This window comes from Ylistrum balloti, unplaced genomic scaffold (genome assembly GCF_031769215.1).
Source record: "Ylistrum balloti isolate Yb309-2 unplaced genomic scaffold, AGI_CSIRO_Ybal_v1 Utg369772, whole genome shotgun sequence".
In the NCBI taxonomy this organism is placed as follows: domain Eukaryota; kingdom Metazoa; phylum Mollusca; class Bivalvia; order Pectinida; family Pectinidae; genus Ylistrum; species Ylistrum balloti.
The window spans coordinates 1,608,329-1,680,417 of record NW_026781965.1 but is presented as its reverse complement, the minus strand read 5'-3'; the positions used below and the strand labels follow the sequence as shown (position 1 = coordinate 1,680,417).

At 36.0% G+C, this 72,089-nt stretch overlaps 4 protein-coding genes across 4 annotated transcripts in view; 2 read left to right on the top strand and 2 right to left on the bottom strand.

Annotated features, from left to right (window-relative positions):
- LOC132543906 (josephin-2-like) overlaps positions 1 to 1,312 on the bottom strand; it is a 6,088-nt gene extending 4,776 nt beyond the window's left edge. Inside the window, exon 1 of the mRNA XM_060207457.1 lies at positions 937 to 1,312. Coding sequence (XP_060063440.1) covers positions 937 to 1,076 — 140 coding nt within the window. The 5' untranslated portion in view covers positions 1,077 to 1,312. The remainder of the gene's footprint in view (positions 1 to 936) is intronic.
- Positions 1,313 to 4,191: 2,879 nt separating this feature from the next.
- LOC132543850 (GTP-binding protein 1-like) lies at positions 4,192 to 14,417 on the top strand. The gene is made up of 11 exons (XM_060207366.1): positions 4,192 to 4,280; positions 5,797 to 6,089; positions 6,256 to 6,364; positions 6,940 to 7,120; positions 9,171 to 9,417; positions 9,716 to 9,811; positions 10,678 to 10,916; positions 11,846 to 11,990; positions 12,188 to 12,370; positions 12,596 to 12,731; positions 13,276 to 14,417. The coding sequence occupies exons 2-11, from the start codon at positions 5,979 to 5,981 to the stop codon at positions 13,689 to 13,691; spliced, it is 1,863 nt and encodes a 620-aa protein (XP_060063349.1). The 5' UTR covers positions 4,192 to 4,280; positions 5,797 to 5,978; the 3' UTR covers positions 13,692 to 14,417.
- A 13,234-nt stretch (positions 14,418 to 27,651) lies between these two features.
- On the top strand, positions 27,652 to 42,209 carry LOC132543974 (4-aminobutyrate aminotransferase, mitochondrial-like). The gene is made up of 13 exons (XM_060207530.1): positions 27,652 to 27,700; positions 29,941 to 30,080; positions 31,186 to 31,303; positions 31,703 to 31,752; positions 34,151 to 34,231; positions 35,638 to 35,730; positions 36,011 to 36,137; positions 36,263 to 36,411; positions 37,588 to 37,725; positions 38,072 to 38,239; positions 41,439 to 41,585; positions 41,705 to 41,816; positions 42,085 to 42,209. The coding sequence occupies exons 1-13, from the start codon at positions 27,652 to 27,654 to the stop codon at positions 42,207 to 42,209; spliced, it is 1,497 nt and encodes a 498-aa protein (XP_060063513.1).
- A 3,721-nt stretch (positions 42,210 to 45,930) lies between these two features.
- LOC132543880 (4-aminobutyrate aminotransferase, mitochondrial-like) lies at positions 45,931 to 64,040 on the bottom strand. Its single transcript, XM_060207413.1, has 13 exons — positions 63,924 to 64,040; positions 62,017 to 62,156; positions 57,874 to 57,991; positions 53,783 to 53,832; positions 52,142 to 52,222; positions 50,700 to 50,792; positions 50,345 to 50,471; positions 50,100 to 50,248; positions 49,549 to 49,686; positions 48,735 to 48,902; positions 48,473 to 48,619; positions 48,274 to 48,385; positions 45,931 to 46,648 (listed from the first exon to the last, which is right to left on the bottom strand). Exons 1-13 carry the CDS (start codon positions 63,973 to 63,975, stop codon positions 46,524 to 46,526), a joined length of 1,500 nt encoding a protein of 499 aa, XP_060063396.1. The 5' UTR covers positions 63,976 to 64,040; the 3' UTR covers positions 45,931 to 46,523.
- Between the last annotated feature and the right edge of the window lie 8,049 nt (positions 64,041 to 72,089).

Sequence of the window (72,089 nt, the reverse complement as noted above, 5' to 3'; positions counted from 1 at the left end):
CTTATCCCTATACCTCTGAGAGTGAAGCAAAGGACAGTAACTCTTGGCAATTAGAATGTCAAAATACTGTTCAATGTCATTTAGTGTACCTTGTGTGAAAGAAATTTGTTGAAAACTCACTAAATTGTATGTATTCATAAAAAACAAGGGGCAGAACTCTTAACTAAACAATACAATCAAATCAAATTGCAGTTCAGAAAACACATTTTAAAATATTGATGATAAGTTAACTGATGCACATTAAAAAGGAATTAGTGTCCAACAGATGAACAGATTGGCAAATAATGTCATACATGATATACACCATTATACATTCAGTGAAAAAAATTGACATGTATAAAACAATAGCATTACCTCTTGCATTGGACCTAATTCGTCAATAAATAATTGTAATAAATGAAAGATATCACAAATAAATGCAAAATGAACTAAGAACTCTTCAGAGTTTTGCTGGTGGGTTTATTTTATTGATTATCAGAGGCGCAAAAATAGATGTCTGATTTTGTATATGGTATTTAGCAAAAACACACAGACTTCAACATGGTAAAATGAAGGGCCAATCATTAAATCACTTGTGTAGCAATTTAAAATGCAAAACCATGAGATGCTGTGATTTAAAATCTAATTATATTGTACATTTTCAAAATATGTTTCGACCACATACCAATTAAACACTGGAGGAATTGTTAATAATATTTGTTATCACTTTAGATACCATTGCTCAGAAATCTGCCATGTTATCTTATGATCGTGCGTATACAAATTGTTTACATTAAATGTGTACACATAAAATTATTTACGTGTCCTTGACTCATATACAAATTATACCAAAAATAATTGAAAGACTGGAATAACCGATATACACTAATGCATTGAAATAATAACAATTAAATATATAACCCAAATGCATGTTATTTTTCAATAAACTGTGGTCACCTAATGCAGACTTCATCCAAATCCTTCTTGCTGAATGCCTTTTTGTCCTGGTAAAGGTTGTTGAGTGCATGAAGTGCACATAGTTCCTTCACCTGTCGCTCGTGATAAATGTCTGATTTTGGTTGCTTTGAGTTATCCATATTTTATAAACTGAGACAGTTCAAACATGGAAAAGTCTAGCATAGTTGAAAACGGTCGATGTTGTTAGTTATAGCTTAGTAAAAACTGTTCTCAATTCAATGGAAATCTGAGGCTGTTGCAAACGGCCTACAGGTGCTTGTTGCTGTTTCGTAAATTAAAACAGTATTCTTAACTCTTAAGTACAATGTGCAAAGCGAAAGTTACACTCAAAGGTAGACAATGGATGTAAGAACTGTGTTGAGCGTAAGGCAAATTGTAATGAAAGTAATCAAAGCTTCAACCGGTTCACGAAATATTCCTATCCAGGAAGAGACCATCGAGATGCGCTTTACGTCACAGGAATCGTGTAACTTATTCATTAGTGTTTATATTAACTCATAAAGTAATCTTAAATAAAGAAACGATACCTTTATTTGAAATAACGTTATCCTAACTATATGGAAGTATGCCTATGTGAAAATTAGAAATTATGGTGTATGTGGGGTTTTTTTATTTCATTTTTTTTCTCCAGTGCTATATTTCCACTTCCTGTACATAAACTAAAAATCCAACCCAAATACCGGACCCGGAGTCATTCGTATGTCATGAAACTGAGAATCGAGTATATCATCTCTGTATTTGGAATGTAAGACGATAAAAACATGAAAACAGAGGAATATAATAAACCAGTTTGAATATTTAATGGATATCTACCAAATTGTATCGTTTATTTTAATTTAAATGCCATGGACGTCTTTTGGCAGATTTCAATTAAATTTGGCATGAACTATCACTACAAATAACATATTTCACATTCGTGAAATCCGACATAGTGAGAATTTTCCCAGATATTTAGGACCAGAAAATAAAATTTTCAGTAGGTTGCTCGATCTTGGAAAACTGGCACAAAAATAAAGCACAGAGACCCTTTTTCTTAATCATGAAAAGTATCCTAAAAAATCTCTATCAAAACTTAAACTAGTTTAATACTAGAAGATGGTCAATAAAAGATTTATGTAATTTTGGAATATTTTCGAGTTTTGGTCGCTTTGCAGTTTTAAGCTCGTGAAATCAAATGAAAACTGAGCATTTTTACATATTTTTCTTAATATCAAAGTATCATACCCTGTCTCGTGTCATGTTTGCTGCTCAGTTTGCAAGGAAAGGCCGAACTTCGAGGCTGTCTGCAGAGGTACCTCTAGTGTCCTTAATTCAAATTCACAGGGATCACATATTCGCAAATTAATGGATCTGGGTATCAAATTTTTCGATGTCACCATGATTCTTTTAAATCGGTCGGGGGAAACTCGCTGAAAAATGCTTCACTCGTCGCGTTGTATAAGATGGTGTCTCTATATGGCCATAATGATTTCTGACCTTCAAGTCAGTTCCACACATGAATATTTCGGACCATTTTAGAAACATATTGCACCATTATAGTATAACAGTTCGTATGGTACGTGTATAAAGGCAAAAGTGAAGGTTCTATGCGCAACACCTTCTAAATATGACTAGTTTTCATCCTTTAATGTTCATAACACAATTCTCGAGGACGCATAACGGTATGGGGAGTATAAGCCAGTGATTGGTCACTTGTTTTCTCCAGGAACTGCTCTAGACCAATCAAATTACTTCACTTGCGCCTTTTATTTGTGAGAGTGATCGTAAATGGAATTTCGAAGATGCAACAATACGCAGAAAACCAAATGTGGCCATTACATTTATAATTGGGGAACTAGTGTAGAGTGTAAGATATTTTTTTCGATAGATTATGAGCAGCGTTGGCCAACGTATCTACGGAGGCCATTAACCAAATATCTCAAAAAAGTACTTTAGTTACTAGTTATGAACTTCCAAATAAACTGAAATGTTCCTACAGCCTTTTATTGTTAACGAGAGAATACAAAATATCTTTTGTTTCAAATATAAAGTTCTCCCTGTAGTCATTATTCATACTAAATTTATCAGGATGTTGTCTGTTAATATTTTTCAAACAGGTCATGTAATGAATAAACGTGTACTTAACTTGTGTATGTATATATTTATCTGGTTTCAAAATTTTATGATTAAATTTTATGTATTATGTATTGTTACAGCTGTATCAAGTTCTAGGTGAATTACGTTTTAATCTTTTAATCATTTAATTAGTATATATTTAATTGTTGACTTTGATTTACATGATTTATCTTAAGCTACATGTGTATATCAGTTGGGTAGATGATATATGTATGTGAGTGTATATGTGTGTATGTTGTGTGTGTGTGTGTGTGTGTAGTACTAAACATGAAAATAAAGAATTATTATTATTATTAATCTCAGCAATCCAGTTGTATCGGTCGACGCCCTGAACGTGAGGCGGTTTCCGTTTCATAGAAAGATGAGAAAGAGATCCCGTCTGCGATGTTGTGGTTGTATCCAAGGGCAAGCTTTCAACTTGACAGTTTACGCGCCGATAAACCCAGAATACTTATTCTTACTGAATTTTTAACGAATATGAAATTCCAAATTGAAAAAAGAAGAGCAAAAAGAAAAAGAAACCTCTACATGAGGGATTTTAGTGATCTATTTCTTACTCTTAAAATACTGTCTTTTGGCAGAGACGAATGACATATCCACATTAGCTTACAGAACTCAAACTACCAACATTAGCTTCCAGAAGAATAAGGGGAGACATGATCGAGATGTACAAGATTATCCACGAGTACTATGATCCCCAAGGCAAGCAAATGGAAAAATAAATCACAACATCAAGGGAATAGACGGAACTCATTAAAATTCTACACACAGCAGAGTAATTTAAAACTTAGGATAAACTACTTCACACTACAAAGTGTACATATTTGGTATAACCTACCAGAACAGATTATAACAGAACCATAAAAAATCCTTTAAGAATAGATTGGACCAATATTGGAAAAATCAGGAATTCCCGTACAACAACTACAAGGTTAATATAAAAAAATGGAAGTGGTGTGAAAGACATGAAATGGGATGAAAACAACGAGTCTGGTATAGGGTATTAACATCGCTTAGTATCGCAAAGTAAGTAAGCACATGGAAAATGATGCTTTCCGGAATTGACGTTACCTAGACGGAAGTTTGTCGTTTTTAATTTTACACAACGCGTGATGACATGTTGTGCAAGCTAAGAAGGAAAGTTTCTAAAGATTTGTCCCGGGTGTGGATAATTCGCTAGAAGTATTTGCACGATCCATTGTAAATAGGTGATTTATATTTTGTTGTTTAATCTGTCAAATTAATGAACAGAGCTTTAGCATTTCTTAACTGACACTACGCTCTCTTGCCAAACTTTCTTGTGCCAGATTGTCACAGTATGGTCTGTTTTCAAAACCATGGTTTAAATATCACATGAATTGGCTGTGTTGCATTCACTTTGTATCACTATTTCTATCATAGATTGATAAATTCAATTCTTTAGTTATGATAGATCATTTTTGACTCGTAAATTGTGTATACGCGCCCTATCAGACAAACGCAATATTGCAATACTCTTTGAAATAGCGTTAACGATAGTCTACTCTGATGTTGCTGTGGTGATGAAAAGTATAGTAATACTCCTAGTCGGACATAGTAGACACGGCGATCATCTTACAAAGTTATTGCTGCATTATAGAATACAATCAAAAAAACAATCCGTTACCCCATCAAACTACAAACGAGTGGAGCAAATCTTCCACTTGATATTCTCTCCTGTTCTACAGAAACTGCCATTTATTCCTGTCCAAATTATACATCAGCATTTTGAATGCTATGATCTTTTGTTCTCCACAGATACTGTCCTCAGCTAGATAAAGTTTAGATGTAGAAGTTTCCTGTCCCATTTAATATTCACATTCTAAGAACAAATCTAAATTATACAATGATATTAACATATACAGTAAAAGTCGAGATGTTTGAGATGAGATATCACATTTGTGAATAATTTAGCATATTTTGATAAATGATGTAATTGTGATGAAATCCTCTATAAAATATGTGTGGATTTAACCTATTTGAATCAAATAATGTGAAATATTACCTGTTGGTCTGGGAGTAATTGGTAATCATAGTGAATTTGTTTTACATTACAATTAACATCAATTATATATAAAAAGCTTGCATCCAATAAGGAGGCTGGTTATGATTAATTATAAAATAAGTGATACACATAATGGGCCAATAGAACAATGACCAGGTGAAATATGTAGATGATGAAATCCATTGCAATTGCTGTGTGATCTATATACAGACTATGTAGATGTAGGTCAAGTTTGTCTTACCGGTATACATATATATATATATATATTTAATTGCTGGAGTCTGGTGTATATTTAAAATCTTCATTTCATTGGATTGCATCAGTAGAAAAATGTCTAATATTATATAGTACATGTATGTGAATCAGATGTTCAGATATTGCTGGCAACTCAGTTTTGATGAAAGCGTCGGACAGTTCTTCTTGATGGGCCTACATGTAGTATTTCAAAATTATTTGTGGATAATGGATTGAAAGGAATAATGTATCATATCATCTAAAAGAAGTAGGTTGTGCTTGTTATTTTTAGTGTCAAGTGATTTTGAATCTGCGTTGCAAATTGTTATTTAGATTTTGTTTTTTCCTTGGTTTCTAAAGAGAAAGAGGCTATTTATTGTGCCCCAAATAACTTTTTGTACAAATTGTGTCGAAGAACATTTGACTTTACTTTATGTAGAAACATTTTCTTTTTCTCTGTTTTACAGGCTTATCAGGATGTGAGGACTAAGGATCTGCAGAGTTTTCAAAATGTAATAAGGAAAATTAAATCATTATGTTACAAACACATTTGTGGTTAGTGACAATTATATAGTGTTTAGAGTCAAGAAAACAGTATATAATTTTTAAAACAAACTGTCAGTATAATAATCATTGAAAAAAAGTCATTATGGCAGCAGCTGTAGAGATGGAAAACGGCGTCAATCGGGCTGAAAATCTGTTCTCTCCAGACGAACAAGATGTGGAAATGGCAGCAGAGATGGCCACATTGTCATTGAAGGTATTTGCACAAAACATTTTGTTAGCTTTCCTGGTAATGTTGCTAAATGCTTGTTGATTAAATCAATGTAAGAAAAACTTCACATTGATTGTATATTTATAGAGCCTAATTATGAATCTACAAAATCAGTTTTGATGTAATCTTTCTGTTTGGTTGTGTAATTTAGACAGTGCTAGTCAGTCCCAGCAGTGAGGAGTTTGATATATTGATGGAGACAATCCAGGAGAGGATTATAGAGGGACAGGGGGAAACCATATATGAAATTGGAACTGGAGGTATGTTATTTTTCCTCTTAGTTGTGGGCCTGTCTTGTTTACTTTTCTTGTCAACCCATATATAAATCTCTGTATTTAGACCTGCATAACAGAAGTCTGGACAAACAGAAGATAGCATGGGACAATCCTTCATGTATAGATATTAATATAATTCATAGAAAAGCAACTCCATTTACTGTTAATACATGTTTGTATTAATGCATCCCAAGTGGCAACACAGAACATTACAATGGGATGACATGATTTAAATAAAGACCAAACAAATTTTCATGTTTTCATTAACCTCACCTAAGTAATAATTGTATCACAGGAATTATACTAGATATGTTCTCACTTATAAATTTACAATTTAAACCTTCAAACCTTATTGTCCTGTAAACTCTAATAGAGGTGACTGTTACATGTATATTAACAGAATTCATTGTTGATTGCAAAAAAAAAATTTTTGTTTGTCAAGTTATTTTATCCAGTTGCTCGATGCCAATTTTTAGAATGAGATCTTGAGCTGTTTTTATTTGTCATATTTACTCCATTAGTTTGAATGAACATTTAGTTATCAAATAATTGTACAATAGAGGGGGGAGCACCAGGACTGTCAGAGGAAGACATGCAGGCCTCGATAGCCACACTTACAAGTATTGCCCAGCCTCAGAATCTCGAGATGGTGAAGTTACGAGAGAGAAAAGAGGCAGGGGGAAGTGTGGTGGAGTTCCTTCTTAGGAAAACCCTGGAACCAGAGGACTTCATGGAGGTCAGGTGGGTACACTATATTGGTTATTCCTTTTTCATTGATTGATTAAAGTCCAAAAAGGTTACTTATGATTTTTTGAACTCTTATGAGTGAACTATCCAATTAAAATAGGATTTAACAATGAACTGACTTATTATGTGGTGTTAAAATCTTTATTTGGACTCTTTCTTCTGGAGTTTTGCCTCTTTTCTTTTTGAAAAAAATCTTTAAAAATCTTTTTGCAGACAACTCCTTCCTTCCAGTCTTTTTGTCTAATTTCATTGAAACTTAAAAGTATTCACTGCTGTTACACATTGGCTAGATTGTTATTTTCACACATTGTGGTGATGGCTACTGAAACTATGATGGCTGATGGGATCAAATACTTTCCAAATTTCCTTCAAAAATTTTTCATGGTATCTTAAACATAGGCATATGTTTTGTTTAAATATAGTCACTGGCAACTAATGTAGATTTACATATGGGGGTGGGAGAGATATAAATTTACACGTGGGGATAAGGGTGAGAGATATGTAGATTTACATGTTTGGGTGAGGGAGATGTAAATTTACATTTAGGTATGGGGGAGATGTAGATTTACATATTTGGGTGGGGGAGATGTAAATTTACATTTGGGTATGGGGGGAGATGTAGATTTACATGTTTGGGTGGGGGAGATGTAAATTTACATTTGGGTATGGGGGAGATGTAGATTTACATTTGGGTATGGGGGGAGATGTAGATTTACATGTGGAGGTTGGGAAGAGATTATGACTACATTTCTTCCATATATCCTTTGAAATAAAATAAATGCTGATGTAAAGTTATCAATTTGAAGCAGTTGCTGAGTTAATTTACCTAATATATACTTAACAAATAAAAATAAGTTCTCAGAATTTATATTAGTGGCAGCTATGTCAAGTTTCGGTGAAATATGGTAAATGAGGAGTCAAATGATTCCGTTGGGGATATTTGTTTATGGTTGGTTGAATGCCAATGTTCTGGTTCACTGATTTTGTGTAATGTACAAGACATGTGGTGTTCATGTGTCTAAGAATAGTGTCAGTACCCTAACTTGTGTTACAAGCATTGGCTGGATCACAACATTAAAATGCCTGTGCATGGAGCCTGAATCTTGATGATGTGTGAACTGAGATGGCGTTCCACTCCAAATTCAATGCCTGTGCCAGTTCCTAGAAGTTGAAAGGCAGATTTGGCAGACACCAAACTCGTCTTCCAAGAACATCCCAGATATGCTCTATGGTGTTCAGATCAGGATATTTTGTACCGATTTTAAACTTGGATGTTGTGTTGCTGTAAGAATGTCCTTGTCATGTGACTGGTGTGGTATGTTGCATTATCATGCTGCAAAATAGACCTAGCCCCTTGACTCTGTAAAGATGGAACTGAGATGGGTGCTTAAATTTCTTCTGGTTCTAAATTGCATTTAATTGGCATTGACAATGACTTATCTGTTTCGATTTCCACTGGATATGCCACTCCAGATCATTACACTACCCCCACCAAATCTGTTATGCTGGGTTACACAGCAGTCTGTGAAGTATTCCTTCCAACGTTGCCTTACTCGCTGCCGGCCATCATTGTACATCAAAAAAACAAATCAACTCATTCGTGATCAAAAGGTTGTTCTTCCATCAGAAGTGTCATCGCCAATGTCACCAAGCCCAATCATGGCGATTGGTGCTGATGGTGTCGCCTAAGGACAGGGCCTGTTTAAGGCCTCCACACACACACACAGTGACATTTCAACCTGCTTCTGCTTACCCTGCTTACAAAGTCAACTAAGGAAAGTCCTTGCTGTTTAGGTTGAAAAAAGATACTGGTCCCGCAGATGTTGCAGCAGTATTAGATGGTCTTCACGAGGGCTGGTACCTCAAGGTCAACTGCTCCTTTAACACTGACAGGAATTTAAAGAAATTATATTGGGCGTTGTCATAACATAACCAACAATAGTTTTCTGACATGATTATATAACTACTGACTTGGTTCAACATATCAACAGTGACCATAAAGATGTAGAGTTTTGATTGATAACATTTGCCTTCATGTTGACAGAGTAGCAGTTGTGGGGAATGTGGATGCTGGAAAAAGCACATTGTTGGGAGTGCTCACACACGGAGAGCTAGACAATGGCCGAGGAATGGCTAGACAGAGACTTTTTAGACACAAACATGAGATGGAATCAGGGAGGACCAGCAGTGTAGGCAATGATATCCTGGGTTTTGATTCCGTTGGGAAGGTTGTTAACAAACCTGATCACGGCCATCTTGACTGGGTCAAGATATGTGAACAGGCATCAAAGGTATACATCATATGTAAATATTTCTGCAAAACCTTTACATCATTTCACTTCACTTTATTTCAATGCCATTCTATCATGATTGACAATGCCGTGGTTTAGAGCATTCTGTGACATTTCAAGTTTGAACATGTGATTTCTGATTTTATTCAAATGCTGAACATGGAGTAGGTGATCTATCACAACTCTTATATATGTTGAAACTTTTATCAAGACCTCTTTTAAAATCCCAACACGCATTCATTGTAAAAAGAATTCCAAATAGGTTGATGTGGGTATTACATAAATGTTTCTGTCATAGGTGGTAACATTTATTGACCTGGCTGGACATGAGAAATACCTGAAGACAACAGTGTTTGGAATGACAGGGCATGCACCTGACTTTGCCATGTTGATGGTAAGTGTCCACTTGGCTCATCAGATATCAAAATTGATTTTTTTTCTTTCAGTTTTTGATTGAAGCATTTCATAGATATCCTGCTTTTGATTTTGAATGTTGTAGATGCTTTTAAAATTTGATTGAATCATAAAGGCAAAAGACAAACTGTTTCAATCTCTCAGACATTACATTTGAGGAGTGTGGTTTCTGAAATTTAAAACTTGACATGTGAAAATAAAGGGTTTTTTGTATAGAGATAGTTTTGGCTAAGTATAGATTTAATGGATATGAGATAAATGTATAGTGTAGATTTTAGGGCTGATGTCTTGTGATTGGTTGTAGATTTTAGGGCTGGTGTCTTGTGATTGGTTGTAGATTTTAGGGCTGGTGTCTTGTGATTGGTTTTAGATTTTAGGGCTGGTGTCTTGTGATTGGTTGTAGATTTTAGGGCTGGTGTCTTGTGATTGGTTGTAGATTTTAGGGCTGGTGTCTTGTGATTGGTTGTAGATTTTAGGGCTGGTGTCTTGTGATTGGTTGTAGATTTTAGGGCTGGTGTCTTGTGATTGGTTGTAGATTTCAGGGCTGGTGTCTTGTGATTGGTTGTAGATTTTAGGGCTGGTGTCTTGTGATTGGTTGTAGATTTTAGGGCTGGTGTCTTGTGATTGGTTGTAGATTTTAGGGCTGGTGTCTTGTGATTGGTAGTAGATTTTAGGGCTGGTGTCTTGTGATTGGTTGTAGGTTTTAGGATTGCTGGTGTGATTCTGAATTTTTAATTTTTTGAATTATGTTTTCAAGCTTAGCGGTATGACAGTTATATTCTGACAGTTATATTCCGTTTTACAGATGGTAAGATCATTAGATATGCTTTCTTTTTTATCTTACAGATTGGAGCCAATGCTGGGGTGATAGGAATGACAAAAGAACACCTGGGTCTAGCTCTGGCACTAAGTGTGCCAGTGTTTGTTGTTGTTACAAAGATAGACATGTGCCCAGCAAATGTCCTTCAGGAAACTCTCAAGATGTTGCAAAGAATTCTCAAATCTCCTGGCTGTAGAAAGATCCCAATCCTTGTCCAGAATCAGGATGATGTAGTATGCTCAGCAACAAACTTCACATCAGAAAGGTTAGTAAACTGTGGTTAGAAAGTACTCCAAGCTGATTAAGTGCCTAACGAAATGGATTTAATGTAGTAAGATCCATAACAAGAAACATCATCTTGTTTGAAGCTCTAAATAAAGTTTCAGAGAGATGATAAATATTTACTGCTACATTCCAACGTGTCAATGCTTGCATATACTAATACAACCAAAGTCTTGGTTTTCCTTTTTCAACAATATGTTAATTGAGAACGAAATGTAGGATTTAGAATGACAAATATTTCTCCTATAGCTCCTTTCTAAATACCAGACTAATTAGTTCAAAATGTAATCTTCAGCCTGCTTTGATTTACTTAAATTTGTAAGAATCACTTTTTACAGGTGTTGCTATATTTTATGCTTTACCATTGGGTCTCCTTTTAAACTACTGGACTGCTAATGGAAATTTTTTTATACACTCTCTTGTTCACAATCCTGATTTTTTTTGTGCAGCTTTTTTAGAGGCTGTTTTCAGTAACTGATCATATCATTCAACATCACTTGATTTGTTTTCTGGTATCTGGACAACCCCCAAGCCATAGTGTTATTTTCATTAAGGTTCACGATAAGCTTCTCAATAGTTATTTAACCAAAAGGTATTCAAGGTGATGTGTAATACATTATTCCGGCACCCTGGCTTAATTCTTAAAAACAGAATTAATGTTTAATATTTATTCGATAAAAATATGGTAGTTAGAAAGAATAGGTTCAAACACTGCATAGTTCAGACATCACTAAGGTTCAGACAAAGCTGTTCTTTTTTAATCTTTCTGCTCTTGTTGTCAAGTGTTACACACACTGAAACCGTATATATCTTGTATACCTACGCTGGTGTTTCTAAGTTGTTGTAAAATAACTGCAAACATGTATATATTGTCTTCAAAAGTTTCATCTTAATGTACTTCCTCTTTTGCAGGATGTGTCCTATATTTCAAGTTTCCAATGTGTCCGGAGAAAATCTAGATTTACTAAAGATGTTTATGAACCTGCTGACAACAAGAGTGAAGTGTCATCCAACAGAACCAGCTGAATTTCAGATAGATGATACATTCTCAGTTCCAGTAAGTAGTTGTCTGTGGTATGTTAAATACACACCTGATTTATATTATTACAATCACATTTGTTTTGAAATGTTTTCTGATATCAATAAAATATTTATAGATTAACATTTCTTGATAGATATCTTGTTATGAATATAAGTAGAGTAATATTTAAATTTTCTGTAATCAAAATAAAAAAACCCAGCATGTTTTTTCAGGGAGTAGGAACAGTGGTGTCAGGAACACTACTACAGGGACAGATAAGACTTAATGATTCATTATTACTGGGTCCCGATGCTCTTGGACATTTCCAGCCAATTCTCATCAAAAGTATCCACAGAAAGAGGATGTCTGTGCGAGAAGTTCGAGGCGGACAAACAGCATCGTTTGCTCTTAAAAAGGTAAAGAGTTTGGAGAAAAAAACAGAATTTTCACTCTTAAATTATATTGTAAAGGACTTGTTGGTGAATGTTTTGCAGACTTGAGAAAGGAAATTTATGAGGGATATGATATTGTTACAAAATAATTGCATTTCTAAAGGGAAAAAAGTTTTGAAGGCAACCAGTTGTATTTTTTTTCTGTTTGATATTGAAACTTTTTGTCACAAAAGTTACTTGTGATTTCAGATCAAAAGATCCTCTATACGTAAAGGAATGGTACTGATCTCACCAAGACTAGAACCAAAGGCTTGCTGGGAATTTGAGTCGGAGATATTGGTGTTACACCATCCTACCACAATATCAGTCCGCTACCAAGCTATGGGTAATTTATTTTGTAAATTTTGATACTATTGTTTTTTTTGATGTTTTTTTTAAATTGGAATAAAATTCTTGTTGAATTATGGTTCCTCAATTGAAGATTTTCCAACAGAGTACTTATGAATATTATGTGCCTACTATAGTGTGCAGTTTTGCTTACTAGCTTGCAGATTAAGAAAGGTTGTAGTTTTAATTATAGAGTTTATTTTAAATTGTTACCATGTGTTTCATTTTATTGTCTTATTGTACATATTGTTAGTCTTTTTTAAGAGTATTTCAAGAAAAACCTTTATAATATAGAGATATGGAGGTTATCATGAGACCTGGTGTAATTACTTAAGATATGCAATGAAAAATGTGAATTTTTTATCAACTTTACTGTTGGCATAGGTTTGTAATTTCTGATTAAAATCCCTCCTGTGATACATGTCAATATGTGATTGGGGTACAGGGACATTCATGTTGAACCAACATTTCTAGTTTCTGAGCTGTTTTTTTTCTTGGTTCTTAGTTCCAGAATATGATACCATATATCTCTTCTGTTTCAGTCCATGTTGGTAGTGTGCGACAGACTGCAACCATAATTAGCATGACCAGTGAACATCTAAGAACTGGTGACAAAGCCATTGTCAGATTTAGATTCATCAAAAACCCAGAGTACCTAAAGACAGACATGAAAATGGTGTTCAGAGAGGGCCGCACAAAAGCTATTGGAAACATTTGTAAATTGTATCCTCATGTCAGTGCTGTGGCACAGAACACTCGACAGCACAGGGCAGCAAAGAAAGCTCAGGAGGCCAACCACCAATCACATCCGGCCAATGAGCCACAGAAACCCAGCAAGAGGAGGCGTTCCCGAGGGGGCACTGCCCGGCTACCACAGCCAGTAGCAGAGCAGGATGAGGCTAGTTCCTCTCTAATAAAGAGGTCTCCCCCAACTAGTGCAGTGACAGTTGCTTCCTAACTTTGTGATGTTGGCGATTCACCATTGCATTTGCAAGTCTGCGGTGGCAGGAGGAACATTGTCGTCGTTATGAAATGATCTAGTGTGTTAGTCTATACCAAATGAAATACTGCTTGAGGGTGAACATTTAACAAAATGTTGAACAAGAAAACTAGTTTTACCCCATTTCTGACCCTGAACTCAAGTTGTGTCAATCATCACTTCATGATTTCATTATGATTTTATCATGATTTTTATCATTTCAATGTATTATATTAATTTATTTTGTAAGTAAAAAGCCATACAGATGAATTCATAATGTCTCTATTTAAAATCCCTACAATTTGTTGTGGTATACAACAGTCTGTAGAATGTGAAACTCCTGCAGGGCGAAGCTTTCAGTCACCATACTGATCTCTCAGGAATACCAGGTGTGATGATCTAAATTTTCATCTTTTTTTAAAAATCTTTTTTTCCTTTTCTGTGCAATTTAAAATAGGAAACCACTAACAAATCCTATCGCATTCAGAAAATATGGGTATTTACAGCAGTAATCACAAAGGGGAAAATATAGTTCAAAATTAGGTGATTTGAGAAATATTTTTTACTGAAGTTCTAGTTGTTTTGAATACAGTAATATTTCCAGTTTCAGTTTTAGAGTTATTTTCTTGAGAATACCTGTAACCATTACCTGGTATTAAAAGCAAGGATGTCCTGTAAGCAGTTTTTTTTTTCATTATTTCTAAACACATATATATAATACAATGACTGAAGATTTAAATGCCTTATTCTGATTTTTGGTCGCTTCCAGTGAAAAACAATATTAATTGAATATTTCAATATTAATTTCAAAATGGAATGAAATTAAAAGCATGTATAAAAAGCGATAGATTGTTATAGATCTTGTATCACTTTTGTTGGTTGATTCCATGCCATCAGAAATAGAGGGGAGATAACTTGGATGTGACACACATGCAAATGCTGCTTTATTGTCATTATGAAAATACTGATTGTATTTTGACAAACATTCCCAAAAGATTTTGATTAGTAAAATAATGAAGGAATACAATTTGTATATCTCTAGCTACACAGCTTTTCCATTTTCTGTTCCAGGATAGGAGTATTGAAATAAATAAATAATGTACTTTGTAGTTTATCCTTGGTGGTGGATGGTATTCCTATTTCCCAAATTTAAGCCAGTATCTTTTTCCTGCTTCTTTCCCAGATAGAGGGCATTACCCACAATTCCACAATCTAAGACAGACTTATTATCATCATCCAATCATTATATTGCATGGTTCTGTGCAAGTCTTTATACTATGAATTACATCAAACCTAAAACTGCAGCTACCATGTGTGTGTCATTATTAAAACAAATTGATATAGGTGTCCATTTTGCAGCTATGTCGTGTCGTCCCACTAGTGTTTTCAATTGAGTGGGATGGTAATTTAGAGTACTTTATATGAGAATGCATGCCATTTAACTTGGAACAACCGTAATTGTGTTATGTTTACATTCAAATATACATTTGTTGGTGTCAATTTGTGAAACTTTTTTTGTAAACATACAAGATTTTGTTTTTGGTAATGAAAGGAAAAATAAAATGTGTTGAAGCAAGACTTGGTGTTGTGTCACTGGATTGACTCCATGGTATATGAGTAGGGTTTGTTCTACCTCGATATTACTGGATACAAAAATGTTGAAACCCTAGACAATTCATTTTCACGGGATTTGCCAGTAGGTCACTGCACAACTCAGTGTAGTTACTACATTTCAGTGGCAGGTGCCAATCTAGCAATGAAACCTACCATTTTGAGATTCATAGGATTTACTAGTAGATCACTAGCAATTATATTCACTACGATTATACCCCACTCTCCCTCAAAAAAAAAAAAAACAAAAACACACACATACACACACACACACAGAATTGATACGAAATCCACCAGACGATCTCGCTTTAAAAACCACACACGGAGAGAATTGACACGAAATCCACCAGATGATCTAGCTATAACAAACCAGCTGGATAAGAACTGTGTATACCTCTGTGAATCAGAGTGTGAAGAAGGCAACATTATACGAATCCCACATAACTGCACAAAATCAAAAGAAAATCTATCCCAACCAGTTGATAGTAATTGACAATGTCGTTCTTAAAGTGAGTATCCCACGAAGTACTTGTTGGAGCTAGTTAACGGTATTCCCCACACAATCTGCCTATAAAGGTGTAGGCACCAGGTAACTGAAAATGTCCTAGTTAATATGTATCCATAGTATATACCTATGTCCTTTCTTAATAGAAAGCTACAAATGTTACTCAGTTGCTTGAAATGTCGTTCTGTTCTTCTATCGACAACTTCCTGTCATGATATTTAGATGGGCATGTGTATCTGGCATTCTGATCTCCCAGCGTTACAGCCTTCTTTCACATTGTCAGCAAAAGCTTGGCAGTCAAAGAGACCGAGAATGGTATCTAGTAGGTCACTTAAAAGACACAGTAGTGAAACGGTACTTTTCGATACAAATTTAGAATTATATACAGTAAAGCCAAATAATAAATTAAAATGCACCAGACAGCTGTCTTGTCCTCTAGGATTCGTTTGTGGTGCTAAGGGTGAAAGAAAGACCATTGAGGAAAACCAAAATTTCAATATATCATGCACTGACGTTCTTTTTAAGATACGATTAATGAAAATTACGAAATTTATTGAATTAGGGCAACTTCCCATCTCGGTTTTGACATTTCTTTCTATCGATTTCGGTTTCCAACAGTCACCTCGTCGGTTTTGAAATTTAGGCCCGACAGCACTGAGTCAGACGAACCCAAGAAGGACGAAACAACTGTGATGGAATTAAATTCCTTATTTAGCTAGCTTTATTAAAATCACTTGTATGTCTATTGAACAATTTTTCATACCACTTCAATCGACATGGTCTTACTGACAAATCAAACCTTGACCTCGTCGCTGAGTGTTGATAACATTTATTACGTAAACCGTTTAAAAGCTGCCACGTGTTCCGAACATCTGAGAAAACTATCTTGAAGGGTCATCTTTACTTTTGGACGCTACAGAAAAAAAAATAAATGAGATGACCCTTGCATGATTATGTCCACCATGCAAATAGGATGTCTTACACAACCAGGTCACATAACTTTGACCTAACGAGATCTTCAGTCTATCTCTAGTATGAATATCAACATTCAGGACCTTGGTCGGATGACGTGACATGTGTCTCTTAAATAAATATTTACCGGTAATCCTTGATACACTCATCCTACAGCAGTTATCATCATTTATTTCCTCCATAATGAATTGGTGATAGTGCCTTAATGAATTTGTGATAGTGCCTTAATGGATTTGTGATATCGCTATAATAAAGTGGTGGTAGTATTACAATGAATACGTGATGTAGCTGTAATGAATTGGTGGTAGTTCCACATTGATTTGGTGATAATGCCACATTGATTTGGTGATAGTGCCACATTGATTTGGTGATAGTGCCACATTGATTAGGTGATAGCGATATAATGAATTGGGGGTATGACCATAATGAATAGGTGCTATTATTTGATTTTCTGACATCACTCGATCAAAATGTAAAACGGTTCCCATGTTCAATCCTATCCTGTGTCCATTAATTATAGTTGGCTTTGTATATTTACACCAAAAATCTTCACTGACTATGAAGGGGTCTCTGATTAGAATTGCTGATATCCTAACGGTGTATTTACAAGACTGGATGGTGACGAATCTATTGATTTTAAACGTCGTTGTGGACAGTTTATGGTAATAGAATTCTGGAATGTATGTACACACTGTAATCGAACATGCAATCTTGCCTTGTAAATTGTGCAGTCAAAACCAGAGAAGCGAAAATCAATATGTGACCAGCTGATGTAAAATGCGACATTGGAGAAGTTTGATTTGTAACGACCGATGTTCTTGTCAACGTGTATAATTTATACCGAGTGTAAAAGCGACTGTTTCAAATATGACAACGCATACGCACTGCCAGAAACAGGTACTACTGTAACATTTTATACCTAAAAGTTCACACGAATAATTCTAATATACTTCAACATAACAAACGATATCTCAATATTTCATTATACAGTCAACGAATTAAGCTCTTCAATGATTTATCTTGTATAACTGACAAAGACAGCAATACAGCCTGCATGCACAGGAACTGACACTTCGGGTTCCTGCTTTTGTTAATGACATCGATTTTTATGACATGTCGGGGTCAATTGGGGTCAATGACGTCATTAACAGTTGTCATCCGGGCCTTAAATACAAATGACTCGATACCGATGGCTATCATATCGCATGCATCGATTTTTATGACATGTCGGGGTCAATTGGGGTCAATGACGTCATTAACAGTTGTCATCCGGGCCTTAAATACAAATGACTCGATACCGATGGCTATCATATCACATGCATATTTATTTACTTATTTCAACGGAAAAATGGATAGAAAAGGGAGCATTCACGACCTTGAGGGTAGGACAGAGAAATCTCTACCCGAGGAAGAGATTCTTCATTGTCTAACCAGATGCTTCTAAGCCTCAGGTTAGACAATCAAGTGTCTCCTCCTAGGTTCCGGTTAGACAATCAAGTGTCTCCTCCTAGCTTCCGGTTAGACAATCAAGTGTCTCCTCCTAGCTTCCGGTTAGACAATCAAGTGTCTCCTCGGATAATGATTTATCTGTCCTAACCTCCAGCTGGGGAAGATCCTGTTGTTCTATTAATCTTCACCACAAAGTGGTAAGGATCGAAGTTGTATAGCAATGCCCTACCCGACATATTTTCATTCCCCGTAGTTGGACTATCTTATTTGATATCTACTTAACAAACCGATACAAGTTTCTTGCAACAACCGAATAAGAGTTTATGTAGGTACCTCACTTGTTTATTACAATATACATATGTATTTAAAACATTATTGAAGTAAAAGAAAAACAGCTTCATCAGTGATGTTAATCTATATATGCTTCTGACGGTGATTAAATAGAAGAGCAAAAGTTTATAACATTAATCGTGTTTATCATTTATACTTACTTATATATGAATGCAGGTTGCTGAAAATGACAGGGGAGTTTTACGGTCGTCATAATGATCCCACTGAGAAATATTTTATTTCCTTGTGTCATGTGAAGGTGGACGTGTTTGGTGTGCGTTTGTTTGTCTACTGGTTCTGTTCTTCTTACCTTTTTCTCATTTGAGAACATGACAACTTCTTACTGAGAGAGACCAAGATTTACATGGCGGGTGCCGTCACTAAAGCTGTGGACGCTTCCTCTGTTTCTAAGGATTCTCCGAGTATTGTTTTTGAATTGGTATAACTGCAACATAATTGTTATCTCGATACACAATGCAGCCTAGAAAATATTGTTTTTCACTTAACGATAGCATACCTCTGTTATCGTTCATTCACTTACTATCAACATTCACAATGTACTTTTAAAATGAATGAGTACTTGAGGTCACTCGGTACATCAGATATTTAGTCACAGAATACGGTCATTTCTTTATTGTGGCGGATTACGCTATCGTTAATTCAATGGCATGGAAGAAAACGGCTTGCCATGGATTACGTCGGAACATTCCGATACATTGTGAAATATTATATTGCGAAATGTTACATTGCGAAATAGAGAAGTAAAGAACTTTAAGGACTGGTTAAGTAGCAAGTAGTCTCCGCGAAGACTTTGGCCATTGTGAAGGGGGTCAAACCCATCCTGGAACGGAGTTCCCAAAATATCTACCAGGATCCTCAAAACAAAAGATTGGTATGACCTGTAGTGTATATAAATATGTATATATATAAATTAACGAAGATTAATTAACTGAGATCAAGTTAACTTGTTTCTGATCAATGATAACATTGAAATATTTTTATCGTCTCTGCAGGTATGTGAAGGATACCTTCGTGTTTAAGGAAGAAATGTGAAGCATTAAACTCAACTTAATTTTTCATCATGAGTTTAACGTGAATTACATTTTGAAATTGGGCATGTATATGGTACTTTTATGTGTGTAGATAACTTTTTCGTTTTCACCCTGAAGAAAGTGTCCCTCCATCCAGTAACATCTGGAAGTGTCTGGAGTAGTTTTAAGTAAGTGACAACGACATCAAATATAATTACTTTTGTGAGCATATATTTATATATATATAATTATCCAGTTGATTAAATTATGGTTAAAAGGTAAAACAATGAGTGAAACATCTATAGACTTTAAACATAGAGAAGGTTTTCATATACACAAACTTTTAATAATTAGAGTAAAACTTAAATGTGTTTAAGATTGCTAGGTCCTTTGTATACAAACTCATTATTATTTTGGCCATTGCTAAATATTTCAAACATTGTATTATTGAGTGTCTTCAATAAAATCTCAATCCGACTTGCTATAACTAGTTATCACAGCAGTGTGTGATTAAGGACTTCGTGTTTCATATATATTACATTCGTGTGTGATTGGACTGTTTAATATTAGTTCAAAACATGAAATCTGTTTTAACCGAAATGTTTATCTGTTAACTCTGAATAAATTTCAGCGATGTAGTTTGTGATATTGATGTTCATATGATAAAATGATACGGTTTTCATCATTTTCTTCCCATAGAATTCATTTCAACACATGATTACTGGTTGTCCTGTGAATAAGCTCATTTTTATTATCTTTTTGCTTATATATCACTGGTGTAATAAATCCTGGGGCGTTGTCATTGGCTGCGACAATTAAAAATCGATTGTGGTGTACCTATCAAAATATAACTATTCTGAGTTATATGACTTCATAATAAGATTTTATGAAACTCGTCTCAAGGTTTTAATTTTTGTGCTCCAAGGCCCACAAGATGAATACACTCTTTGAACACTCGTTTCATAAAATCTCTTAAGAAATGAAACTCATTAAGATCCTATATACATGAATACCTACACAGAGGAACTTCGGTATGTGTTTATACTCGATATTTCAACATAACCATATAATCATTGTCAATTGACACAAAGTGAATATCTATACGTGTTCGACGTAGTAAGGTAATTTTAGATAACAAGATTTTTATGGAACACGTCCATTGTATATATCAATCGGAATTGGAAATCAAGGACAAAACAGACTCTTCTATATCAACCGCTTATCTCGTTCTTTTCTTACAACGAAACCAGCGCGGACAGCTTTCCACCAAGCTATATGATATGCAAGATGGTTTCTATTTCTTTCTCATGAACTTTCCATTTCTGTATGACAACTCACTGCCATCCCCAACGTAAGGTTTTTACATTTGTCGCAGTTGATTCGATATACCAGGGCTTGTTCCAATTTTCAAAATATTCTCGCAAGATGTCGTCAATAGTCGGACAAAGTCACATCACATAGTTTCGAGAGATACAGGGCCATAAAATTTATAGAGGAGTTTAATGGTCGTCAAAGTGACCTTATTGAAAAAGTGATACGTCTTTGTGCTCTGGATGAGTTTGATGCTTGCTAGTGTGTTGGTTCTGTTATTGTATACCCTGTTCTCATAATCGATGAAGCAGAAGACGCTTACTCTTTGGAACATCTTGCTCTCATTGTACTTTTTTCTAGAGTCTGCGTGTAAATTTTCTATTGTTCAAAGTTTGCCCGAATTTCATTGAATTTGAGTTTGGATTACGTTTCTGTTCATTAGGTCGGTCGTTGTTGTTGTTTTTCTTCTTACACCTGTATGGTTAACATTCCTGTTAATCTTTTGTTCATAACTTACACAGGACTTGATGAAGCATGTTTTATCAGGTAAGCAATGACTTATTCTTGCGTGATTATGGTCTTTACAGTCACATCATTCGGTGTAATTACTGTGTGAATGCCATGTATAATGGAATTACCCGTTATCTGTAATTCGAGAATTTGACAAGTGTGTACTCATTTAACTGGTTCATGAGTCAAGATTAATTTTATATGTAAATGGTTTGAGCAAAAAAACACCTTGTGCGACCTTTAAAAAATCCATTTTGAACAATTGATTAGTCATACACAGTTAACACACGTGACCTTGATTTGCAAAGCTTACGTGTATTGGGTATAAACATATATGTCCCTGAACGTCACGAATGTGTCACGTGTTCACCTGTTCACAGTGTGGCATGATCCCTGTATATCTATTTTTGCTTGGTTATTTTTGCCTACGGGGCTCCGCCTACAACTAGGTCAACCATCTATATATAACCTTGCCCTTAAACAAGGATATTATCGATTAACACTAAAGGTCAAATTAATTCGATTATTCTTTAAAAAGGCAATGTTTTTTTTATTCATTTCATTCTTTCGTTACCTTAAATTCTTCCAAATATGAAGAATTACATGAACATACGGATAATGTTGTATTTCATATAAATGAACAATTGCGCACATGTAGCAACACACTAAACAACACAATGTCATAGAATAATTGTACATAGTAAATGATTGAATAAGGAGTTTCTCTATCTTTCCTAATCAAAACCATTCGAACTATTTTCGGTAGTTCTGTCAGATATATTTAATATCCATATATGTGAGGCGTTAAACTATGCCGAAGAGTGAAGATCACATCGAAACTTAGTTTAAGTATAAATAATCTTAAGCTAAAGTTAGGTTTAAGACGACGGTGTTGCAAAATGCTCATAATCAATACTATTGAAAGTATTGTGAAATCTTAAATCTCGTGAAATCTATTTTTGCATGTGTGATTTGATAATAAATATTGCTACTTTTGTCATTTTTCTTTTATTTTTCACAAACTTATATAATTGTACCCTCACTTTTTATAAACCAATAAAGAAAACAAAATATTATCAGACGTACATATTTTTGGGGAAAAATCGGTTTTATGTTGATATGAATGTTTATATCCTCGTGTATGTACTTATATATCTAGTTAATAACTATGATATGTATGATGTTTGACCTAAGTCTATGTTACAATATCTGTGTTATCAAAGTTGTATAAGATGTTGCCCTCTTCTAGAAACCGACAGAATTTCAAACCTCGGGGTCACTCGGGGTCAATAACCTAAATGTGAACTAGGATTGTTTCAAGCAGTTTCGACCTTCTGGCCACAGAGACGCCCAACGATTCTGCTTTAAAACCCCACTAAGTAAATAGTGACTATCGCAAGAGCAGTAATACAATAGATGTCGGTAAGTATGGTCCGATTAACGGTGTCATTGTACGGATCCTCGTACATGACATAATTCTTAATCGTACGGTCCCTCACATCATACTAGCAGTGATACTATGATAACATTAGTTACTAATATTAAACCTAACACGGCGACTAAGTAAAGTGGATGAGGTGCAAAAAAATCATCAAAGTCTATGTTTTGAATATTCTAAAGAATGTCATGTTCATGTGTTTATTTTGCACCGTTACTACGTTTTCAAATGAATGAAAACTTGCTTGTTTTGAATATTTTGGAGCGTCTCATTTTGGAGGTACCATTTCTGCTACAAAGATAGATCTTCTAAATGCTTTGGGATTAGCATCTCATTAAGAAAATGACTACTTGCCCTTTAACATAAGTTTGATCTGTTTGTTGTTATTTGACAGTACTTTCTACTCCATCGGACAAAATATCCACACATTCGGTATGATATCTCTATCTTGACGGGGTAAGACAGCCTGCGCGGCCAGAACATAAACACGAGCTAAATTGGAAGTTGTTAATTTTAGACGTAAGAGACGTGACTGATAGATGTTGACAGTTTAAGATAGGTTTAAATTTTTTGTAAGAGTGTATCTGATAGTTTTTGTTCATATAAATCATTTTTAAATGTGTTATTGAAAATGATTTATCATTACGATTATTTTTCGTACGATGTATAATGTACAAATCGATGAAAATAAAACAAAAGTCTTCATTTGTCTGATATTTGTTTCCATTTTAGTCAGCATATATCAGTCTCTTTATTCTCTTCCTAATATGTTGGAGCTAATACCCTAATTTGAGGAGAGGACAGAGAAATATCTCTATCTCGATAGTCTAACATTTAGTAAAGCCTCGAGGTAGACAGTCATGAATCTCCTCCTTGGGTAGAATTTTCTCTGCCCTACACTCAAGTTAGGGAGAGATCCTGTTAATCATACACAACGTCTGATTTCAGAAGTAATTAGATTTGAAGCCAAGATATTGTTTCGTTTGTGCAATTTCCATATCCATACCTTGATAGAGCCGTCATTTTCCTTAACAAGAAGGGTGTCAAAGAAAATATTCAGTGTTATTAATGTCCTCGTATGTTAATTTACGAAGATGGCGGTATCTACAGTGTTAAAAAGTGTTGACAAATGATTCTTTGGTCTTTCTAAAATGTCAACTTATCGTGTCCACAGGCTTGCCTAGCACCAAATTTTAATTAAAAAGAAGACCAAAAAATGCCCACCATTAAAAGGACTGTGCTGTCCATGGCTGTACCGGGGTGTTTTCTGACATGGTTTCTTAAGAGGTAAAATTCGTTATGAGCCCAGATTCTTGTAAATCTGTGCATTTAGATGTGGAGATTTGTATTCTTACAACATGTCCTATCTAATTTCAGTCAGGTGCGAATTATTTCAATAGCCGAATAACTGATTTACTGGAAGATACTGCTGCTGGACTTAAATTATATTTGCACTCTTATTTAATATATTTATCGTTCACTATTTTCTACCTGTCGATTTCATTGCATTTTACATCCCAATGCATATACGCTTCACTGGTCTTCATTTGAAGAGGTGGCAGAGGATAATCACCAAAATGTCACGTACACATTTTCTAACTGGCTGTCATATATTAATACCTATTTATGATGACACTTTGTATATATCATATCAATCTATTCATATATTAGTCAATGTCAAATTATCTTATATTCCTTCACCAGATATATAGTCTAGATAAGTTGCATAGGTAGGTAAACACATGTGCTAAAATCCAGGTAACACGTGTGAAAACTCTGGGTAGACATTTGAAAATAGACTATGAAACTTATATAATGTTTTCCTGTCTTGTTTACATAAGATAAGATAATAAAGTGTGTTCAAGGAGATAAGAACTTAAAGAAAGTGAGTACAGAATAGGTGGTATAAAAGACATACACCAATAGGAATTTCGTAAAAGTTTTAATATTAGTTTACGTCAGGTAATGATTGAAATGTATCCCGTGACTATGTTGTCCCTTCACAGTTCTTTATTGACGTAAGTTGTGTGTCTTTTGAACGATGAACATAAAACTACCAACATGGCAACATTATCTTAAAGGTCACAAGGTTCAAAAGGAACACAGGCAAATCAAAATCGGTCTCAACGTAAGTGGAAATAAAGAAGAGGCGGTAATTTAGAGCTATTTAAATCCAATGTCATATTTATTGTGGTATAACTGTGCATCTTTGTCACACCGTCCATAATAATTTGCTAAATCAAACCAGTGCATTATAGTCACTAAGTGTTTGATTTGTTTTATAAATTGTATCGAGGAGTAATTACTCAACGTCATATGAATGTATTATGGAAAACGTATGTATTTCAGATGGTCTAGCAATAGGATATGAGGACAGATATAGAAATTATACTCAAAATATTATTGCAACTATTCCAACGACTACCAAGATCTCAAAGTGTTTCAGTTAATCATCTGATTATATCACTTTTTTTCAACTATGTTTCCCGAAAAAAAGTATACTGCATATACAATATGTGTGACATGTATATCGCAATGTTTCTACAGCTTGTTACAGATATCTGGAACGAAAGTACATTGTTTCTCCCTCTATTTTTATGTGCAAGAATATCTAAGGTAATATGTTATTCTGACGTAGTACGAAGATAATCTTGGTAACTATATGTGATTTTTCGTTTAGGTTTTAACGACGTTGGTCTTTCCTTTGACTGCAATAAGTGTAGTCTGACTGAATTATACCTGAGTGAAACCGTTTCTTGTAGCACAATACGATCGAAAGTGGACAGGTCTACATTCTTTATAGGATGATGTTTATCTCGATGCATCCAGCCACTGGTCTAATTAACAGTGAGGTAAAACCAAAGGTAAATATATCACATATTTACTGAAGGCATGAAGTTCAAAATACCTCTGAAATGCATTTACGAGCCGGAAAATGGCTCCAGAAGGATGAGCGTCTTCTGCTCGAACGACAATAATATCAATGTATATACACGTCCAATTCAACTATTGCCAATCTCTCACAATCATGGTAGTGGTAGTGAAACCACATAATGTTAAGTATGCTGAAGTTCATGTCACAAAGGGAAAGAGGAAAACAGAACATTCTCCAATAAGTTTTTGGAGCGACCTATAAAGTTTGCATTGTATGCGAAGGAGATTGAAATAATTGCGATTGTCATATTGCTGATATGTAAATATTGAGATAAGAGGCTGACTTGGAAGAATATGTTATGTCCTTGATTTAATTTTCTTTGAAGTATTAAACAAATATACTCAATGAATTTCTATATGTTTAAAGACAACATACTATCTAACTGAAAGTGTTAACTATAGTCAAAAAACACCACCATGCACCAGAAGAAATAGCGACTGAGAATATCATGTCTAGCAACTACGTCAGTGAAGTTCCCAGACACTGCGAACTAGGTGAGCTCAGCATAATCCAAACACCCATGTATGTCAACCTACATACTGAGTAGATATCAACCGACCTCCTGACCGACTGAGTCTGTCTTCTTTTTTCAACACGAAATACGTGTCAACCAATGTACCTGTAGACATATATAAAAAGATTCTACCTTTTCAAGTATTTTCTAGTCCACAGCACATGATTAATTTCAGATATGATATAACAATGTCTCCTGTGTATATTTTCAGATATTTCAACATAAATTACAATGTTTTGTCTAATGATAAACATATGTTGTTAATTGTTGACAAAATGTGTAAAGGTTTAAAAATACACGTTGATTTAGGGATGAAATGATTTGTAGATAAAAACTATCAAATTGTCATAAAATCTTTCGATTTGTTTTCTTATCGTGACCTGAGAAATCATGAACAAAGGAACAAAATAAGTAATAGTTTAAACGGTATCAGCTTTTTAAACCCGGGGAAAAAAATGAGAGTTCACGCTAACATAAAAACAGTTAACATTTGAAAAAAAGCATAACAACACATATTAAGGAACATGATGGTGGCTCTCGTACAACTGTTCAAGTCTGATCTCGTGTTCGTGGTATTCAATCGATATTGCAGTTGATGAAACCTGTGTAATTGTGAATGATAGTCAACAGCATAGCAGCATTTGGTCAGAGCATTGAGTGCAATAAGGCATTATAAAATCGATCTGTATTGTCTAATTTGAAATTTAAAAAATTTGATAACTACTCATTTGCATTCCGAAGAAGTTTTGTCGTTTTGATATATAAAATAAAATGTTGGCTTCCAATCCTGTAAAGTCTCCAAATGTTTGCTCCCCAAGAGCGCCAAAGCCTACACCATTACTTGATACCATGCTTATTCCTTTTGTCAGTGAATCCCATGCCAAATTAGGTTAAAATCCATTCACATGTACTATAGGAATTGGACTCTGAACAGCGATAAAAACAGGCGATGTATAAAAATAGCTATACCTACTGTAAGGCGGAGCAGGATCGATCACCCTTTGTAACATGTAGCACACATAAAACTACTGTACGCATACTGAACAACACATTTATAAAACGCAGACATTACAAAATTACAAATTATTTACGATATTTGATAATCAACATGTTATTTGTCCACCAACTTGTCTAGCATCAATGGGCACAGCAATAAAGTTAATAAACCTACAGATTAATTACAGTTAAGTCAAGGGGATGGTATGCCTTTGTCCTGTACTTTCATGGTTAACGCGCAGTTGGATTGTAACCTTGACAGTTGTTGATAAACACTCCCTGATCTCGTTTAAACCAGTGGCGGTTGCCTTTCCAGTCACAGTGGGTTGAGTCAGTCATGGCAGCATTGTGGTCTACAATATCACGCGTGTGTACCGTTACACAGGGTAAGTCTTTTCACCTTATACTGATTTATCGTATTTGTCGACAACGAAATACACCCGATTAGTCAACTCAAACACGAATTTACTAAAAGAGAATATACTGAAATTGATTTACAGGTCACATTTAACAATTCGAAAGCAAAAATACAATGTGTAGTAAACAGAAATTAGAAAAGAAATATACTGTATTTGGAAAAGCTATTTTCTTATTATACCATAATCAAGCTGGCGATAATTCCAATGCATACCAGTCTTTATTATTTTGGTGTGTGTGTATACATGTGCACTACGGAATACGTGCTAAGGATTGACGACATTCAAATTGAAAAGCGTTTATGAAACGTAAAAAAAATAATAATAACATTAGAGACAAACATTGAGCATTGTTATCTTCATGGATATTTTTCATAATATTGCGATGAAAAACAGTGGATTTTTCCACTCTCTTCTATTAGTTTCTCATTCGTTTCAGTACGATATAAAATTATTCCAAAAAACAAAGAAACAACTCTTTATATATATATATATATATATATATACTTTTTTTTGCATTATTTTTCATGAATAACACCGATGGTAATATTCATTTTAAAAACTCTTGCTATATGATATGAAAAGGAATTCCCCCCCCCCCCCCCCCCCATCAAAACCTTTAGATCTTGAAAAAAATATGTTTCTAATCGGAAAAAAAACTGTAGTATCAGCATGTATTACAGTACCGTTAATGTAGCGCCCATATGAAGTGAAGTGAAATCATAACGTTATCAGTCTACTACTATAAAACAGTGTAAAGCGTAAATGATTGTATGAATACATTTCCTACTTTTCTGTTGATTTTTGAAGTAATCCTTTCAGATCAGATATTTCATGTGGATCTACCATGATAATTGCAGTAACATTATTCCTGTTGTACATGCTACATATTGACATTGATTACCTATGGCTCCGAACAGTAGAATACGAAGCTAAGTGAGTTACAATAAGTTACCATCACATCAGTAGTTCATTTTTGATTCTAAACTAGCAAAACAGACTTTGTTACTTAACACATGTTGCTAGGATAAATAACTACATTTTGTTACCTATTTGTTACCATTGCACATCCGAAGATATCAAGTTAACGGTACTTCTTGTAACTTATACAAAGCGGCGAGATGCACAATTGAAACACACCTCTGTAAGCCAGCACAAATAGCATGCATTGTTAGCCGTGCATGGTATGATAAGAAATGTTATCTAAGGTCGAAATGTTTAGCAGAAATAAAAGTGGCTGCTGACATAGACAATTGCAACACCGATGAAAATAAATTCTAGTTTATCAGATTTAAAAAAAGTAATTCTCACGTGAAAATGATTTTCATATGTGTATGTTAAGGTTCCTGATAACATCATAACAGTAAATTTTTATTGTAACATCAATTGCAACTTTTTAAAGATTGTTTTGATATTAGACCGTATTTCACTGATGAATCTATAGACATGCTTAATTAATGTATAAATCTTCATTGTACTCAAGGATAATGATACATAATAATTTTGAATGAAAAGTTGGAACAAAGTTCCTGATCTTAAGCACTTACAAAGATAATTCAATTCCCATTTTGATGTTAACTTGCTTAATTTGATATTGACTGTTGAGCGTCAATCTACGTAGAACATACCCCTTCAATTTCAATATCTTACAATACCAGGTCTGTATATTTAGGTTAAAGGTTACGACATCAGAACACCACCAGCGGACAGGTCACACAGTAAGTGTTACCTTGACACGAAGTGGTCTCGCGTTATCAGTAGGTCACGCTCTTGTACATTGCAGTTTACATAGAATGATAAAAATAGGCATTGGAATTTAACTGTCAGTTATGTTTATCCACAATACTAATTAAATATTTTAAATCGGTCACCTAAAATCAAATGATACTTACAGCTTTCACCTCTTCCCACTCGGCGTGGTTTGGTACACGTATCGTTTTCTGTTTCCCGTTCAAAAATGTGATATTACTTCGGTACTCGAATGTTTAAGTACGATAGTTGTCCGTAATTATAAAGCGATCATTCAGATGCTGATACGACATGAAACTCTTTAAGGTTCTCTGACTGATCTTAATCGATGTTGTGCCACGGATCATGAAAATTTGGTACATAGGCACAAGTAAGTGCTGCAAAATACACTACACATTGAGATATGACAGGGCAACAATCGTTCATTTGCTTAAAATTCCAATTGCAACGAACTGCTGTAGGTTTGAGGAGGTATGGTTCCCCAGCCGTGGCCAAAATGGTAATGAAATCTGACCCCTTCGAGCCTGACGGACCCATTGTCAACACAGAGATCCCAGGGCCTATGTCTCGTCAACTAATTGCGGAGCTAGATACCATCCAGGTGAGTTACAAGGTCATATACCTGTGTGCGACATTATTAACAAAATTTCAGCTAAGATATCGAAGTTTGACACAAAAACATCAAGATAATACCTACACGGCATCATAATCCAAACTAAAATTCCACAAAACCAGGGCAAACTATGAACAAAAGAAAGATTTACACAGAGACTCTTGAAAACAACAAGCAAAATGTCCCGGAAAAAGTGAGTGTCTTGTGCTTCATCGACAACACCCTCTATGTAAACCTTGGTCAATCCAGGTAAGTAATGTCATGTTCTCAAATGCGAACAAGGTATAAAACAACGGAGTCAACAATCAAAACACGCCCAGTTTCATATATATATATAAAAATCTCACTGTGATCAGTATGGCGACCATAAAAATATCCCATAATTTTCATCAACCTGCATCTTAAGAACAAAATAAGTGTTATATTTATTAGAGACCAGAAAAGGAAAAAGTCTGGATTAGCTATACTGGGAATACGTATTTTATATACCAGTCCATTAACACCCTTCCAGAGACCACTTCTGTATCAGCACAAACCAGGCACCAATTCTTATACTTTATTCATGACTTAGCCGATTTTATGATAGACCAGAAGTATCATAAAACCACGATCATGAAAGTGTGACGTTAGATTTGCCTTCTGCTGTAACATCAGAACTGGTGGTTATAGTAATCTGTGAGTGTTACGGTTGTTTTAAGGTGATCTATTATTGAAGTATAAAGTGGTTTCAGTCTGCTCTAATGAATACAATTTTGAAATATATCCTATTGTGACATTTTGGTTTGGCATCAGGCTCAAGTTGACCTGATTATTTGAAAAAAAGATTAAGCGGAACTCTTTTGACGTTAGGTTAAGGTTGACCTGATTATGTCACATTACGATTAAGTCTTTGTGACGTTAGGCTTAGATTGTACGTTGAACTAATTATGTGACGTATAAGCGGAACTGTTATTGTAGTAATATATTTGGATATTGATAAATCATATGTCATGGTTTAGCATCGCAAACATAAGCCATAAAGTTTATCATGATGTTGAATAGTTTAGGTAGAAGTACGGGCTAGTTGTTCGATTACCATTTCTATACATTGCAGAATACAAAAGCTGTGCACTTCTTTGTGGACTATGAGCGCAGTCAGGGAAATTACCTTGCCGACGTGGACGGGAATGTCTTACTGGATCTATACACTCAAATCGCCTCCGTTCCTATAGGTAAAATGAGATTTACACTCAGATCGTCTCCGTCCCTATAGTAAACATGACTATTTGATCTGCCACTCAGATGGCCTTCATCCCTAAGGTAAACATGACTCGTAGTGTACCTACACTCAGATCGCTTCCGTTAAGCAAAATTTGCGATATTAGTTACTTTCTATAGGCAGTTAGTGCCCTTTGTGTAGGTCCATCCAAAGTAGAATTGATGCGAAATATGACGCGACTGTGTCATTCAAATCAGTGTAATTTTGAAATATATACAGAGTAGCTGATATTTGAATTCATTTTCACATCAGAGCGACATGACAGGCAACAAATGATGTGTTGGTTACATGAAAGAGTAGTATAGGCATTGGTAGAAATATCTTTAAAGAAACTGATGCTGTTTTGTTGTAGGCTACAACCACCCAAGACTGCTAAATGCTTTGACGAAGGAAGAAAACAGGGTATGTGTTGAGGATAAAAGGATCGAATGTGGATAAATTTGTAAGCAGATGTATGAGTGTTTCCTATAGGTCAGTCCAACATCATTGGATAACAGCCTTATAAAATGGCTCTCCTTTCATGTCCGTCCTTCTCGATCTTCTTCAATCTCCATAATTATGATAAGTATGGACCCTAGCCGTGGATGCCGAGTTTAAAAACAAAAAAATGTTCCTATATCTATGATGACTTTCTGAGAAAAGAAAAAAAAATATCGATCGCGGGCATCATTTTCCGTCTAAAACCACTCCTTAACATTCAGTGTTTTTAGTTGAAATGTTGTAGCGTGTCTGTACTCGCGACACAGGTTAGATAATTCTGTTTAGTCTATCATATATCGAATAATGGAATATCTACCATCTGGTTGTCTATCAAAAATCCACATGTATTGCTTATTGTCAGAAGCTATTTGTGATGCAACCCCGGATGCCTACAAAGAAATGAGATTAAAAAGACAAAGAAATGATATTTAAATTGGGGGGAACTGGTGCATTGTGTATGTGTGTATTATTGCGTGTTCGAAAGAACATACATTGTTTTTAATTTGAATGATATCAATCAGCCAATCATTGTGGTTTATTTTTCCTTTTGTGTCCATCAAATGAAGACCGACCAACATACTTATAAGACATTTAAATACGAATATATGAACTTTAAATACTTGGTGGCATGACCTCTGTACACAACATCTATTGTTCCATGTTCTTAACTATTTATACTATCATTTCGTGTTCTTAGTGAATGAAATATTGCATACTGAATGTCCATGATTTCAAATTTGGCTATGAAGTCGCCGTATTTGATCGATGGACTGTTATGTTGAATAGTAGTAAGCACACAATTCTCCGGTTCCCTTACGTATTGGTATAGATTTGGACAAATATATCTAGTGTGGAGACAGAGCGCATTAGTATATATATAAACATCGCCCCAGTTAATTTTCGTCCCTATTGTCCATCAAGAGGGAGAGCGAATTTGATATTTATTCTCATATAACGCGTTTATATAATTCCCACTGGGCGAAATAAACAAATTCGTGTACATTGGTAAAATAACCTGGGGCGAAAAAATGCCAGTATATAGTAAGACCTACGTTATATATTTCGCAGTTTGTTTTATAACGTGTTACAGTTGACATTTTTCAAAAATGTAACTACGTAAAAAATCACGCTATTGTGTATTTATAGATATGAAAACGTTTCTATTCCCGCCTTATTACGAGCATGTATGTCTTAAGTTTTCTCATCACACAAACTTCGTTTACACACTGATAAATGAGACATCTATTTATTGTTAATAAGACTGGATTAAATGGAATAAAAGTAAACTGTAGTGAAGAGAAACCGCCAAACCTAACTCCTCTTAGAAAATATGTACAGTATAAATAATTTGGTTATGCTTAGAAGCTAGAAAGATTCTATTTACTAAAGTAAAATAGTAGGCGAAGTCATTGGGAGGTTGACAAATGAGAAATAAGATTTTGGTAGTTTATTTAATGCTAAAGCAATTTATCAAGAAGCCAAAATAAATGAAAAATGTTTTAAAATATACAAACTGGTACATTAAATGCCTAATAATGAATCAAACTGCACTAAACGACTGCTTCCTCTTTCTGGAGCTGTCATTGATGTTAGGAGCCCAGTCCCAGTGTGAAAAAAAAGAAAGCTAGGTTTGTAAATCGGCCGATATAAATTATGAACGTAAACTTAGGAGTCTTGGGATACGTACTTACCGTTTGATTTGATAAAATTTGTTAATTGTAAATAATGCTTTATTTAGATACATAAATGTTTAAGCAAATGTGTTCAATAACAGGTGCCCTTTAAGATGCATATAGAAATTTCAATGAAAGAGATTTTAAAAAAGTTTTTATATGGTAAATCAATCAATCATTTTATCATTAAATGCAGCTGTAAATAATAAAGGTGTCTTTAGGTTTTCTGTGATATTGTAGGTAGGTTTTAGGTTTAAGTTTGAATCTTTTTAGAGTTTGATCGTCTATACCGACTGATCCATGTGTGTTCTTGAGTAATATTCCAGTTCACTATTTTTGTAAGAATTGAAAGTCCTTCCTAATGTATGTTTGAGGACGGTTTATGGCATAATTGAAACAGGAATGAATACAATTTCTTTGGGTGTGTAAGTTTTGAAATGTAACCGAAGCGACCATATTTTTATAATAATTCGATCATGATAAAGTTAAGATCTCCTGACCACTAAATTCCTACATATCAAGAGAACGATATTCTGTACAAATTGACATTGTTGGATATACGAGTGAGAAAAAGTTTTTCATAAGGTTGCCTGTCTATCCTTGCGGATTTTACATGACAACTAACTTTAGATTTACTCTGTTTACAGGCTACGTTCGTCAACCGCCCTGCTTTAGGAGTGTATCCACCTCGGGACTTTAACGCTCGACTCAAGAATGCTCTCCTTTCGGTAATTAGAAATGCATTCATTTTCACATATTGTACCCACAGTTTTAATGCGTTACATCCTAATTTCTGTTTTGCAATACTCCAGTAAAATTAGCTCTTTGAAACTTCATGCATATTAACCAACTATCTATTAATTTGTATTCTCATAAGTTGACAGTTCGTTTAAATAACGCAACACGGTAATGTAATCTTTTGAATATATTTTCCGTATTGTAGTCGTTCAACCTCGTTCCAAAAGACCTTGGTCAAAATGATGGCAACAACTCATTTTAGACCACTTTAGACAATTTTTTTTCTAAGGCATGCTTCGTGAATTTCATTTCTCTGCTCGTTCCTCGAGTACGATATTCTAAGCCAAGGCACGCCATCCTCTCGATGTTGTTGTATTCCAAATATCAAACATTTTCAGAATATCTTATCATATGCCCTACTGATTTGCTGAGAGTCACCTTTTGTAAAATCAATCTTAGAATAAATCTAAAAGATAATCAGATACCAGAGCAATATCTGGATGTTGAGGTCATTTGTGCTACTGTGAATAATATTTTTGAGGCTTTTTAATCCACCGGCCACAATAATACAAAATATTGATAGCGTAGCAATGGAAATATCTAATATTCGATGTAAACAATCAGTGCAGGTGCATGTTTCAAATTTAGGACTGAATGTCATGTTGATGTGATAAACATTTTAACAAACATTAATAAGTGAAATAATCACAATCAATGCCAGATATAGACGTAGTCATCGGAGTTTTGACCAATCAATGCTTTGCGCCCAAAGACCTTAGTGTTGTTATGTCTAGGGTCTATATTCAGACATCACGTTTGTATATTGTGATATATTTTGACATGTCTGAAACCTCAAGGTCAAACGCACTCATGAATTCCCATGACTATGAATTACTAGGACTATGAACACCAAGCCGCGGTCTGGGTCTTACTCTAGGAAGGATCAATTTTATCTAATCGCGCGAACATTTTATGTCCAGTATTGAGTTATATAGAACATGGGAGTTTAAATATTGATTATAGTTTCACCCATGTTTCGTTTTAAACGATTGATAAAAACGTCTTAAGACTCCTATTCCTCGTTTTATCTCGAAAATGATTTCCCTCAGACATACAGTATTTTGGTTTGAATGTTTGTTTTTGGTTTGTAAACATTTTAGTCAAATGAACTCGGACGAATCAAAATAAGTGGTCTAAAGGCATTGAATATACCAGTTCTCTCTCAGCCACAGATATATTTATACATATTTTTAAGTACATGTAAAAAACAGTTTTTCATGGCATTATAAATGATTTATTAGTTATCATAATTACGCAAGGGAAGGAATCATTTTAAGGTTTCAAAGATGATAAAATGTCAGCTGTGATGTCAAAGTAATGAAACATTTTCCCGTAGGTGGCTCCTCCTGGCCTGAACCAAGTCCAGACAATGGCGTGCGGGGCATGTTCTGTAGAACACAGTCAGAAAGCTATGTTTATTGCATACCAGGTACATATTTTTATCTATCAGATAGTCCTGGATATGATTTTAATTCTAGACTCCCTTTAAATGCTTTGACTCTCTACATCATCTGTGACGGAAACAGTTAATCAAAGAATGCAGTTTGTTTTCCGCATCCTAGGTTTATTCATATTGTATTGATGTGTAATAGTATGGAATCGTTGAACAAACTATTGTTTAAGCTAATGTGTTAAGTTGAAAGTATCGATCGATCAAACCGTTGTATCGTTTTTACATTTATTAATATTAATTGATTTGCTGCTCTTAGCGTCGTCGGAGAAATGGACGGCCTATATCCAAAGAGGAAATCCAGACATGTCTTGAAGGAAAAGAACCTGGATGTCCCAATCTATCGGTTCTATCGTTCAAGAACGGACTACATGGCAGAACTATGGGTACGTTAATATAAGATCAGTTCAGAGTTGCAATACACAGTTGAGTGAAAATAACCTTTCGCATTAATGAAAAAATAATCTGTATTCTCGTTTGTAATTCTCTGTCTTCTCGCTCTTTTACATAGGTGCCTTGGGTGTTACCCATGCCAAGTGGCCATTGAAGTTGGATTTCCCTGTGCCTGACTGGCCCTATGCCAGTTTCCCTACCCTAAAATATCCTCTGGACCAGTTCATACGGGAGAATCGTATCGAAGAGAACCGTTGTTTGGAAGAGGTACTGACAGTTTTAATAAAATCTCATTTTCTCCCTTGCTAGGCCCCTTTAGAACATAGGCATACTCGTTTGGCCTCTTAGCATGTCACGCCTTCAACAGTCTTTTTCATCTAGATGATACAAATCTTTAAAATTAGCTTTGCGATCCCATGTTTCCCTATGTCAAAACCATCCCAAGCTTTGTTTGTCCATTTGTACACTTAGCTAATCGCTTTCATTTCCCCACACTCAGTTATATTTTGTACATTGAAATAGTCCTCGAAAAAACAATTCCGCTTCAATATATATCTATAAGTTTAAGGAAATCCTCATATCTAATCTTGCCTTTCTTTCAGGTTTTTATTTATACTTGTACACGAGGCAAGGGAATTACGCGCATTCCACATTTACGCGAAGTTTAAAAAAAAAAAAACCGTCATGGTTGAACGTATGACATGTTCAATGTTTTCTCTAACGAATAATTCACAAAGGGGAAAGTTTTCTTTGATTATAAGAAAACCCCTAGTTTTCATGCCTTTTTGACTTGTGTACGAGAACAAGAATATGTTACTTGTGTGTATTCGAAATTGATTTGATTAAGTCTCTTGTTGACATTCTGTGCTTCTCATCCACCGCTTCAGTTTGAATGAGAAATTGTTACAGAATATATGCTCTTGACTGATTTAAATCGATCTCGAATACCTAAAGGTAACATATTCCTTTGATTTGATGTTTTCTGTGACCTGCTACATCATTGTGCTTTGTTTACAGGTTTTGGGAGTATCTCCATGACGTAACAAGTAAATGCAGAGGTGTGAGGCCATTGAACAAATATATTGCTGTCAAACTAAATAAACTGGTTAGCCTTTGTATTCCAGGAATCTTTTGGAGCTTCTTGCCCCATCATATACATAAAATCTTTTGTTTTATATATGCATTTAATACTTGTTTTATATATGCATTTAACGATACTTTTCTTTATTAATGAAAACACATATCTCTCTTCTTTTGCGTGAATGCTGAAGACTTATCAATGTTCTTCAGCAAAATACAATAATGTATATTGTAATACCAATAGTAAAATACGATACACATGCATTTTTTATTTTAGCATGTTATAAAATCGGTAGCATGGAATATTTCTCACTGTAGCATATCCGTTAAAAGTAAAAGATGTTCTTTTTCGTTATTTACCAGGTGCGGGAGCGTATACATGCCTGGGATAAGAGGAGCTGTCCCGTGGTAGGAATTATTGTGGAGCCGATCCAGTCAGAAGGAGGAGACAATCATGCGACTTCCTACTTCTTTCAAGGTCTCCAGGATATCGCAAAGGAAGTAAGTATGTCAAGGATACGAATATTTGTACTGATATCCAGGACAAGTAGAGATAGTAAGCAATGGAGATATGTGATAAATCAGAACATTACTGATAGCACTGATGTGCTGATAGAAGAATTGTGGGGGGAAGGGGGAAGGGAGGGGGGGCGGGGTTGCAAGTCGTAATGAGACAAAGTGAAAACGAATGCAAATGTATTGCACAATTATTTATAACAAATAAAGATCAGGGGATGCTAATTTCTTATTGGTTTAGATATTAAAGAATGTATGTGTCCGTATTGTATACTGGAGACCCAGTGCATGTACCATGCTTTCTGTTATCAATAAGTTCCATTGTTTCCAGTACGAAATACCCTTGATGATGGATGAAGTGCAAACAGGATGTGGATCAACTGGAAAGTTCTGGGCACACGAGCACTGGAATCTAAAGGATTCTCCTGATATTGTGTGCTTCAGTAAGAAAATGCTTACTGGGGGATTTTTCTTTAAAGACCACTTACGGCCTGAAGAAGTAAGTCATGTGGCCCAATAACCAACTGTCTGCCATATATAGTTCACATAGACTACTCAACAGTCCTCAAGATGTAGGTCATGAGGTCTCAGTTATGATAATCCTGCATACAAGTTAACGTAGTTTACAGATTAAAAAAATATATCTAAGTTGGATCACGTCGATTAACCTACAACAAAATACATAGCAACTTTTAGGAAATAGATAATTTGGTTTATAAAACATCCATTAAGAGGTCGGTCATTTGATATACAAAAACAAATTAGGTTGAAAAAAAGATCAAGAAAATACTAACATGGTATTCAAACTCAAATTCAATAAAACCAGGGCAAATATGAACAAAAGAACGATTTACACGGAGACTCATGAAAAAGTACAAGGAGAATAAGACCAGGTGTTCCAGAAGAGTAAGCGTCTTATGCTTTATCGACGACACCCGTCATGTGAAGCTTGGTTAATCCAAGTAAGTAATGTCACGTTCTCAAATGAGAGCAAGGGGACATTTGTTTACCCATAAGTATGGCAATAATCTGTGGGAAGATCTTACCATCAAAATCGACGAAGTTGTTGTCAACCAGAAACTCTTTTTTATATATTTCATCTTTGATTTGGACATAAGTTATTTTTTACGAACTACGCTTTTGTATAGTTTACAACCATATATTTTTACCGCCATTCATCTTTCTTGGAGAAGAAAGCTCTAATACAGTTAAGTATCCAATTTAGAACCTTTCGTCCGGCAACCGTGCGTCTCGCTATCGGCTACCGTTCGGCTTGCGCCCGGTTTAGGCTGATTAGATGTAAAACTGGCCGTTTTGCTTATTATAGCATTGGCCACTCCGTCTGGCTTTTGCGTTCGGCTATTCCCGTTTGGCTTTTTATTCGACTATTTCGGCCTCTACATTATATAAGCTGTGGACTCTGCTATAGAGAATATCAACAATGCTATGATATAGTTGTAAAATTATGCCTAAAAGGCGTTATTCATGTGATATTAATTTTATATATAATTGAATGATTTATAAAAATAGTTTGAACGCGAAAAATGCCATTTCGTAAGCATAAACATTTTTCAGTGACCGGGCCATGAGGAATTTTCTTTTGTTTGTGTCGGTTATCTAATTAAAACTCCACTTTATTTCACCTGACTGATTAAATTTAAATTCACAATCAAACATTTATTTGCACTGCATATCGCCGAGACGAGCCCAGGACGCTGATTTATGCTATTTTTCAACTGCATGTTTATTGTACCAAAAACGCTAAAAAATGTTTAATATCACAAAATAACCTATCTTCCGATACTAATTGAATTAAGAATACACCACAGACGTGTACACTAATAGGAATTAAGCATCGATGTCTTAATTTGGTTATGAAATCAATTAGAATTATATCGTTTTCAGTCAACTGTATGTGAAAATCAGAATCTAGAATATGTGTTGAGATACCCATTCAGATGTATAAGCATATGCCATGTTTGGTTATGACAGTAATTAGAAGTACATCATTTCATTCATTAATACCACATGAAGAGTTTACCAATTTGACCTTGACATATTGATTCCATCTCTGGATTTGTTAGCAATCAATTTCAAATTGCAAACATTTCTACAGGTAAAAGATGCACTGGTGATGGCCAGAATTAAATTTAAATATCTGATGACATCATGTAAAACAGACTATGATAACTAAAGATCAAGGTAAGTATAGGTGATAAATAGCAAATAATCCAAAAATGAAAGATGTCTGATAACTATTGACTAGGGTGAGGTCACATCCAGGCCTGGGTGAATACAAGGGTCTTTTTTCTGTAAACCACAGGAGGACTCACACACTTGTACAATACTGTACCTTTAAACTACAGCATCAGATGCAGGGAGTTTATCACTATATAACAAATAACGAATCTGACTGTAATAAATAGAATGTTGAACTTTGGTCTATGTAAAGATAAGTAAAGTCTGCGTTGGAGTTTTAAAGGTCACTGGCAACGATTTTTCTCTGGTATATTTAAACATAAATAACTTCACCTCTCGGTGCAATTATAGCCAAGTATACGCTCTGGCCTTTACCGGTCGTGTTTGGGAATCTCCCTACTCTAAAATATTTGATGTCATTTCTACTATAAAAATATCTGCCAGTTGGTACTGCTGAATGGTGTGGAAGCTTCTTATATGACACTCCTATAATCGGTATCATTTCAGCAGCGGTGATATGCTGTGTTTGTTGTCCAGGGATATTACAAATCAAGTGAAAACGAGTTTCCTTAGTAGGAGTTTAAAAAAAAAAAAAAAAAAACAAACATAATTCAAACAAATACCGATTAAACAAATCAACTGGGTAGACTCTTCTCGATCTGTATAAATCTGGCCAATATATCAACTAGAATGCATACTAACCTCAGCATCTGCTGACATCCTTTTCATGTCATGCCTGGGTGAACACTTGGACACTGGTAGTTTAGTGTCCAGCGTCATCAAACTAGCATCAAGACTCCGGAACAGACCGAGGAAGTAGATGATGTACTAATATCATAAAACCTAACGTTATGGATAATGTATATATATTATATAAACTAATTAACACATCCATAATAATTTGATGGTTAAACGAACAAAAGCTGTTAATCGCGCAAACAAGCAATCCTGTTATCAAATACATCATATACCGATGTTAAGAGGATGGGAGGAAACATCAACTCTCTGCAAACAATACATTTCGCTGTTTATTAAAATCAAACAATATTATTTTGAACGTTGAATTGTATTTTGTTGACGATGTCTAATCAAGCTGCATATACGAGAAAGCTTAAATGCTCGGTCAAAAAACGTGTCAATTTATAACTTAGAATAAAGTGGAAAAGACTGTGTGTGAGAAATATTGATGAGCATTTTAAAACCCAACATAACTGATACGACATAGGTAGAGCTGTTTTTAGTCTATATCAGAAGTTTGTTAGGATTAGTTTAACAATTGTCTTGATAAAACGACACCTGTTTTTGTCTTCTAAAAGTTTAATTTTGCATGGTTGTAATTGTGTTGAAGGTTTTTCGCAGTGAAAGCATCACGTCCAAATATAATTGTGCTAATTACAGTTTTTATATTGCTTGAATAATTGTGCCATATTATGTACGTTTACGGTACAGATAATTGCCAACACCCAATATTGGAATTGCTTATGTCTGTGTCATTTTAGGGGCACAGGATCTTCAATACATGGTTGGGCGATCCATCTAAGTTGATATTCCTGGAGGAGGTAGTGAATCTGATAAAGGAGGAGGGACTCTTGGAGCGAGTTGAAGACACCGGATCTTATCTTCTCAGTGGCCTATGCGACATTCAGGTAACAAACTACTATGTGACATTAAAGTTAGCACTCAATCACACGATTATACTTGAAAATATTAATTAAAGCGCTGATCTATTGCTATGTTATGTAACGACGAATAAATATCTTTACAGGAGAAGTACCCCGGTTTACTAAGTAGGGCAAGAGGTGTGGGAACGTATTGTTCTGTTGACGTCAAGGACGCTGAAACACGTGATACAATTCTCTACCGACTAAGACATAAAGGTATCTACTCCCGATAACTTAATACACGAATGGGACTTGTAGGATTTTATCAATAGTCTATTGCCGTAATTGTCATTTGATCGAAAATGTCACAAATTGACTTCAAATTAGCGAACTTTCCTGATTCTTGATTCGTAAAAGTAGATGCCAGGAGGTTGGATGCTTATTGTCTGCACAAAATCAAGAACATATTTAGACTTATATAATTCAAGTGCTTATATCTTATTGAATAACAAGTTAATGTACCTTCATATGTTTTCTTTTAAAGGTGTTAATCTTGGTTCTTGCGGAATCAGCACAATCCGATTTCGACCGACTCTCCTCCTGTGTAGATATCATGTTGATATTTTCTTGGACGCATTTGATTCCGTAATAGCAGAATTTGATCGTTAAACTTCTGCCGATACGGACTCGCACCTGACCATAGCTGATCATTCAGGGCAAAGGAGGTGGAATTTCTTCTCATTCATGTGACTCTAGTGTAATCTTATAGTGACTAAGTACTTGAACAGAACACATTGTCTTAGGATAAAAATCACTTCGGCTTCAGTCCTAATAGATTGAAGCGTTTCAACAGCAATTTGTTCACAATATTCCTGACTTTCATTTTTGTAGTGAATATCACATTATTTGTATAAATGTATTTACAGCTTCATGGAATGATCATAAATGAACACCATCCCTTAGAATTCTCGCACTTAATTCAATCTTTATATGAAAACGGAGAAGATAGAACGTATATTTTGATATTTTGCTTAATATTCAAGATTTATTCATATGTCCATTATCAGTAGCATCTATCAGAATATTAGAGGCCGTTACGTAAATATGTTTATACATATAGTTAAGAAAAAAATGTAAATACTGTTGTAAAGGGTTAAGCTTAAGTTTAATAGAATTTAATCAGATTCAGGCGAATATTTAGGATTAGTGACATGTCTATGTCAAACCTGGTGACTAGGAGAGTTCAATGTGTTGTACCAGTGATGTTGCTAGGGTGCCCCTAAATAGGGAATGTTGTAGATTTTTAATTTGCCCTATATATCAGCATGATTTAAAGGGAAATGTCTTATCCCTACATTACACTAAATGTTGTTCCTACATTGGTGCATACAAATTGTATGTAAATTTAGTGTTGGCAACATTGGTGCAGCTATTGATACCAGTTTACATGTTTAGGGTCATTTAATACGTAAGATTGTTTTTAATGTTCATTAAATGGTGACTATCATCGCATTATAAATTCGAGAGCTGTAGCAATATCAAAATAATAGAAACTTTTATATATGCACGCAGTACTAAATATCTTTCCGAAAAATTGAAAGTAAAACATGTTTAAATGTTGTATTTAGTATTGGCAATTACACCGTACACGGCGAAGTATTGCCGCATACAAATTTGATCGATTCAGATCAACCTTAAGGAGGATATGTTTGCTGATTTGTGTAAGTGAAATGGAAACTAAATCTGTTATTAATGCTAAGAATATGTGAGCGGTTTTAATGGAATTTGATGGATAGTTTCTCAGGGGCCGGCGAACAAAAAAACTGATTTTATCATCGTCATGGTGTGATTCGGAAATATGTGGACAAACCAATTACAAAACCTTGTATTCTTCGGCTTGCTCAGGGCAAATCAAATGCTGAGACACAGACGAACTGAGAAAAATGATGGCACCATTATACGCTTTACAACAAACCGCAATATTTTCATGTATTTCCATAAAAAGTATTTAATGATTGTCCTTAAATATATATCTGTACTCGGTATAACATGGTAACAGAAAGAGTTGTAAAAATGTAATAATAATAACGTAATATAGAGAAGTGGTACTTGTATGCTTCCTCAGAGATTGCAGGTGGAATGCATTGCTTTTGTAATGGCACGATGAACACATGTCCTTGACCTTTTCTTTTCCAAATTATTAACATATCGAAAGTTATCTTTTTTTAATTTAGGGACCACTGCGCCTCCTCCATTGGTTTTTAAGATATTTCTTTCAATCCACTGATTTCAGCCATCTGCACCACTCAAGAAGCATACAGTAACAAAACTACTGTATCATCCTGATCATTAATATAATTTAAGATTAAAAATTTTGAAATGTCCAAACTTTTCCTAGGCTGAAACAAAATCAGGGGACATTGTTCGTAAATACCGAACACTCATCCCGACATGATAAAACAGCACTGTTGTGGAAAGTCGCTCATAACACGCCGCTTAAGCGATAATCATGTAATGATTTAAAAACAAACAGCTTTCTATACTTGCAGGAGAAAGACCAATGGAATGTAATACTGTTCACATTCAAGCTAGTCGTTTAAATTTATAGTTCAAACACTGTTTACAATACAATTTTATTAAGGATAAGTGTTGAATTTTAATTATCAACAAATATATTGTGTTGAATATTATTGCAATACACTGATGGCTTTTCTTACACTGAGTATGTGATGTAAAGCTGATACTTTTTCTACATTAAATACCTCACATTAAAGCTCACGTGTCTGTTTTATTTTCACTACAGCCCGTACCAATAGAATACAACAGAGAAAGGTATTTTGGTAATTAGTAGATCGATTTCAACTCGGCCGTCTTTCGAACACTCAAGCTAAAACTTGTTATTGTTTTTTTCATTATTAAACCAAGTCTTTATTGCCCCACTGGGTCTAGAATATCAATGGTTGCAAAAATGTTTCTATCCATTTTCATTATAACGTTCAGGATGCAAAATGTTTCTGGGCCCGTTTAATAAAAGCCTCTGAGTTTGATAATATCGGAAAAGTAAGAAGACACGAGAAGTTAAAAATCGGTATTCGTCATACAGTTTATAATAAACGGTGAAATGAAACCTCTACAAATGGATACGTAAGTCAGGCCAAATCCAATACTATATTTACAATAAACCGTCTAACGGGCATTCTAGCTACGATGTTAATTGAACAAGATATTAAAAGTTTTAAACTATTTTCCTAAGTTGGTCCATTTAATTTTAACATCTACCGGGTTGTTAATACATGGGACTTCCGCATTTGAGCTATTTTTCTTGATAACCCATAGAATACATAAGGGAGCTGAACTGGTGTTCATGAAGAGTAGTGATTTTGGCTCCACCTGCAGGAGCTACTTTTGTGGTTGTACAAAATAGATGTCATAACTTAAGGATCAGATTGGATATGAATCTGCAAGATTTTTACGAGTAGAATTTCGAACCAAAAGACAGATTTATCATACCGGATATTGATACATGAAGATTTGAAATATGACATGGTGAAGACATCATTATACAGCAAACAACATGTATTCCCTGACACTGTGTAATATATTCATATATATATATATATCCTCGTACTGATTCAACCCCTACCGAGTTCTTGTCGTATGATTTTCCAGCATATCATTATATGGTAATAGATATTCAATATGCTGCAAAACGTAAACAATAGATAGTCTGCACACACATATTAAGAAATGAAATTTTCATGGACGCATGCTTCTCCGGAATATATAGCGAATATGCAAGAAAATTTATCCTCTCATGATATACATACTAAGATGGAAAAAAGGACACTTAAATCCTAGTCGATTTAATACAAGTTGTGTCAAGTTCTCAAAATGAGAGAAATATAACTACGAAACAACAAAGCAACCATATGAGCATATAACTTCATTTCGCACAAAGAAAAATATATTTATCGTTGAGATCATAATGTTAATCACATAACTTCACCGTGGGTTTCATCCACCAGCTTGTATCGAAAATATGGGTTGCAAGGTTATCAGTAAGCTGTTTCAAAAGTCGCAATATTGGGAACCAGAACGTAAACGACATAGATTGGGGATATGGAACTACTATTAACGATAGGCAAATTGTTCATCACACTTATCCTATAGCTCAGTGAAAAACTGTCTTTGCTGGTTGCGTTGTAAATTAAGATCGAGTAAGGGTTAGGGTCCTTGATTTCCGATTTCGGTGGTTATATAGGACAGACATGCTTAATGAACTCGTGCTATATAAAGATAAGACATCATTTTCATATCTTTGTTAATTGCTTTCAAAGCTTCTTCAATAGCACATCCTTATTTTAAAAAAAATAACTACAAGTCAGTCAAGTAAGAGAAACAGTTCCATCCATTCACTCTGGAACAAAGATACGCTTTAATAACACATGCAATCTAAACATTCATATTACATACTGTTTACATGAAATTTTCAGCACGACATCCGTTCTATTTCTATGAATAAATCTGTATAATATTATTACTGGTATGGAAGCAATGGGCTTAAAAAGACATTGAATGGTACATTCCATGAGACAATTTATTATGAGATTATGATATCACAAAAACAGGATGTAGTTGTTGATCTATGTTTTTGTTTGCGGCATAAATTATAGAACGCAAAATGAAAGTATTTGGAGAGATAACTTAAGTTCCTTGCTATAACTCAAATGTTACTTGCTCACTTCAACTGTGTTTGTTTATCGCAAGTAAAACTGTTCGATAAAATTCCAATGTAAAAATGACTGCTCCACGAGGCTCAACAAAATACTTTCAACATTGGATTAAAGGTGACCTCCATAACTGAGAAACACCATCTGCCATTTCAGTAACAGCTTAACACATTCACACAGTCCAGCATGGCTCATTCAGTCTAGACGGTGCTGCTATCGGTAACAGTCTATTGTGAATCCATCTTACGACTTCTTAAGATTTCAGCCCACCTATCACTGAATTGAAAGCGTCCAGAAAGATGTCCACGTGATCTCTGAACAGGGCTAGGGTAGGTCTGAACCGGATGGTACAGTTTCCACAAGAGCCGAGATGAACACCTTCAATGAAATATATGATAAGTAAGAAGATAAATGGCATACCGAAACTATATTGTATTTACCAGAATAACAATTAGACAATTATGAAAGTTCTAATACCGGAAAATAACTATTTGACTTTGCATTAATATACATACCAATATAACATTTATCTGACGTACATCTATGACAATATCATTCGAATATTGTCACATATATCATTCATCTGACGTACATCTATGACAATATCATTCGAATATTGTCACATATAACATTTCATTTATATACATTCATTTTGTACCTACATCATTTTAATCTTACTGATATATGTTTTGTTTTAGTATTTTCCTTGTTTTCACATATAACATTTATCTGACATTTTTTCATTTGTATCTGTTTAATTCTATGACAATTTGTTTTGAATATGTAAGTCACATATAACATTTATTACATTTATATGCGTACATCTATGACAATATCATTTGAATATTGTCACATATAACATTTATCTGACGTATATCTATTGCAGTTTTCAGACTTCAATATTGTTTTTCATATAACATGGTGTTTGTTTGACATTTATCTTCCCCAGCTACTCCTTTTTATGACAAATATCATTTTTCAATATTGTTTTGCACATATAACATCTTATTTGTCTTTGTTGAAGGTACATCTATGACAATATCATTGTTCGAATATTGTCACATCTAACATTGTCATTTGTTTTGTATCATCTATTGTTTACAATATCATTGTGAATATTGTTTTACATATAACATTTATCTGACATTTATCTGACGTCCATCTATGACAAAATCATTCGAATATTGTCACATATAACATTTATCTGACATTTATCTGACGTACATCTATGACAATATCATTCGAATATTGTCACATATAACATTTATCTGACATTCATCTGACGTACATCTATGACAATATCATTCGAATATTGTCACATATAACATTTATCTGACGTATATCTATGACAATATCATTCGAATATTGTCACATATAACATTTATCTGACATTTATCTGACGTACATCTATGACAATATCATTCGAATATTGTCACATATAACATTTATCTGACATTTATCTGACGTACATCTATGACAATATCATTCGAATATTGTCACATATAACATTTATCTGACATTCATCTGACGTACATCTATGACAATATCATTCGAATATTGTCACATATATTATTCATCTGACGTACATCTATGACAATATCATTCGAATATCGTCACATATATTATTCATCTGACGTACATCTATGACAATATCATTCGAATATTGTCACATATATTATTCATCTGACGTACATTTATGACAATATCATTCGAATATTGTCACATATAACATTTATCTGACATTCATCTGACGTACATCTATGACAATATCATTCGAATATTGTCACATATAACATTTATCTGACATTCATCTGACGTACATCTATGACAATATCATTCGAATATTGTCACATATAACATTAATCTGACATTCATCTGACGTACATCTATGACAATATCATTCGAATGATATTTCTGCCCTAAAGAACATGTTAAGAATCACCAGTTGATTCACAGTGAGAGAAAACAGGAAAAAAATATGTGTTCTTTAAACCATATTCTACCTTTTTGCCTAAGCTCATTCAAAACCTTATCCCTGGTGTCAGCGTCCTTGAAGTCTATTGCACAATATGTTCCAAGTCCTCGTGCCTTGCTTAGTATTCCGGGGTACTTGGTCTGTAATTTGGAAAAGAAAGCATTCTTAGGACCACTTATCAACGTCTGTAAAGAATTTTCTTGAACATTACACCATATATGTTTTACCTGCATATCGTAGAGTCCGCTAAGTAAATAAGATCCGGTGTCTTTCACTCGCTGTAAAAGTCCTTCCTCTTTTATCATATTCACCACCTCCTCAAGGAAGATCATTTTGGAAGGGTCTCCTACCCATGTATTGAAAATCCTGTGTGCCTGCAATGACATACACGAAAAGATCATACAACCAATAACATACAATGATCCTATAATTTATAACCTCTTCGGTATATCTCTTTAGTATTGAAACCTTATAAACAACGTGACCTACCTCTTGAGGACGTAAGTGGTCTTTATAGAAGAATCCCCCGGTAAGCATTTTCTTACTGAAACACACAATATCGGGAGCATCTTTCAGGTCCCAGTGCTCATGCGCCCAGAACTTGCCAGTTGCACCACATCCTGTTTGCACTTCGTCCAACATCAAAGGGATTTCGTGCTGGAAAAGAACAATATTATTGACTTAAGGCAAATGAAATTCGCTTGATATATAGCTACGTGAATTTGTTTTCTGCAATTTGCAAAAGTATTTATCAGATCAGAGAAACATACAAGTGATCACATGCAATACCCTCCGATAATGCAGTTCTAAAAACATTTTTCTTAATTATTTCGGCTATTTATAGTAGTGATACCAGCGCATCCGTCCGACAATAACCTTGTACAAGACGCACTTATTCAAATATACCAATACGTTCATTCATCCTTAGCACTATTTTGTTCTCCAGAAAAGAAGGATACCATCCCTTTTGAAAACTTAACTTTATCTTACAACAATTATTATTGTTATGTTATTCCAACTGATATCAATATCTCTTGCTGGCCCGGAAGAGTTCTTGTGTAGGAAGAAAACCAGAGTAGTTGGAGAAAAGCCACGTGATTTGGCTGGTGACCCCGTACCTTTTCACATCTGTTGTAGGAATCGAACCCGGGTCTAAGTATAAAGCAAGTCCGATATCATTGCGCCAGCCGGCCAATATCATATAAATTTTTCAACAAATATTCAATCAAGTGTCCCGATTTCAAATTGTCAACGTCAAATTTGTACACTTGTGCAATACTGTCATCATCCATAGTCTACTTACATCGTTGGCGATGTCTTGGAGACCTTGGAAGAAGTAGGAAGTCGCATGATTGTCTCCTCCCTCCGACTGGATAGGCTCCACAATAATCCCGGCCACTGGACAATTCTTCTTCTCCCAGGCATGCAAACGCTCCTTCACCTGGAGAATTATAGTACAACTATGTGACAGCTGTTATCAAGCATTTAGAAGCATTTTATATAGCATAATTTGGTAAAATAATATTACCAAGACTGTAAAGTCGATTTGCCCACGTGTTGACTACGGATGAATAACCACATTGGACACAGTATTTGTTCATTCAAGTCATCGCTATAAACTTGCGTTGAATGTCATGAGAATGGTAGGAATAGGTATTGGAGAGTTTAGAGACTGAAGGGGTAAGATTAGGTATTAAAGTGACATTTAGTGACTGATAGGGAATGATTATGCATTAGAATTATCAAGAAGGAACAAGGAGAGCAGGTCTGATATCGGGTGTATATGTTTTGATGTTGACCAGGTAACAGAGCGTGTTTTGTTATGATGTATGTGATATCTTTATAATAACAAACCTCATCCAAACAGCGGTCTTCTTCAGCTCGGTTCTCCCTATGGAATTGGTCCAGTGGATACTGCAGGTTGGGGAAACTGGCACAGGGCCAGTCTGGTACAGGAAAGTCCAGTTTGTGAACCCATTTGGTATGTGTAACGGCCAGGGCACCTGTCATCAATGATCAGACGATATTAAGCATTCATATAAATGAATATTTCGAAAACTTTTCATAAATTATCCTCTTACATCTTAGTATTTACATACCCATAGTCCTGCCATGAAAACCATTTGTAAACGATAGGACAGACAGATTGGGACTTCCAGGGGCGTGTCCTTCCACACATGACTGGAGTTCTTCGGGAGAAGGGGGTTGCCCACCTCGCTGACGGCGCTGAGAGCAACAATCAGATCCATGTTTAATATAAAAGCTACATAGTAAATAAACTCATGCATAGTTTTCTGCATGAATATCAAATAGAAGGATTATTGAAGTTTCACGTGAAATTATAAGCTCACTCGTTTAATGTAAGACATGTCCCTTGTTTTCTTACCATATTACGGTATTTCTTACAATTTAATTTAAACTCAAGACAATGGTTAAAGTACATAAAGGCATTACCTGGTATGCAATAAACATAGCTTTCTGGCTGTGTTCTACAGAACATGCGCCGCAGGCCATTGTCTGGACTTGGTTCAGGCCAGGGGGAGCCACCTAGATCACAAATCATAATGGTTATGGCTTCTCGAGTTAAATCACAGTTAATGTAATATATAGGTGAAGTACGTGGAGTAAATCAATTATGAAAATACTTATCCGGTAACACAGTATAACCTCGACCGATCAGAAAATACTGAAATACACTGTATCCTTCTAATATTGGAATTATCTTGTCGTTATACTGATCGGATTTATTCCTCATATTCAACACCTTTACAAATATTTTTTCTTGTCAAAAAGCAAATATGCAAGACAGCAAGTCAAATGATATTTTCGATTGTCCGATCACGTCTACGACCAAATAGTATCAATTGATCTTATTACAAGCAAAAATAATTGCGAAATGCCACTTGGCACATTAACGAATAAGTGATCCAAGACACTACGATAAGATATCCAAATGAGTGGCCTATGAGAACAGGAAACACATATATCTAGACATTAAACAACAACTGAGTGGTCTTTGAGAACAGGAAACACATATATCTAGACATTAAACAACAACTGAGTGGTCTTTGAGAACAGGAAACACATATATCTAGATATGCAACAACAACTAGGTGGTCTATGAAAACACTTATGGAAATACTTATCTAAATATTCAACAACGGCTCATTGGCCTATGAGAACAAGAACACGTGTTATCTAGATATTGAGATATTCAACAAAGACGAAGTGGCCCATGAGTGCAGAAAACACATGTTGTCTAGATATTTAAAAACAACTGGGTGGTCTAAGACGGCAGCTTACACTGTACAAAAGACACACAAGTGAACAGCGCCTTTCGATACAAATTTTGAAATAGATACATAAGAACAAAATAGTGATATAAACTGCATCATACAGCTATTGTGTCTTCCATTTTCTGAAAAGCTAAATAAAACGAAAATAAGAAATGTCAAAGTCAAGACCTGGAGGTACAATTATCCCGATCATTATATAAAGTCACTACGTGAAGTTGGTGAAACGAAAGCGAGTTCACGTTTGTGATGGATGTTCTACGCATTATTTGTGCACAGATGTTTATACTTTTTTAACTTTCAAATGAAAATAGATATTATTCCTACGGAAAATGATGTTACAAGGAAATCTCTATTATATGTAGTAAGACCTAGCGAAGGTAGCATTGTATAACTAGACTATCATCAACAAGCAATAGTGGGCAGAAAAAAGTCCTTATAGTATATCTTTACAGAGAGAAAAGATATTAAATACTCAGGGACTACTTTGATATAAGTAGGCAATATGGTATATCAATTCTTCCGAACATATCATGCTATTCGTATAGATACCTAGCGAAGGCGAGTGCAGTATCAAACGCTTCAATAACGATAGTACATTACCGAAAGTAAAGCATTTCTGAGACGAGAGCTCCAGTCACCAGGTGGGAACACTCCAAGAGCTGGGCGGTTGATCAATGTAGCCTGTAAATAAAAGGCATCATGTATCAGTGCATGGTTTAAACCCTCAGGAACCATGTCAGCCCATGATTTAAACTCTCATGAATCATGTGTCAGCCCATGATTTAAACTCTCATGAATCATGTGTCAGCCCATGATTCAAACCTCCATGGACCATGTGTCAGCCCATGATTAAAACCCTCATGGTCATGTATAGGCATATATTTAAAACCTTTAGGGAACATGTGTCAGCCTATGTTTTATTCCTTCAATGTGTTAAACCTTCAGGGATCAGGTGTCACTACATATCTTAAACACTCGTGGATCAAGTGTCTATGAGCCTATGTCTTAAACTGAACCTATGACATGACTTTGTTATATGACTTTACCGATGACATGACGTTTTGAGGTGACTCCGATGACTTGCCTTGGTGAGGTGGCTAACAATGAAGTGACTTTGTGAGGTTACTTTCGATTACTTGACTTTGTGAGGTGGCTAAGACTGAAGTGAGTTTGTGAGGTGACTACCGATGACGTGACTTTGGTAGGTGGATAACAATGAAGTGACTTTGTGAGGTTACTATCGATTACTTGACTTTGTGAGGTGGCTAAGACTGAAGTGAGTTTGTGAGGTGACTAACAATGAAGTGACTTTGAAAGGTGACTATACCGATGATGTGACTTTGTGAGGTGACTAACAATAAAGTGAGCTTGTGAGGTGACTAACAAAGAAGTGACTCTGAAAGGTGACTCTACCGATGATGTGACTTTGTGAGGTGACTACCGATGACGTGACTTAGGTGACTAACAATGCAGTCACTTTGTGAGGTGACTACAGATGACGTGACTTCGGGAGGTGTCTAACAATGAAGTGACTTTGTGAGGTGACTAACCATAAAGTGACTTTGTGAGGTGACTAACAATGAAGTGACTTTGCAAGATGACTGACAATGAAGTGACTTTGTAAGGTGACTCTATTGATGATTTTCTTCCTTTTTCTCACCATTGCGAGTTGAATTTCTCAAAAATACTTAATGTGACAGTGTGTTGTAATTCTGACTCTGCAGAGCTGTGCCTTTTCAATAAAGAAGTAATAGCATTTAATGGATCGATCAGTTTATATTTCGTCATACTTGAAATGGCGTCCTTTCTTCTTCTGTGCTCACCTAAATGCATGGCTTCGTTCATGTCTGTAGAAGCAGATACGTATATTTTGATAGCTTTGAATAAGGGAAGAAAGCACGTTCTCTGATCTTTGCATCTAACCTGTTGTTTAAATAGGTTATGTTTTATTTTTCAGTAAAGTCAAAGCACGTGAACGACCACAAATAACTGCGAGTCGCTGTCGAAGTTGTCCCGGATGCTCGAAAAACCGACTTACTTGTCCCTGCTAAATCAAAAACAAGCCTGGTATTTAGCAAGCTCGTGCATTATAGAATATTACAGAGCCAATCGATATGTGTTATTTGCATAGACGACAGATGTTCTTGACAGCTCTTCGAAGTTATTGCCCCCAAAAGAGATCATTAGCCACTGCAAGGTTTTATGACATCAATTAAGTCACGAAGTCCAATGTATACATACCCTGTTTTCTTCCTTCAGCAGAGCCTTCACCAGTCTGGGGTGGTTGTACCCTGAAACATTAATGCTATTTACGTGTAACTCAGAAGTATCACTTATCCAGTACAACTGTCGATGTTGATCACAATAGGCTCATCATCATTAATGTTTAAGTATATTATGAATTATAATCTGGAGTTTTATTTAAGGCTGAGTGGCAATATCTTGTAATATTTATTTCACATACACTTCTATCATGCATTTTGACGTAATGTTAATGGAAAAATTAAGTTTCTGATTTTCAAGACATGAAATCAATGCGACGTGTTTCCATACTTAATTACTTTTTAGAGATTTGTCATGTTCACAGCTTACCCTGTTCTTGTCAGACACCGTACCAATCGGATTATTAATGTCTTCGCGTTCTCTTAATTAATTTCGAGTAACATTACAACTCTTTTTTGGTTATGCTGTTATTACAATAACTGTCTGACCTATGACCTAATTAAATCATTATCCGGTCAATGTGTACACATAATGAAATAATACTAAACCTTCTTAAAAGTACAAAATACAAAATGTACACAGTAAAGGTCATAATGGTAAACGTATTCACTGCATGTCGTTAGCTAGTGTTCCGTCATACGAGATTGCACAACAATGATCAGATCGTTGTAAAATCTTGTTTTTTAAATTGAAGTCACAGCTGTCTCGCCGCGATAAGTTACGGAAGTACATGTATGTGTATTATACATGTATATGTATACATAATGCACACCATCGTTTATGCTTTACAGCTTTATCGAGACATTCTTTCCATTACAGGAAAACATATGCATTGGTAAGTATGTATACAGTTTATCATGTCACAGTTCATTTTGTACATATTCAATATAAAATAACGGTCATGGATATTGACATACAGCAGCTACTTAGTGGGTTCCAAGATTTAATTTCGTACCGGAAGCAATACTTCAATGATGGTACGTTTGCTTTACAACCAACTTTTTCAGATATCAAGTAGACGATGAAAGGATAATAAATCTTCAGTCAACGCACGAAATGTTCAATCACAAGAATTAAAATATTCAATGTTATATATATATATATACACCTGAATCTGCTTTGAAACATAAATACGTCAACGTATCGAATGACAAAAACTGTGCCAATCATTACCTACCATCAGAACTTCCAACAACGTCAAAATCGATCAGGCAGTACGTAGGTTCACCACTTCAAAGGAGGAGTGCCAATTTGGGCCTTCTGGTGGCCATGAAGAATACTTTTTATTTTTGTCTATTAAAAACTTGAGGTCAGACGGTAATGACATGACATTAATCTAAGGTCAGTTCAAGGCCGTTCAGTTGTTAGAGGGGGGACAAGTGGGGGATCAAATTCATAATTATTGCAATAATTATCAAACTAAAACATTTGTTTTAGTTGTTTTCTCTTAAATGTCATTTGATGATATATTTTAAAACCTTCATTAGAAAAAATGACCAAAAAATATGCCATTGTTGAAAAGTAGGTCACGGTAATTAAGTGCCCTAATTACTAATTACGTCACACTTGAGCACTTTTTTTGTCTTAATGCATCTATAAACAATACGTTTATCACGTGCAGTGTATTTATTTGAAATATTTTTACAAATATGGATGATATTAAAATGGAAAAAATCAATTTAGCACCGGGTTTCACAGGTTCATAAATGACCTTTGTCTATTACTTACAGGATTGTATTTTGTTTACTGCTTTAGTAAGGGGAATGTTGGTGTTGGGATATTCATTTAGGAGTCACTGTCGCTGTTAACGCAACTTGAAACAATTATATGTGCTTGTTTTATTGGAAAGGCGGTCCACAGATTCAGATAAATAAATGTCCTTCCTACAGAAACAAACCAAACACAAATTCTTATGAAACTAAAGCAAACTATGAACGTTGGATATACACAGATTCCTGAAAGAGCACAGTAAGAATAAAACCAGGTGTTCTGGAAGAGTAAGCGTCCCCTTCTTCATCGGCGACACTAGTCATGTTAATTTTGTTCAGTCCAAGTAAGTAGTATCACACTCACAAGTTAAACAACAACGGAACGATATAGAATACTACTAAACATAGAACATTTCCAGCAACATATTGCATAAAGTACTGAACATTTCTCGATGTGGTAATTAAGATAATCGTGAAGCTTCCTTATAATCTTTATCAACACGTATCTCTCGAAACTCTGTGTTGTTAGTTTGTTAGGTGCCGATATCTGGTATGAAAATCAAAATACCTGGAACAAACCCTGGATTATTGAATCCTCTGTGACATGAAAACACAATAGGTTGTTGATGAAGATTTGTTGCCATCAAAAAATAGAAAGTTCACCGCAGAAATTGAAATCATCACGCTTGTCATATAGCTTGGCGGAAGCTGTCCTTGCTGATTAATTAAAAGTATTAAACGGGAAATTTAATAACACACTTTAACTTCCCGGAGACGATCTATGTTTATATACTAAAAGGATAAAGAAACGCAGGGTGAACTTTAAACCAGAAATTAAATATGATATCGGGCTTCATTTAAAACGAAATTTTGTATACTTACAGATAAATTGAAGCTTAAAAATTTCCAAAGTCTGTATTTTGCATCTTACAATTGGTTTAGAGGTACGTGAATGGACCCATAGGATTTTGAAATTGAAATTGAACTGAGTCATCAATATCTTGTGTGTCCGCCGTTTGCTGTGGTCACGGCCCTTATTCTTCTGGTCATAGAGTTCATGAGAGCGTTAATCCGTCTTATGGGGATGTTGTCCCACTCTTCAATCAGAGCTCTGGTCAACTGCTCTCGAGTAGCAGGGGGTGGCTGGCGCTTTCGAACCTGTCTATCCAACTGGTCCCAAAGATGCTCGATCGGGGACAAATCAGCCTAGCATTATCCTGCTGGAGGGTTAGATTATGCTGCTGTAAGAAAGGGATAACATGGGGTCGGAGGATCTCATCTCTATACTTAGCTGCTGTTAAATTGCCATCAATAACAACCAATTGTGATTTTAACCCGTGTGAGATTCCTGCCAACACCATTACTGAACCGCCCCCAAACCTATCCCTCTCTACAACGTAAGCGTCCGTAAAACGTTCGCCACGACGTCGGTAGACACGTTGACGGCCGTCAGATCGATAAAGACAGAATCGAGACTTGTCCGTGAAGAAAACTTGTCTCCACTGCCTCAGTGGAAACCGTCGTGGAGCATGTGCAGCGAACCAGGCCATACGACGCTGATGTCGAGAAGGGGTAAGGTGTTGACCTACGTAGGGGCGACGTGCTCTTACACCAACTTCTCATAATCGATTCCTTACAAATTTTGAACTTATAGGACGCCCATGATTTCCACGAACATTAATTGCACTCTCAACGGCAGTAAGGCGCCGATTACGCACATGAGAGACGACGATATAGCGATCCTGACGTCGTGACGTTACGTGCGGACGTCCTGACCTAGGTCGATCGGCCAATCGCCCAGTTTCCCGAAGACGTCTTACAAGACGTTCTATGGTGGAAACATTAACACCAAAGTACCTAGCAACCTGATTTTGTAGCTGTCCTTGCATCAGCATCTGAATGGCCTGACCCCTCTGAACTTCTGTGAGTCGTGCCATTCTTAAAACGAATCAAATTCTCAATTAATTTTAGGGAAGCAGTTGGTCTGTATAAAGTTAAAGTATAAATAACGAAGAGTGACTTGACCAACGCTGCATGAGACCAGAACAGCACGGTGCACGAGATTCTTGTTTTTTCATTCCTCCATTTACCAGAGCTGCGCACTGTACCGTGACTAAAATGTTCGATACATGACAAGGTGTAATATGACCTAATTACTCAATCCACAAAGTTTCACTTTATTTGGAGAACGCGTTTTCAAAATATCGGAATAAATATTACCCTGCGTTTCTTTATCCTTTCAGTATAGATAATATTTACAGTAGTTTCAAAGAAAAGGATCTTGGTTTATAGTTAATATTTATAGTAGTCGCAAAATAAAGGAATAATTATTTATAGGGATGGAGACGATAAGTGTCCACATCTCTTTCTAAAAAAGTTTACGCATGAAATAATGTTTACCTAGAGGAACGGAGGAAATTTGGGTGAACAAGTCCAGCATCACATTTCCGTCCACGTCAGCCAGGTAGTTTCCCCGACTCCTTTCATAATCAACGAAAAACTGCACTGCCCCGGTGTTCTAAAATACACAATGTCAGAAAAATAAATAATCGTTATCATTTAAATATCACACTTCTCCTGGAAACACATGTGTTCGTTTTTAGTTTATCATTTAAAAACATGGGGATACATTTTTTTCACGAAGAGTTTCATTACATTTCCGATCTCATCCCTACTTGCACGGTTTTGAAAACAAAGCCTAGCTGCCTTGACGGTCACCTGAGATAAGCAATATAAGGTAGCTTTCAAGTGTCGTGAAACAGAAATTGTGACACTGAATATAGTAAGCCAGTGTCACTACATGCATATCATCAAAACTGTTATCCTATACTAATACTTCTTACAAAGAGGGAAATAAACCAACTTTATTCTCCAAAATGCATTTTTCTATGAAATATAAAGTTAAGTTTTAAAAAAGGATTCTCCCCAAGGATGAAATGTGAGACCCATTTCGGTAATTAAAGCACATTAAGATATTTTCATTCATACAGAATATCTGATTCTGTCACACCTGTGTGTTGAGAAGAAGATTTTTGAAATTTAAGTCAGTTTGACTCCTTTTCGCCCTGCACATTAACCCCTGGGGGTCAGTCAGAACCAATATGGGCATACCATCAAGACGTCATCCTTCACTCATAATGCTAACCAGGTTTGAAATATTTCCAATTGAAATCAAACAAATTATGTTCAAAAATCGATTTTTCCTACATAAACTACAGTAAACTTTACCCCCTCCCCACGGGGAAATGCGAGACCCTGGGGCCATGAAATCCATTATTTTGGTGAAGCATCTTAAGATGCTTCCATTTGTTTGATTCTACCATATCTGGGTGTTGAGATTTTAAAATCCGGGTACATCTGACCACTTTTTGCCCCGCCCCACAGGCCCCTTTAGCGTGGAGATTGCATTATTCACAATTTTGTAACATCTAAGGCCAAGAAAGGTTTCTCCAAAATTTCATTGAAATCGGATCAGGAGTTTTTCAGAAGAAGTCGACAATGTTAACTGTTTACGATCGCACGACGTACGACACGCAATGCCGGATGACGGCTGGCCTGAATCTTTGCTTAGCACAAACGAAACAAGCTGGCTAGAAACTAGTTTACACTGGTTGGCTGCATAAACAAAGGAAAATTGGTCATTTTACATTTCGGAAAATGTTCCCGTGTCTGAGACCATCAATGGGGACAAAGTATTGATTGGAACTTCTAATTTATTCGAGTGTTCTTTGAGAATGAGTTAGGGTGCCAAGATTTCATACCACTATGAAGCATCAATAATAAGGAACTTCTCTGTCACTTTGAAACGCCTGATACTAAACCGGTACATCAATAAATTTAAACATTGACAACTTCAGTAACCGGAACTAAATTTTCATAACACCAACCTAGCCTAACCTATTATCAAAACCTTAAACAATATGTATTTTTACCATATTATGAAGCCAATCAAAGCCACATTAGAAGTCACATATACTAACTTGATAGATGCTGAAGGATTTTAGCTGTTTTTTAACGATGGTCATTAGAACCATTTATTTCTGGAAAGAAATGGGAGCTTTTAAACTAAGTACCTACAATAATCCATTTACTGATGTTCCAGAATTTGAAAGGATCCAAATCACAACAATGTCTCATTTGAACTCATGTTCAGATGTAAATACGAAAGTTGGCCCGAGTGCGGTTTCTGAATCAACTTAGCAATAGATTAGGTGTATACAATATCTCAGACAAAACAGAAAAATATCCTAGTTACATAACGGACAGGAAAACAGGATATCCTAGATCTATCTGAAGATAGATGATACACTGTTCCACCATACAAAATTAGTCACCCTCAGAACTATAAGTGGTTGTGAAGGTACAATATCCAATGCACCAGGTGAAAAGGTTGTTGTTACAGGATCATGAAATAGCCACTTTTCAATATTAAAGAGACTTAAGCGCATGAAATATTACACGCATCTCTTTTGATTTACCAACACACCATTATGCAAAAATAAAATATGGAGAATTTGGAGTACATATAGACAAAACAAAAACAAAAAAAGAAAAAAACCAAAAAACAAAAAACAAAAAAAAAAAAAAAAAAAACGTTTTAAACGGAGACCCCTCTCTTACCAGTAAAAGCACAAGGAGAATATTGCCATTTGTTTTGGAACGGTAAGCGTTTCTGCATCAGCAACAACACCCACCATGTAAATCTTGGTCAATTATAGTAAAGCCAAAAGGTAAACACCGGCGGAACACCAGGCATGCACATGCATCAAACACGTCCAGCTGCATATCGCACAAGGAGAAACGATATTTCACAACGTGATTATAACGCCGACTACAGACATTTCCCGGAAATACGAATATATCAACACACTCATAGTCCAAACTCAATTTCAATTAAATTAGTACAAAATGTGAGCAAAAGAAATATTTACATGGAGACTTCTGAAAATGTACCAGGAGAATATAACCAGGTGTTCCGGAAGAGTAAACGTCTTCTGCTTCATCGACGACACCTTGGTCAACCGAAATTAGTTATATCACGTACTCAAATGAAGACAAGGTATACAACAACGGAACCAACAGGCAAAACTGTCGAGCATCAAGCACGTCCAGCTTCATATCACATAAATAAATAAGTTTAAAATCTTCCATGGAAATCCTGATATTTTAATTACGCCCGTGCGAACCATAAGTTGGGATAGCATTTCACGATAAGGAAACTGAAATCAGCACACTTACACAACTTTGTGGAAAGCTATCCCTTACTGTTTCATTGTAGAAAAAGATGGTGGTGGCTTGTGTGGACGAGGGTATCGTGTCAATGATTTCCCACTCTGATAGGTATATGCGACGGGCATGGTCAATAAAGTTAATGTTACTTTTTAACAAAACATCATCAGTATATCTGAAAATAAAATACAGTGTAGAAGGGCTTGGCAAATACTTTGTGACCTATTTTGATATTCTTTTCAATGCATTCAGCCTAGTACGAACGGGAAGTCGGCCATGAGAGTTTGTCTCATCGTTATGTCAATAGTCTATTGAAAGATCTTACCACTACGGCGAATATGTTGTAAGACAGAAATTCGATCATTTTTGCGATTTTGCCCTCTTTCATGTACTTGACCTGCCATTCACCTTGCTTTGAAAAGTTGAAAACTCTTAAAACAAGAAAACAAGGACGTACCTTTAAATTGGAATAGGACTTGGTAGTATACAACTAGATAATTATCATAACTAATGACAACAACACCCTAGAGGCCATGTGTCGGGAGGGAAGAGGTCACGAATAAGATAGCATGCCAACATTAAAGTAAACGCGAATTTGCTGGCAAATCTAAAAAGGCGACGCCATCAATAAGTAAAACCTTATATAATACCAAAATGAAATTTCTGTATGACATATTGTAGACCATACTGTGTTCATTCGGGATGATATTTTATCAAGGTTTCAGGACTACTGTCCCGAAATATTTACTTGCAGATGGTATCGTCAACAATGTCAAAGATGATGAATGACCCTTCCATCTAGTAAGATGTAATGTCTTTCTTCACCTTCTGTGTTTAGTTAGTTGATATCGGGTTAGATATGGAAAGACAAGATAGTGTTTACCATCTACAACCATATAAACAGACAATCGGAAACTACCTTAAGGATATTGAAAGGAACGTTTAACTCGGGGAACAGCAAAACTTTCAGAGTAGCAAAATATATCCTAAATTGGGACAATTCCAAAGTAAACAAAGGAAAATTGTATATTTAGGAGGCCGGTGATCAGATGAGTTATCTGTGTGTTTATTTCTAGGCTTCCTGTTTTATCTTCTTCCCCTCTGTACATCATTACTCCTTAACTGATTATTGCATAGTAACACGATATCCTTTTGTAGACTACTCGTATACCGTCACTCTAATGTCAAGAATAAACTATCTCCAGCCAAGGAAGTTCACAGAAGATGTGTTGGGTTGACAATGATAGCTTGTAGTAGTACATGTTTACTACAGATCACTAGCTCTATGCTGAGTATGACATGTTGACAACCTACCTGAATGGTACCAAGCTCCGTAAGTAGCTCTTGGGACCTAGGTCCTGGGATCGCTGTGTGGACAACTGGTGCGTCAGGTTCCAAGGGGTCCGATTTCATTACCGCTTTAGACGCTGACGGGGTTCCGTATGTCCTCAAACCTAACAGATAGTGATGTTTAATAATCGGCTGTCATTTGCACCTCAAAATATTAAACTCAAGATCAATGAAACGATTAAACAAATCTACAAGGTAAACAATACCAAGTGTCTCGGAAGAAGGAGCGTGTTCTGCCTACTTCTATAGATTAATTTACAAGGCAGTAGTTTTGAAAATGCAGACAAAGGATCATTTGTTCCTATCCAGACAACTAAACTTTTAATGCATATCGCGTTAACAGCGTGTTTGAAATGACGGAAAAGGTTCGGTACAAAGCAGTGAGCAGCAGTTCCTAGACAAATATCTTTGATTTTGTATTCTTCTGAACAGATTGATAGAATATTCAAAAACAACCTTACGATAACATAATGATATATGCATTGCCTAAGAGAAACAGAAAACACTCCAGGAGTTTAGGAACGTGCGTTGAGTTTGATACAACCATGCAGTTCCATTCAAAGTTTAATGATTGTGTCTTGATAGCTTAACTCTATTGTGTAATGACCAGTTATTTATAAACTGAACTGTAACATTAACCTATCCAGATCTTATCTTAAAGGTTCTGTTGTAAGCAGGTTTCAGGATTATCCGGTTGCTGGGTTTGATCAGGTTAGCGATTTGGCAATATACGGTCGAAGAATAATGACTTATTGTGTTAATGTAAACTTAGTGATGTCAGTAAAATACTACTTACCTTAATTTTATATTTTGAAACACAACATGATGTCATTTGTCGTGTAATGTTTTACATGAGAAAATGATTTACAACAATGTAATGAAGACATTCATAATGATATTTGCTCTTTAGAACATTTAGTGCCAACAATATGTCGTAGAAAACTGTTTTACTGTAAACGACGTATCGATTGTAACCTATAATAAAGCTAAACCCCTTGCTGTAGTTCAGGACAAAGTACTGTATTTTTTAACTCAATGCACTACTTTGTGACTTGTATATCAACAGATATACAGACGATATAGCAATGACACTTTAACATCCTCCAACCGATGCACCAGGAAACAAAGGGACACGACAATACAGTACATCATCTAAGCTTGCCGTAGCACTGTAGGCGGCCGCTTCACCTCTCTTAGAATACCCCTTCAGCACATGCAGCTCCCGCTTCTGAGGCTACATATTATCGAAAAGCATCGAAGTTTAATGGGGTCAGGCATAAGAAAGCTTTAGGGACATCTTTATTGATTCATCGCGTCTGTGCGATGTCCGAGTTGATACGTGACTAAGGTGTTTAATACATATCGGGCAATGGTTAGCAATGAACTACATTTGAAGGTTTTCACTGATAACACGGCGCCTGAACCTATCCATCTTTTTATCTCGAAGGTAAGTTTCGATCAAGTTGAAGGGTAGGCGAAATGATAAGTTATACTTGAAAACACACCGGGTAAAACTACTGTTTCCCATTCAAAATGCAGTAAACTAAACATAATCTACATTTCTGTCTCAATGCTTGAACGAACAACAGGGAAAGAAACGTTAAAAAGAGTGTAGTTTTATTATCAAAAACGCTTCGTGCACATTCGATGTAGCAATAACATTAGTGAGATACAATAAAGTCACGTAATATCTCGAGTATATGGAGTTTTGTTTACAATTGTGTATAGTTGAGAGTACTAGAGAGACGGATGTGTAGCGGGCTCCTTGTACACGATTATAACAGTATTCCATAGCAGTATATTGAACGTCTGCTACACACAGGAGCTTCACAGACGCTACAACAAGTAAAGCATTGAATCAATTGACTTACCCCTCGAAATGATGGACACACATGATTTTGTAGACCACAATAATGCTGCCATGACTGATTCGACACTACGGTTGGATCTAGCCGGATTCTGCAAGTATTTATCAACTGTCGCGGCCTGCTACGCAGGCGCAGTGAAACTAAATGACAAACAGTGATAAGCTGCTAATAGACGTACTTATTGTGTACACTCTAGCGGTTTGATCATGCTTTCAAAACACTAGTTACATCCACGAATATGAAGTGTTTTATATGGACAGTAGGGACATTCAGAGGTTGCGAAAAATGACCTAGATTGATATATAATACCATGAATGCTTTGCTACTTGCTTGTTCACAACATGCTCGAGGTCAACACACTGAAAAGTCGGTCGACAGTTAATGGATACTGTACTTACCCGAATAACCTTGTGAGACGTACGTGGCAGGTAAAATGAAGTCAATGACATACATTATAGCAGCATAGGAAACATCGATATAAAAAGTGTTATCAAGAGCGACATTCCTGCGCTTTAACAGATAGAGCAAAGCATCTGCTGTAGATATAAAAATTCACATGCTGTTTTACCATACCTACAGCTGTCCTGTTCCACACCAATGTACTAGTTTACAACAAAATTTAATAAGAAATTTTATAAATCAAATCAATTAAAAATTTAGAAGTGTTCGCACAATACACATGCTCAAGTTGTATATGTTTTTATTAGAAAACCGACATACACAAAGAGATGTATAAAACAACCCGTGTTTAAAATATCTAAGCTTTGATAGAAATATTTTTTAAATTTTCCTGTTGGTATGAAAAAAAAACTTTTTCAAACTGAATTAATAAGCATAGAGAAATAAGAAAAACAACAACTAACGAGAAAGATCTATTTTGGGTACAAACAACGAAGTATCAATTATTGTACAATAGACACACATCAATTAATAGCACCATTCAATACAATTATAGAATTAGACACAGTAGAGTTGAATAACACATTAAACTGATTAAAAAAAGTTTCGTCCCTCTTGGTCAGGACATTTGTACTAACGGCCTAAATCTTGAAACCTACATGGCGACGGGAGAAAATCAAAATTATCGAAAGACTGTCAAACTCTAGATGGGGAGATGCAGTAGCTCAATAAATTCTTTTTCAAATTCGCTATTGTTGAAAATAAATGTGAGTAAATCTCATATTGCAACAACTTTTCGGGTTAATAGTATAAGCCACAGCAAAACCTATTCTTTTATGCGGTGAAACACACATTTTACGATGTTTCCCTATTTTTTGTTTCTAACTTCGACACTGGTTGACTAGGTTTTAATGGTATCTAATTTAGTTTACAAAGAGAGAATTATCGAGACATGTTTTCTTCCTTGCAGTCGTTAACTACAAAACAATCGTAAAAAGTACCCTATATCAGGTGACAGAATAGGTTTTTCTTTTGTCTAATCCATTATATATAGTTTTCATAGGATTTTAAATTACATTTCTTTTTAAAAACACCGAATTACGTGGTCCGTCTCCATTATCTACCGCTAGTCAGTGAAAATAAGATACTGCTTTCTTTCAAAATGTGTATGCATTGTCACGATACAAAAGATAAATATAATGTATAGTGTATTCAATAATAGGATTAAGATCACCGTAAGGTTGAACTTTTCATATTATTTTTAGAATTGGTCACGTTTTCCTTTGTCGATATATGCAATTTAGAAACATGTCCTGTTAGCTAAACTTTAAATATTATGTAAAGTAACGAGTTAAAGGTATTTCAGCACTACCTGTACAGCATACATATATATTTAGGGTGGGTATCTACGATGGCCCATCTACGCCCCGTCAATATAGATTTAAGCAGCATTTTTGCCTCAGCATTCCTGCAAAATACGTCGTCAGTAACTACCTGAAAGCAGTTTCGTTTTGTTGAATAGGCTGGAGAATGCTTGTTAGTCAATATCTAGTTTGCGAATAACGCCAGGGACTTTTAATTTTACTTTGCTCTCGAGAATTATTGAGGGAAATCTAACACAAAATGTGTATATTGACAAGGCATATGTGGGCCTTAGTAGAGTGTAATTTTCTTTACAATGCCATCTTCCTGTTCACTGTGTCATTTTACACTGAATTGATCAGTTAATAGTTGTTTTCGTTGTATCTGTGTACAGACTTACAAAGTAAGAAGGTTTCTGAAGTGATATAATCCATGATTTAATACATATGTATATGCCACATTGATGTGTGACCTATTTGTTGGTGAAATCCATCGATTCAAAGGCACTAATATATATTATCATACAGCATCTAATCCGAAGCCTTCCCATTGTTTTCACCACGATCTCAAACACGAGGTGTGAAGTTCGACGCTCTCTATCCATCACGATTTGTGTTTCTCAAGAAATTGAGAATCTGGTAGGTGTGTCCTCTTGTGATTCTGTCCGTGGACAAGACACTTTGTCTCTTGTATATTGTTAAGTGAGAGAGCCACTAGCCACTGCAAAGAAACCCACCTCAAAATAACCCTATTGTCTAAGCGATTCCATCAGTATTCCGTTAGCGCCAATCGCAGCTTTGTATCTACGGTTCCAACCAGTATTCAGTACATGGCAGGTCACAGCTTTGTATCTACTATTCCCAACAGTATTCAGTAGAGGCCAGGTCACAGCTTTGTATCTACAGTTTCCATCAGTATTCCGTTAGCGCCAATCGCAGCTTTGTATCTACTATTCCCAACAGTATTCAGTACATGGTAGGTCACAGCTTTGTACCTACGGTTTCCAACAGTATTCAGTACATGCCAGGTCACAGCTTTGTATATACGGTTTCCAACAGTATTCAGTACACACCAGGTCACAGCTTTGTATATACGGTTTCCAACAGTATTCAGTAAACACCAGGTCACAGTTTTGTATCTACGGTTTCCAACAGTATTCAGTACACGCCAGGTCACAGTTTTGTATCTACGGTTTCCAACAGTATTCAGCACATGACAGGTCACAGCTTTGTATATACGGTTTCCAACAGTATTCAGTACACACCAGGTCACAGCTTTGTATATACGGTTTCCAACAGTATTCAGTACACACCAGGTCACAGCTTTGTATATACGGTTTCCAACAGTATTCAGTACACACCAGGTCACAGCTTTGTATATACGGTTTCCAACAGTATTCAGTACACACCAGGTCACAGCTTTGTATATACGGTTTCCAACAGTATTCAGTAAACACCAGGTCACAGTTTTGTATCTCCGGTTTCCAACAGTATTCAGTACATGAAAGGTCACAGCTTTGTATCTACTGTTTCCAACAGTATTCAGTAAAGGCCAGGTCAAAGCTTTGTATTTTCGGTTTCCAACAGTATTCAGTAGAGGCCAGGTCACAGCTTTGTATCTACAGTTTCCAACAGTATTCAGTACACGCCAGGTCACAGCATTGTATCTACGGTTTCCAAGAGTATTCAGTACATGGCAGGTCACAGCATTGTATCTACGGTTTCCAACATTATTTAAACGCCAGGTCAAAGCTTTGTATCTACGATTTCCAACAGTATTCAGTAGAGGTCAGGTCACAGCATTGTATCTACAGTTTCCAACAGTATTCAGTAGAGGCCAGGTCACAGCTTTGTATCTACGGTTTCCAACAGTATTCAGCAAACACCGGGTCACAGCTTTGTTCTACAGTTTCCAACAGTATTCAGTAGAGGCCAGGTCACAGCTTTGTATCAACGGTTTCCAACAGTATTCAGTAGAGGCCAGGTCACAGCATTGTATCTACGGTTTACAACAGTATTCAGTACACGCCAGGTCAAAGCTTTGTATTTTCGGTTTCCAACAGTATTCAGTAGAGGCCAGGTCACAGCTTTGTATCTACAGTTTCCAACAGTATTCAGTACACGCCAGGTCACAGCATTGTATCTACGGTTTCCAAGAGTATTCAGTACATGGCAGGTCACAGCATTGTATCTACGGTTTCCAACATTATTTAAACGCCAGGTCAAAGCTTTGTATCTACGATTTCCAACAGTATTCAGTAGAGGTCAGGTCACAGCATTGTATCTACAGTTTCCAACAGTATTCAGTAGAGGCCAGGTCACAGCTTTGTATCTACGGTTTCCAACAGTATTCAGCAAACACCGGGTCACAGCTTTGTATCTACAGTTTCCAACAGTATTCAGTAGAGGCCAGGTCACAGCTTTGTATCAACGGTTTCCAACAGTATTCAGTAGAGGCCAGGTCACAGCATTGTATCTACGGTTTACAACAGTATTCAGTACACGCCAGGTCAAAGCTTTGTATCTACGGTTTCCAACAGTATTCAGTACATGGCAGGTCACAGCTTTGTATCTACGGTTTCCAACATTATTTAAACGCCAGGTCAAAGCTTTGTATCTACGGTTTCCAACAGTATTCAGTACACGCCAGGTCAAAGCTTTGTATCTCCGGTTTCCAATAGTATTCAGTAAATACCAGGTCACAGTTTTGTATCTACGGTTTCCAACAGTATTCAGCACATGACAGGTCACAGCTTTGTATCTACGGTTTCCAACAGTATTCAGTAGAGGCCAGGTCACAGCTCTGTATCTACGGTTTTCAACAGTATTCAGTAGAAGCCAGGTCAAAGCTTTGTATCTACGGTTTCCAACATACACGCCAGGTCAGTATTCAGTACATGGCAGGTCACAGCTTTATCTACTGTATCTACTGTTTACAAGTATTCATTACATGGCAGGTCACAGCTTTAGATCTACTGTTCCCACAAGTATTCATTACATGGCAAGCCACAGCTTTAGATCTACTGTTCCCACCATGGAGAATTCATTACATGGCAGGTACAGCTTTAGATCTACTGTTCATTTCATTACATGGCAGGTCACAGCTTTGGTTCCCACCATGAGAATTCATTACATGGCCACAGCTTTAGATCTACTGTTCCCACCATGGAGAATTCAATGCATGCCAGGTAACAGCTTTAGCTCCACTGTTCCCACCATGGAGAATTCATTACATGGCAAGCCACAGCTTTAGATCTACTGTTCCCACCATGGAGAATTCATTACATGGCAGGCCACAGCTTTAGATCTACTGTTCCCACCATGGAGAATTCATTACATGGCAGGCCACAGCTTTAGATCTACAGTTCCCACCATGGAGAATTCAATGCATGCCAGGTAACAGCTTTAGCTCCACTGTTCCCACCATGGAGAATCCATTACATGCCAGGCCACAGCTTTAGATCTACTGTTCACACCATGGAGAGCCACAGCTTTAGATCTACTGTTCCCACCATGGAATTCATTACATGGCAGGCCACAGCTTTAGATCTACTGTTCCCACCATGGAGAATTCATTACATGGCAGGCCACAGCTTCAGATCTACTGTTTCCACCATGGAGAATTCATTACATGTTTCCACCATGGAGAATTCATTACATGGCATGCCACAGCTTTAGATCTACTGTTCCCACCATGGAGAATTCATTACATGGCAGGTCACAGATTTAGATCTACTGTTCCTACGATAGAGAATTCATTACATGTTAAGCCACAGCTTTAGATCTACTGTTCCCACCATGGAGAATTCATTACATGGCAAGCCACAGCTTTAGATCTACTGTTCCCACCATGGAGAATTCATTACATGGCAGGCCACAGCTTTAGATCTACTGTTCCCACCATGGAGAATTCATTACATGGCAGGTCACAGATTTAGATCTACTGTTCCTACGATAGAGAATTCATTACATGTTAAGCCACAGCTTTAGATCTACTGTTTCCATCATGGAGAATTCATTACATGGCAAGCCACAGCTTTAGATCTACTGTTCCCACCATGGAGAATTCATTACATGGCAGGCCACAGCTTCAGATCTACTGTTCCCACCATGGAGAATTCATTACATGGCAGGCCACAGCTTTAGATCTACTGTTCCCACCATGGAGAATTCATTACATGGCAGGCCACAGCTTTAGATCTACTGTTCCCACAAGTATTCATTACATGGCAGGTAACAGCTTTGTATCTACGGTTTCCAACGGTATTCAGTAAACACCAGGTCACAGCTTTAAATCTACTTTTCCCACCATGGAGAATTCATTACATGGCAGGCCACAGCTTTAGATCTACTGTTCCCACAAGTATTCATTACATGGCAGGTCACAGCTTTAGATCTACTGTTCCCACCATGAAGAATTCATTACATGACAGGTAACATATTTAGATCTATTTTTCCCACCATGGAGAATTCATTACATGGCAGGCCACAGCTTTAGATCTACTGTTCCCACCTTGGAGAATTCATTATATGGCAGGCCACAGTTTTAGATCTACTGTTCCCACCATGGAGAATTCATTACATGGCAAGTCACAGCTTTAGGTTCCCGCCACAGCTTTAGATCTACTGTTCCCACCATGGAGAATTCATTACATGCCAAGCCACAGCTTTAGATCTACTGTTCCCACCATGGAGAATTCATTACATGGCAAGCCACAGCTTTAGATCTACTGTTCCCACCATGGAGAATTCATTACATGGCAAGCCACAGCTTTAGATCTACTGTTCCCACCATGGAGAATTCATTACATGGCAGGTCACAGATTTAGATCTACTGTTCCCACCATGGAGAATTCATTACATGGCAAGCCACAGCTTTAGATCTACTGTTCCCACCATGGAGAATTCATTACATGGCAAGCCACAGCTTTAGATCTACTGTTCCCACCATGGAGAATTCATTACATGGCAGGCCACAGCTTTAGATCTACTGTTCCCACAAGTTTAGATCTACTGTTTCCATCATGGAGCATTCATTACATGGCAAGCCACAGCTTTAGATCTACTTTTCCCACCATGGAGAATTCATTACATGGCAGGCCACAGCTTCAGATCTACTGTTCCCACCATGGAGAATTCATTACATGGCAGGCCACAGCTTCAGATCTACTTTTCCCACCATGGAGAATTCATTACATGGCAAGCCACAGCTTTAGATCTACTGTTCCCACATGAATTCATTACATGGCAGGTCACAGATTTAGATCTACTGTTCTCACCATGGAGAATTCATTACATGGCAGGCCACAGCTTCAGATCTACTGTTCCCACCATGGAGAATTCATTACATGGCAGGCCACAGCTTCAGATCTACTGTTCCCACCATGGAGAATTCATTACATGGCAGGCCACAGCTTCAGATCTACTGTTCCCACCATGGAGAATTCATTACATGGCAGGCCACAGCTTCAGATCTACTGTTCCCACCATGGAGAATTCATTACATGGCAGGCCACAGCTTTAGATCTACTGTTCCCACCATGGAGAATTCATTACATGGCAGGCCACAGCTTCAGATCTACTGTTCCCACCATGGAGAATTCATTACATGGCAGGCCACAGCTTCAGATCTACTGTTCCCATCATGGAGAATTCATTACATGGCAGGCCACAGCTTTAGATCTACTGTTCCCACCTTGGAGAATTCATTATATGGCAGGCCACAGTTTTAGATCTACTGTTCCCACCATGGAGAATTCATTACATGGCAAGTACAGCTTTAGATCAGCTTTAGATCTACTTTTCCCACTATGGAGAATTCATTATATGGCAGGCCACAGCTTTAGATCAACTGTTCCCACAAGTATTCATTACATGGCAGGTCACAGCTTTAGATCTACTGTTCCCACCATGGAGAATTCATTACATGGCAGGCCACAGCTTTAGATCTACTGTTTCAATCATGGAGAATTCATTACATGGCAAGCCACAGCTTTATATCTACTGTTCCCACCATGGAGAATTCATTACATGGCAGGTCACAGATTTAGATCTACTGTTCCCACCATGGAGAATTCATTACATGGCAAGCCACAGCTTTAGATCTACTGTTCCCACCATGGAGAATTCATTACATGTTAAGCCACAGCTTTAGATCTACTGTTCCCACCATGGAGAATTCATTACATGTTAAGCCACAGCTTTAGGTCTACTGTTCCTACGATAGAGAATTCATTACATGTTAAGCCACAGCTTTAGATCTACTGTTCCCACCATGGAGAATTCATGGAGAATTCATTACATGGCAGGCCACAGCTTCAGATCTACTGTTCCCACCATGGAGAATTCATTACATGTTAAGCCACAGCTTTAGATCTACTGTTCCCACCATGGAGAATTCATTACATGG

What these genes read in the sequence shown, in the direction of transcription:
- LOC132543850 (XM_060207366.1), top strand. Translation starts at nt 5,979, where the DNA reads ATGGCAGCAGCTGTAGAGATGGAAAACGGCGTCAATCGGGCTGAAAAT. An exon ending in TATGTGAACAGGCATCAAAG is followed by an intron (nt 9,418 to 9,715) that starts GTATACATCATA and finishes TTTCTGTCATAG; the next exon opens with GTGGTAACATTTATTGACCT. An exon ending in CATCGTTTGCTCTTAAAAAG is followed by an intron (nt 12,371 to 12,595) that starts GTAAAGAGTTTG and finishes TTGTGATTTCAG; the next exon opens with ATCAAAAGATCCTCTATACG.
- LOC132543974 (XM_060207530.1), top strand. Translation starts at nt 27,652, where the DNA reads ATGGCAGCATTGTGGTCTACAATATCACGCGTGTGTACCGTTACACAG. An exon ending in CGTGTGTACCGTTACACAGG is followed by an intron (nt 27,701 to 29,940) that starts GTAAGTCTTTTC and finishes GAACTGCTGTAG; the next exon opens with GTTTGAGGAGGTATGGTTCC. An exon ending in GTGGCCTATGCGACATTCAG is followed by an intron (nt 41,586 to 41,704) that starts GTAACAAACTAC and finishes ATATCTTTACAG; the next exon opens with GAGAAGTACCCCGGTTTACT.
- LOC132543880 (XM_060207413.1), bottom strand. Translation starts at nt 63,975, where the DNA reads ATGGCAGCATTATTGTGGTCTACAAAATCATGTGTGTCCATCATTTCG. An exon ending in CTATGTTTATTGCATACCAG is followed by an intron (nt 50,472 to 50,699) that starts GTAATGCCTTTA and finishes TGTTGCTCTCAG; the next exon opens with CGCCGTCAGCGAGGTGGGCA. An exon ending in TCCAAGACATCGCCAACGAT is followed by an intron (nt 48,903 to 49,548) that starts GTAAGTAGACTA and finishes GTTCTTTTCCAG; the next exon opens with CACGAAATCCCTTTGATGTT.